The 72,089-nt window shown below is 43.5% G+C and overlaps 3 protein-coding genes and 1 pseudogene across 4 annotated transcripts in view; all 4 read left to right on the forward strand.

The window, feature by feature from the left end:
- Positions 1-4,191, forward strand: part of LOC120030838 (nuclear receptor subfamily 2 group F member 5) — a 17,230-nt gene extending 13,039 nt beyond the window's left edge. For both annotated transcript variants that reach the window (XM_038976314.1, XM_038976315.1), the window contains exon 4: positions 2,115-4,191. In XM_038976314.1, the coding sequence (XP_038832242.1) occupies positions 2,115-2,431 (317 nt within the window). In that variant the 3' untranslated portion in view covers positions 2,432-4,191. The remainder of the gene's footprint in view (positions 1-2,114) is intronic.
- A 21,643-nt stretch (positions 4,192-25,834) lies between these two features.
- LOC120031374 lies at positions 25,835-27,682 on the forward strand. Its single transcript, XM_038977094.1, has 4 exons — positions 25,835-26,385; positions 26,484-26,900; positions 26,985-27,081; positions 27,305-27,682. The coding sequence occupies exons 1-4, from the start codon at positions 26,013-26,015 to the stop codon at positions 27,504-27,506; spliced, it is 1,089 nt and encodes a 362-aa protein (XP_038833022.1). The 5' UTR covers positions 25,835-26,012; the 3' UTR covers positions 27,507-27,682.
- Positions 27,683-27,855: 173 nt separating this feature from the next.
- LOC120031348 lies at positions 27,856-39,557 on the forward strand. The gene is made up of 7 exons (XM_038977058.1): positions 27,856-28,507; positions 28,910-29,197; positions 29,404-29,500; positions 36,321-37,227; positions 37,375-37,444; positions 37,708-37,882; positions 38,955-39,557. Exons 1-7 carry the CDS (start codon positions 28,189-28,191, stop codon positions 39,106-39,108), a joined length of 2,010 nt encoding a protein of 669 aa, XP_038832986.1. The 5' UTR covers positions 27,856-28,188; the 3' UTR covers positions 39,109-39,557.
- Positions 39,558-63,808: 24,251 nt separating this feature from the next.
- Positions 63,809-65,016, forward strand: LOC120031621 (annotated as a pseudogene).
- The last annotated feature ends 7,073 nt before the right edge of the window (positions 65,017-72,089 follow it).

Genomic DNA, 72,089 nt, shown 5'->3' on the forward strand with positions numbered 1-72,089 from the left:
CACCACTTTTGCCACTGTATGAGGCACAGTAGATAATTATGGTTATTCTACGCCACCCAGAATGCTGTCAGATCTGGGTTTGGGATGTGTTGAGGATTCATTGTTTATGACCCAGGGGGTATGAGTGTGAGAGAATCCAACTCTGAGGTCTTGCTTTTTGTTTCCTGTCGATCGCATTTTTCCTCGTCTCCATCACACAGCTTGTCAGAATCACTTTGCATGTACCTAGTTCTGGCCCGCACTCTTCCATTTGGATGGCTGAAGAACCCCTTCGCTCTTCTCATTTATTTCATCACCCTCTTCTCCTTCACGCTTCCATCTATTATTGAAACCAGTCAGGCAGCCCCTCCCCTTTCCTCCTCTCCAAACCCCAGCCCTCTCACCCCTGCCCCCACCACCGTGCTTGAATTATTCATGGTGTGTTGCAGCAACAAGGGGGATTCGCCGCAGCCCAGGCCCTGACCTACACAACCCCTGTAGCTCTGAGCATCCATGTGATCCGTCCCACAACTCCAGCCAACACACACGCATACACACACACATGCATGTACACACAATGAGATAGACAGACCATTCGTAGACCAGGCCCCCCATCGAGACCTGCCTGCATGAGCTAACAAGGACAGACAAAATCTCTATACCCCCTCTCACCTCCACCCTCAGACATTCCACCCTATATCCCAGTCCCATCACCCTAAATCAAAGAGCGGCCATCTTACCACCGCCACCATCCTCATCCCCAGAGTGTGGCTGTGTGTGCCCAGGGAGCCAGACAAAGGGAGGAGGTGCCTGTAAAAGATGCCTGCGGAGGGGTCGTGGTAGCACGCGAGGGCTCAGTCACACAGACAGAACTAGCTTTCTCAGCCACTGATGCCTCACACAGACACTAAAATGGTGGATAGCTAAAAAAATGCACGCCTGCCCTCAAAGTGGGAAATGTGGCAGAATTTGCAGTTATACCCCACCTGGGGGGGGGCTTCTGCGACAAAAATATGAGGCACATGAATCTTTTGTTACGTGGAACTGAAGCTCAGCTGGACCAAGTTTGCGCAGGGGGCCGATTAAAGGGTACTGTAACAAAGGGACTAGCATGCTGGGTGGCGGGTAAAAGAAAATCCTGGCCCAGTGCTTCTGCTGCACACTAGAGTAAAGCACTTGGGAGAAAATTACCCTCGCTGTTCGATGCAGCCTTTAAACAAGGTTCATACTGGGGACAGAAACACTGGCACAGTAGAACTGAACGTGCAGTACAGTACCGTGCAGTACAGCACAGCACCATGCAGTACACTAAAAGGGACTTTGTTTTGAGTTCGCCCAACTCTGACCCCATAACCACGGAGCTCGAAGGGTGTGAAAAGTATCACACACATTCAACACACTCTCTGTGTGGTGTGAGACTCACACCAGGGACAGGTGCTAGGGGAGGTGTGCGACTCACACCAGGGACAGGTGCTAGGGGAGGTGTGAGACTCACACCAGGGACCGATACTAGGGGAGGTGTGAGACTCACACCAGGGACCGGTGCTAAGGGTGGTGTGAGACTCACACCAGGGACCGGTGCTAGGGGAGGTGTGAGACTCACACCAGGGACCGGTGCTAGGGGATGGTGTGAGACTCACACCAGGGACCGGTACTAGGGGAGGTGTGAGACTCACACCAGGGACCGGTGCTAGGGGAGGTGTGAGACTCACACCAGGGACCGGTGCTAGGGGAGGTGTGAGACTCACACCAGGGACCGGTGCTAGGGGAGGTGTGAAACTCACACCAGGGACCGGTGCTAGGGGAGGTGTGAGACTCACACCAGGGACCGGTGCTAGGGGAGGTGTGAGACTCACACCAGGGACCGGTGCTAAGGGTGGTGTGAGACTCACACCAGGGACCGGTGCTAAGGGTGGTGTGAGACTCACACTAGGGACTGGTGCTAGGGGAGGTGTGAGACTCACACCAGGGACTACATAGAATGACATATTTACTTAGGGATACAGACATTTCAGCTCTAATGTTTGTACGTAGCTGGACACAATTTCACATTGCATGTCAGTGTGAGGTCAACTCATCAGAACCATAATGAACCAGAAACTCATCAACACCTAACCTTCCTATCCCTTTCTCAGATGCCATGGGCCTGTCGGATGTTGCCCACGTGGAGAGCATCCAGGAGAAGTCCCAGTGTGCCCTGGAGGAGTATGTGAGGAACCAGTACCCCAGCCAGCCCAACCGCTTCGGCCGCCTGCTCCTGCGGCTGCCCTCCCTCCGCATCGTCTCCTCGCCCGTCATCGAGCAGCTCTTCTTTGTGCGCCTGGTGGGCAAGACGCCCATCGAGACGCTGCTGCGCGACATGCTCCTCTCTGGCTCCAGCTACAACTGGCCCTACATGCCCGTGCAGCGCGACCGCCCCATCTCCCTCCACTACAATGAAAACGGGCCCTGAGGAGGACGAGTCGCTGCGTATTCAGCTCTTCATCCATCCTTCATCGACCATCCCTCAATCCCTCCCTCCATTTATCTCCTCCCTCCATCCCCTGGAAGACCACCACCGTTCTGCCAAAAAGCAGACTGACCACCTCACCACATCCCTACCCCATTCATCAATCCAGCCATTCACACGCCTCTTCTCCAGGTGACCACGGCCAATAGAGAGACAAGGTGGCTGCCATGGCCCCTCCTACTTCGCCATTGCCACATTTGAGAGGTGACACTAGACGGGCTGGCTGGCAGAAGGGTTTTTGCGCCGTTCTCCTGCAGCTCTGTCGGATTCACGCCGTTAAAGACGACTTTGTCAGTCTCGGACTCGACGCGGTGGCGGCTACTGGCGACGCAGTCACTCTATTGTCGGCACTGTGCTTGCATCTAAAGGAGACATGTCCAAGAATCTCCACTGTATGGCGATTTAGAGCAAGGCCTTTGCCGATAGAACTGCTTGACCGAGAGAGCCAGGCCAAAGGTTCTTCATCAACCAATATTTTTTTTATTAACCCGAAGCCATTAAAAAACAAATGCCAAATTTCCTTGGAATTTTCAGAAGACATTTATTGTGTGTGTGTGTGTGTGTGTGTGTGTATTAGCACTGTTTATAATAAGAGAAATTCATGATTGTGTCCATATGTATGTCATTGACTCATAGACATCCACGTTAAGGGGTATGTTGGGACTAGCTCAGGTTTAGGTTGGGGAGACAGGACAGACATGCCACTATCAGTAGGAAACAGAGAATCACGCCTCACACAGGGCAAAACACCTATCAACAGCCTGTACCAAAGTGGAACATGGATATTAATTGTTTGGATTATCTTTGTGGTAGTGGTGACAAAAACACTTTTTGGTTTGTCTATAATTTGACCTTTTACTTGTATTTAGATGTCAGAGGGTGTGGGAAGTTGCAAAAAAATATATATACAAAAATAGGCACTTGCAATGTGAAACTATCCAGAACCCACACTTGACCCACTCCCATCATAAACACAGCACTGGTAGATTCTTCTTCAGCCGCCATTTTGAGGTCAAAACTACAGGGCCACTAACTGGTAATGGTCAGTGTACTTCCGCCAAAGCGGAATATTATACAAGTATCCCTTCATAACATCTACATAATGCTGTCATAGGAATGACATAACACATGCCAGTTAATCCCTGTTAGTTTCATGTCACAATCACATTTGATGTTTTTGTGAAAAATGAAAATTGTTATGGAGCCTGAACCAATAAGCATTTGAAAACTATAGTTGTACTTGCCTTAGAACAAGATTTTGTCACTGAGCATTTATTTTATGACTGTGCCATAATCTGAAGTTACCTGTTATGACAGGCAATATGTCCTCCATATGAGGCCACCTCAATTCAATTGTCATTCAAGCAGCATACTAGGAAATTGTATTACTAAGCTCCAAACCTCAATTAAAGTTACAATGGTCATTACTGTGATTTAGCATAGATATTATTGTGTTTTTGTTACCATCAATTGATGACGGGCTGCAAGGCAACACTGATTGTTGGACGACCAGTCTGTTTTTTAACGTGGCACTGGGGTATCAGCAACAGTTATTGGGATTTGAAAGCCATTGGGACCTTGGAGAGCAGGACTGTCTGTTGATAAATTTGTTCACAGAATATTTCTATAAGAGTATGTTTTTTTTCTCTATTTTTGTTTGGAAAAATGGATCCATTAATTGAAATAAAAATGTGTTGTTCACAGTTATTTCTCCATCTTGTGTTGCTATGATCCGAAACAGCTAACATCCTACTCTATGAACGTATTGCCTAATGCTGTTAACACATGACTTACAGATGTCATAATCAGTCATAACAATGACTAACATTTTAGATGTTTAACTATACTATCAAAGGTTTATTCACTTCAAACACCATGGCATATTCTGTCATTATGACTACAACGTAATACAACTAAATTCGCTTACCAAAGAACAGGCTGAAATCAGGTGGTACACCAAGTCGATATGAATTCAAGTGGCCATTTTAGACAGAGCTTATGACAGATGGCTCAAGTCATATGGGTAAATCCATGTAGTGCATTGGCCATGAGTAGTAGTCGCTCAGTGTGGACAGTGTGTTTATCTCAAGCTGTTCGGATATGATGGGGTACAGAGGCATGAAACAAATCAATACTCTAAACCAATCAGTGAGAAACAAAGTGGGGGACTCCCCAACTCTCACGGCAGGGTGCAGCCCAAATGTTGATACTCCCCTACTGTTAGTGTGAGAGATAGAGTGTAAATAAACACTCCGACCTCTCACTTAATGATGTATGTGTGTGTTTGAGTCAGGGAGAAAAATTGAGAGAGAATCAAGAGAAAGTGCACACATGGTCTTCGACCCTTCAGTTCAAGGTGGTGTGTGTGTATAAGAGAGTGAGAGAGAGTGGCTTGGTGGGTGGGTACTGTATGTGTAAACAACATCTGTGGTCCTTCACTCAGAGTGGCAGCTCTGTGTCAGCCTGATAAAGGTAAGAGAGAAGAGCTCACAGGTCCTCCGCCTCCCTAAAGACATGCTTTATATTCAGTCATTCTTCCCCCGCCCCCCGCCCCCCTCCTCCCATCACACACCATTACCCCACACTGTAACTTTGTGCCCTTTACACCCCACCTCCCTCCCATCAACTGCCTTACAGCCTTCTCCCTCCCCAGTCCCCTACCCTTCATAGCCTTGTTCTGTTCCCCTCCCCTCTCACCCTATCCCAGAATGGTGCGTGTGGTGAGTAGGAGAATGACTTATGCCTTCATTTCAGAGCTGTCACTCCTGGCCAAACACCATGACCCCTCAACCTCCATTTTGAAGGCACACTTTTTTCCCCTCCCTTGGTATGAATATAAAAAACACATGTGGCCCAAAGGTGTGTGTGTGTGTGTGTGTGTGTGTGTGTGTGAGAGTGACTGTGTGTGTGTGTGTGTGTGTGTGTGTGTGTGTTTGTGTGTGTGCACTACTGGGGGTAAGGGTAAATCAAACCCTGACATGGCTGCTTTGAATGGCTTGAGAATAATTACTCTTGCCTTCCGTTTTGCACACCTGCCTTTTTACGGCGAACATTTCCACCTACACATACCATCAAAACATGACTACATAGACATATGAATCTGTAGGTGGAGTCAAACACCAAATTCAAGGTTGTATAGTACTTCCCCATGTGTGAACATAGAAGTATTTCATTGAATTAACCAATATTGGAACAGCATTGCAAAAGACTTGCATGCAATCTGGAGGTTAAGTCTCACCAATCAAGGCTCAAGTCAGAGGTTGGGATGATAAATACAATAACCCTGCCGATATGTCACCCGTAGCCTGACAGTAATTGTTCCACATCCCATCACCCCCTAAAACACGCAGGTGCCTCTGGAGATGACACACACAGGCACCAGTCACATGCATTTAACCCAGACACCTCCTCAATCTGTTATGACAAACACTTCATGAGGAAAACCTGTAAAACAGGGTTGGGGGGTTGGGGGATTGTATTCTGATTCAGCCTGTGTAATTTATATTTCGGAGAGGAGGATGGTAGAGGGAGATGGGGGGTTGTGCTTGATAAACAGGCCAGAGGTTTTTAAACGTGAACGTCAGTCATACAAGGACGGCCAAGCTGTCTGTCTCCGGGGGATACGACAGCCCAGGCCGCCATCGGAGGAGATCGATAGGCGAGACGTCAGATTGAATTGAGGTCACTCTTTGTCCCCTAAGAGGTCCCACTTACTGGCTCGCACGCAAAAGCTAGATGGGCTGAAGGGAGGGAGAGAGGGATGGAGGGAGAGAGGGATGGAGGGAGGGGGATGGAGAGAGAGAGGGGGAGGGAGAGAGGGGGATTTTAGCTGGACAGCTGTATTTGGCGACCCATGTCAGAGATATATGGGTTTGTCAGTAACATGTTCATTGGGAGTCTGAGCCAAGACATGGTTTTCATTGTTGACACGTTTTGTTCCATGCAAATTCAAATGTTTAATATACACTATTAGTGGATTTGGCTATTTCAGCCACACCCATTGCTGACAGGTGTATAAAATCAAGCACACAGTCATGCAATCTTCATAGACACACATTGGCAGTAGAATGGCCTTAACGTAGAGCTCAGTGACTTTCAAAGTGGCATCGTCATAGGATGACAACTTTCCAACAAGTCAGTTCGTCAAATTTCTGCCATGCTAGAGCAGCCCCGGTCAACTTTAAGTATCGTTATTGTGAAGTGAAAATGTCTAGGAGCAACAACGGCTCAGCCGTGAAGTGGTAGGCCACACAAGCTCAAAGAACGGGACCGCCGAGTGCTGAAGCGCATATCATGTAAAAATTGTCTGCCCTCGGTTGCAACACTCACTACCGAGTTCCAAACTGCCACTGGAAGCAATGTCAGCACAAGAACTGTTCGTTGGGAGCTTCATGAAATGGGGTTCCATGGCCAAAAAGCCGCACACAAGCCTAAGATCACCATGCGCAATGCCAAGCGTCGGCTGGAGTGGTGTAAAGCTTGACACCATTGGAGTGGAAACAGTGGAAACACGTTCTCTGGAGTGATGAATTACACTTCACCATCTGGCAGTCCAACAAACGAATCTATGTTTGGCGGATGCCAGGAGAACGCTATCTGCCTGAATGCATAGTGCCAACTGTAAAGTTTGGTGGAGGTATAATGGTCTGGGGCTGTTTTTCATGGTTCAGGCTAGGCCCCCTAGTTCCAGTGAAGGGAAATCTTAATGCTACAGCATACATTCTAGACGATTATATGCTTCCAACTTTGTGGCAATAGTTTGTGGAATGCCCTTTCCTGTTTCAGCATGACAATGCCCTCATGCACAAAGCGAGGTCCACACAGATTTTTTTTTTTGAGATCGGTGTGGAAGAACTTTACTGGTCTGCACAGAGCCTTGACCTCAACCCCATCGAACCTTTGGGATGAATTGGAACGGCGACTTCAAGCCAGGCCTAATCGCCTAACATCAGTGCCCGACCTCACAAATGCTCTTGCGGCTGAATGGAAGTCCCCACAGCAATGTTCCAACATCTAGTGGAAAGCCTTCCCAGAAGAGGGGGGACCAACTCCATATTAATGCCCATGATTTTGGAATGAGATGTTCGACGAGCAGGTGTACAGCACTTTTGGACATGTAGTGTATGATAAGCAATTTGTGTTGCCTAGTTAGAAATGTTTGTCCTTGATGGAAATAGACGGATTCATAAAGTGCTAGTAGGGACATAAGATTCAGAAGGAGACCCCCAAAATCATGTCCAATAATATCTCTGTCACTAAATGTAACAGTCAAGAAGATGACCAATGCTTCTGGATTCCTTATTAAGTCTTGATAGAATGATTGTATGTCAGGCAGCGATGTCAAGGTCATTCACATCCGTTTAATTTATACTGGGTTTTCTACACAGTCAATTTATCACAGAATGCATGACAAAATATCCAGGCCTGGAACACTTTTATAAGTAAGCCCACTTGACACTTGATATGTAAAGAAATGCATCTTCGAAACTAATAATGAATGTGATATGGGAGTCAGTGTGTGTGGCTAAACAGTGGACTGTTTGTGAAGATGTTCCAGAAGCAATACCCCGTATTCCAGAATCAACAAACCCATTTGACATTCCCAGATCCCTTGAAATGGAAAGCTCATAACAATCATCCCGGCCATGCAGCATCGGAAGGGAATTGGATCTGCGTCAAGGCAACCCTCTCTCCTCAGATCTCATCAAGGGTGCACAGAAGTCACCCCTCTCCCACGGATATTGCTACGAACAGAGAGAAATCGTCTGCATCATCGAGGTACGGATCCAAAATGGCATTGCCCCTCGCGAGGAGTGCACCTCCACTGTTCCTGTTATAAATCCTTAAAGAGAGCCCAACTCCAATATATGGCAACAGCATCAATATTAATGTGGGAGAAAGTTCTTCCAAAGCCGGTTTAGCCACAGAACATTAATATTGATGGTGTTGTGCAGCATCCCCGCTGCTCAGTTGGAACTCTAAAATGGTAATGGCAACAGGGCTGGGGTTATAGGCCAATCTCACTGCTGAATATGGACATGGAGATTGAGCTAGAAAGGGACAAAGGTACATGCCAATCACCAGGTCTTCTCCAACATCTTCACCATCACAATACGTGTCTGTCGACGGTTGTCTAGTCACTGTGTTTCTTGTGGACACCAGGAAGAGTAAAAAGCTAACTTGGATCCAAATACACAAATACATTTCAATTATTTTCATTCGACCATTCTATCATAAGGAGAAGGACTATTGTTCTTATGTTTTCTTTCAGTATTGCCATGCAAAAGTTGTATTTTCCATATCTGATTGAGATATCTGAAAAGGTAATACCCTATTGCTGTTCATTGCAGAGAAAGGTCATGTGAGAGTTTAAAAACTGGACCATAGTGAAAAGTGTTATGAGTTCATTGATAAATTACTACCGCATCAAACGTTCTGAGTGAGTGTCTTCATTTTACTCAATGGTACTCTGGTCTCAGTCATGCAGATTTTCGCTGCCAACATTATACCCGACACACTGACATTATGTGGTTCATTTGCGTAGGTTTTCTAGTGTGATTCTCCTGCGACGAGCCACGTACTCCTGGCATTTCATTACCGTTTCCATTGGCACAAATGATATCATGGCTGGGCCATTGCAGTCTCTTCTGTTGGAGCACAGATATGATTACACTGGGGCTGTTTCTGGGTCAGTAAGTTAAATATTTCAGATGATTTATTTTTAGCCCGTCTGTTTCCACTTTTTGTACACCTCATGGGTGTTCACCAGTGCATCTCTCTATCTCTTGTTCCCTCTCTATCTCTTTCTATCATTCCCTCTCTCTTTCCTTCTCTCTTGTTCCCTGTCTCTTTCCATTACTCTCTCACTTGCTCTATCCCTCTCTCGGTCTCCCTCCCCCTCTATCTTTCTTTCTTGTTCCCCTCTCTTTTTCAGTTTTTATTTTTTGCTCCCTCTGTCTTTCCCTCTCTTATCTCCTCTCTCTTTCCCTCTGTTTCTCTCTCATTCACTGCCATGTCTGCAGGCTCCATTTGACCCACTAAGTCAACTTCACATGGCCCAGAGCCGATATCAATCGCGCGTTGTGTGCAGAAGGGTCCCTCTGTAATTGGTTGGGAACTGAGCGTAAACATCCAACCACAGAAGAGCCACAGAGGTTGTGACATTGAAGCCTTGGCTGCTGGGGTCAATGCGAACCATCATCCATTATGCCCCTATCAGATCCATTTCAGGATTGGTCTTTGGAGTGAATAGTGTCAGTCAGTCATATAGTCCGTTTCGGTTCGCAGATCAACATTGTTTTATATTTTTTAAGAGAACACTTTATACCATATAGATTTTGTAACCACTCTTTGTGGAAAGGAAAAATTCCATTATATTGTACAGTAGACTAATTATGGTCCTCTGGTTCCAGTGCCCTCAAACCAGTGGCCATAGATCAGGAATATTAGATCACATGCATGTTGCATTGAGCGCACAGGATGCAGAGAGGGCAGGATAATTGTTGCGGAGATGGACTGAAAACATGTTGCAAGTTTTCCCAGAAACATAAACAATTACAATGGGCTCAGGAGTAAATGTCCCATGATGTATTTTGACCCATGTGGGATCAATGGAGAGCTCTGTTGTTTTTGCCCTCAGATGGTCTGTGCATTGCAACTCATACATTCATCTTCTTTGTTTCCATGTAACCCTATAGAATGTATTACTGAAGTGGAGAACAGATTTGAAATAGTTTAAAATCTGATATTTAACATTTGATGTCCTTATGGATCATTATGTTATCTGAAATTGAATAAAGACAATGCACTGTCATTTAAATAAAAGTTATAGAGAGAGATGCCAGATCAGGACAGGTAGTAAAACTAGCATAGCCATTTCCAGAATTGTGACTTGTCATACTTTATATGAAATATCAGATGATACAAGAGCAGGACGAGGGCCAAATCGCCAGCGAGCATGTAGCCTAGCTGTTCCAGCCGAAGCCACAGTGTTCCATTGTGTCTCTGCCAAGCTCTAACAGAGGCCCCATCCAACTTCTCACCTGCAGCATTGTCCACCGGGCAGCTCACTGTAGAGTAATTGGGAACAGGGATTCCAGGACGAGCTTTCTTTTTGTTCCTGTTGTGGGAATCACTGACCCGGATGTGTGAGGTCACCGCCATGATAATTGATGCTGGGTGATGCAGCTGTATGTTCCTGAGTACTTCATCGAGTGTGATTAAAGAGTGAGACTTTTGGGCACGCGCGTGTGTGTATGTATGTTGGTGTGCACTTGTGTGTTGGTGAAATTAGTCTTTTATGAGTGTATGAATTCTCCACAGGGGTCAGAATGAAAGAAATTCCATCAATGCTGTAAATTCTGTGTTATTTGGCTTGGACACTGAACACACACACACACACACACACACACACACACACACACACACACACACACACACACACACACACACACACACACACACATAAACTCAAAGTGAGAAAGTTAGAAAGTGAGTGTGAGAGTCACCCTCGAATAACCAGTATGGACACTGTTCCGGTATTTGTGAGGAACGATAACAAAGCAACCACCACTGTTCTATCAAAGGGAATTGTGTATGTGTATCAATGACCTACCAGTTGCCTGGAGGTGAAACCCCATCCTAGGTCATGACTCATGACAGGGATGTTGACAGCGGTTCCCTCTCCACCACCTGTCAGCCTCCCCTGCTCTGTGTCTGTGTGGCCAACGCCCAGCCAGGTCTCCATGGCAGCTGTCGATAGGCACGTTACCCGGAGATACCAACACCTGTCATTACCTCAGGGACAGCCAGACTCCCAGCTGTTGTTTTTATAAAGTCCAGAAAATTGCCACGTTTCCATGAAGGCCCAAATGTCTGCTGGTTGATATTTATTCCTTTGTATTTCATTAATGGTGAGAGTCATTGGTTCGAGAGGTCTCATTCAGTATTGAAACAATGAGGACAAAAACTTAGACACTGCAGGTCAATAGACTGTAACTCTTGTCTTGGTTTTAGAACTTAATTTAGGATTAGATGTGGACGTTCTGATACGCAATCATACTGTAGATTTTTCATATCACATCCATAGAATTTTAATTATATACTCACAAACACGCGTCCCAACATGATAGACCTCATGGGCCAATGTTCAAACCTCCTCAGTACTCAATAAAGACCTCAGTGTCCCTGTACGGAGGACAGAACAACACAGCGGGGGGCCCCCACCAGCCCCTCCAGGGGTCACACAGTCCCTTTTTCACTCACAGTGTGTGATATCACAAGTAAACCTAAAGTGTTCTGTGAGGACTCTCAATGTGATGCCTGCTGGCCTGGATAACAACAAGGGTAAGACATGCTTCCGTGACCTATGTCTGACATAACTTACTGACCTGAGACGACACTCATATCCATCTACAGTTAGGAAACAACAGAGGATCAACTGGAAATCCTCTTACCTCGTGTCACTCCTAAAAATCACTTGTGTGTGTTTGTCTTTCAAACCGTTTGTCATTTACACAGACCTATGTCTTCATCATTTTGACAGATGCGTGTTCTGCAAAGAGGTTCAAGATCATTTTATTATATAAAATAAAGAGGTCACACTTTAAATTGAATAAGCCCTACACCAGATGCAACCAGTGGAATGACCTAGGTGTAGTTACCCTGTAATAGGTTATCCAATTATGCAGTGTCTCATCCATTACACATGTAGTGTAAGGAGGTTGACACAACAACTACAGTTTAATTGGGATCCACTTAAGTGACTAAAAAACGCTAGAAGAAATTAGACAGAACATAACACCAATAAAAGAGGAAATGATTGTGTGATGATTGTCCCTGGGGTAAGCCCATTTGTACAAGTACACCAGGCTTCTGTTATTTTCCTTCCCACATCCATCCTCTGGGATATGAATAAATGATCAGAGGAAACATAGGAAATGTCTTTATTTCATCCACCCGTTCAATGAAATACTCAGCTATTCTCAAACAATGGGATATTGTAAATTCTACAAGAAGCTGTGTCCAAGCCAGAGTCAATTCCATTTGTGGACAATAGTGCTTACCTTTACAGAGCAAATGCGAATTGACAAAAATCAATTTACACTAGTATTTAGGAATTTTTTGGGCAATGAATAATATATGTTGATAAATATGTTATTAATACCATACACATATCCCTGCATTTATATTACGACATAAATGGTTGCGTAATATATTGTTGTGTATTTCAGGATTGACAATCTGTTGTAGACTAAATGGATTTGGAATATTGTATATTTGCTGCAAGCATCTGTGACAATAACGCAACGCACAGTACATACCACGCAAACTGTAATCTTATGAGTCTGTGGCCTTGTCAAAACATTTAACAACAGACCAAATTTCCACCACAGTGCATCCTGGTGGCGTTTAGATTCAAGGTCGCCATAATGTGATTGAATCAAAATAAACAAAAGGAAAAGTCACATTTGGGGGGGAAGGGGCGGGCTACATGACGGGGGGTCCAGTATGTGGAACTCTTGTGCTTTTGTGTCTGACATGTTGACAGCGCACCGCCAGACCAGACAAGGAGGGTTGGGGGGGGGGGGGGTTGTGATCCGAAATCCTCCTGTTACCGTCGTTCCTCACCCCGAAGCTCCCTTTGGCCCCCACTGCGTACAGTGAGGATTTCCATTGGGATCTCATGGTAACACCAAATACCCCTCAGAAAAGTCAGATAACATGAAAAACAGCGCCCCTTCTGCAACCTTTAACCGTTTTCCCCTACATCTCTCTCTTTCCCCTCCCCTGACATTTGGAGATGAATGCCAAACCGGGACAGGGTTGGTATGCTCTGTGCTGACCTGTCCATGACCCTGCGGTGCATTCTGCCATGTCCCCATGGGCGTGTCACAGTGGGATGGTTAAAGGGCTAGCTGCCGCGAATGTGTCTGGTAAAGTGTTAGCTGTTGTTAGCGTGCGCTTGTGTATGTGCGTGCTTGCGTGTGTGTGACACACAAACGCTGTGCGTGATGCTTTTGCATGTCTGCTTGTACACGCACGCCTCTGCGGACCAGAGGGCATGTGCTTGTGAAAATGGCACGCAGGGTCGACCTGTGTGTCAGGGATCGAAAGTGTGCATGTGAGTGTGTCATTATTACATTGCTGTGTGTGTGTGTGTGTGCGCACGCGTGCATGAATGGGGATGTGTCTGTGCGTATGTTTGCACACCCAGTACCGGATGAATGAGGATTATGCGTGTATGACGTACCAATGTGTGTGTGTCCCAGCGGTGGCTGCCCTCGCTTGTAGCTCCCAGGGAGATCCGTGACGGACGCTCCTCAAGTTGAGGGTTCATCCTCAGTTCAGTGATAGGTTCAACTGGCGGTCAGCAAGCCGCTACCAGGGCACTCTCGCTTGCTCGCCCCCCCCCCCCCCCCCCCCTGTTTTTCTCATTCTCCCTCTCCTTTCTCCATCTCTTTTTTGACTGCGTTAAGCAATCAGCCAGCACTCTCTCCAAAGGAGTGTATTAAAAACGAGTGTTATTTTTACTGCCGTAGCCAACACAATGGCCATATTGTTCCCTCTATGCATGCTCGATCGAGGGAGATATACGCTGTGTGTTTGGCTAAGTGTTTAAGTGCATGCTTGTCTGTGTGTAAATGTTTTTGCCTGTTTACCGTTTTACTATACCAAAAGTAAAGTGGTTGTAGTTGAGATTTTATCCAATTTAACAAAATTTGTGTTATGGTACATTGTGGTCCGCCATATGAAAGTATTTATTTCACGAGGGAGATTGTGATGAGGTTGTACAGTACGTGTGTATGACCTGACATGCTGTGATCTGGTTAAATCCATATGTCGGCAAACATTGTCGCAAAATTTGATCAGAAACCCATTGTCTTTCACTATGGGTAAAATGTGTGACCTATTTTGGGAGTTGATAAAAAAAGGCGATGTGTTGATAAGGTTAACCATGTGTTGATCTGTGGGCAGTTCCAGAGAGTTCAGCACCACTGTGACACAACAACCCAGGGAAAAACAAGCCCAAAGCCCATGTAGGCTAAACCAGACCACTATAATACAGTGTGTCCTCTACAGTCAGTGGCTGAACATATGCCAGTCGTTGCCATTACGCTTGCCGGTGTGCTCACATCATTGTCATTCCCTTGTCGCATTGCTCATTGTGGTCAAAGATCATTGTTTCATATACATGGCTATTTGTATTTGAACTGGAGTTTGAAGATATTTTCTATGACGGCAAGTGCATAAAATACATGGTGCTAGTAGCATACACAGCTATTAAGTCTTAGCTTAAGTCTATCTTAAATTGATCAGGAGAATAATACAAAGTGTAACACCAATAACAGTAACGCAGCCCATAATGATACATTAACAAGCAGTAGCGGCACTAGAACTAGCACACTGTAATGATGTATTGCTAGCTTGGTAGTTGTAGTGTTTGACAGTTGCAGTCCATATTAATATATTTGTATTATTCTAGTCTTTGAATACATTTGTATCACATTTGTACATTGTAGCAGTAACACCAGTAGCAGCATTAAAACTAGCAAGCTAGCAGGATTAGCTGCTAATGCTAGCTTGTCAGTTGTAGACTTTGATCTCCCTCCCTCTGGTCTGCTATGGATGTAGCACAGCTTGTTAAGCCAGCCCATTGGCCAGGTTCCAACAGGAGTAGTGCCAGATTGGAGGGGTGAACGGCAGAACAAGAGAATGACTAGTTAATTCAGCCATAACGGGTCCCAAGCATCATAGCAAAGCAAACTGGATTTGTTAGAACAATGTTGGACTGACAATAGACAATATATTTGTTTAGTAGAGCATAGCTCTATGACTACAAGACAGTTCCTACTTGATATGCAACACAGAAGACAAGGCTCAGCAGAGGTGTCTGAAGTGATGAAACCGCCCTATCTGAATACCAGGTTTGCCAACGCTGCTGTTTAGTCCGCCACAATATTGTATTGCTGAGTCTCATTTTGCATGAGAAATCGAAGCTGCCCGTTCTTTATGGAAGCCACCCGACCTTTGACAACCCAGCGAATTAGCTAGAAGCGAATCAGCTGCGCTGGCCCTTTTTCCTGACTGTTCTATTAACTGAGTGAAGCAAGGCATGGGTCACACTTAAGTAACCTTATCTTGTAATTGGGTTCAAGGTTAAGTGACCCTGGAGCAGGGAGGTCCGGGGTTAAGGTCGCCGTGTCAGGCAGAAGGGGCTGCATTTAATCACAAATGGGAGAGGAAATCAAGGTCCAGGCTTAAGCTGTCTGGGTAGGCCGAGACCCCACTCAAACAGGGGGGGGGGGGGGGGGGGGGGGGGTAAGGGCCGGTTGCTAGGCAACTCATATTCAAGCCAAGGTCTTCAAAACTAACCTTAGCTCAAATCGATATGGACAGCAATTCGGCTAATATTCATCTTGCAGATGAGAAAATTAGGCGAGAATTGGGCCAGAGGAGCGCTGTTGGCATTGCAACAACACTGTAAGGGCTCCACTAATTTAATGTATGCAGAGGGAGAAAAAGAGTGAAAGAACGACAGAAAGATTCATGAATAATGGCTGTGACAGCTTTTCAGTGGAGTGGCTCCATGTCTCTCTCTATCTCCCCTCTCTCCCTCCCTCCACTAGTCCTCTCTCTCTCCCCCCTCTTTCCCTCTCTCTCTCTATCCCTTCATCCCTCTGTATCTCATAGCCAGTGGGAGATGGATGACCAGGAGTGGAAGGGTTCAGCTAGCGTGACCCATAGACCTGTCCATTGCCAAGGGCGAGGAAATAGCCCAGATTAAAGAGCTTGTAAATAATGGCCCATAAATATCTGCCTCTTAGGACCCTCCATCCATCTCTGTCTCCATCTGCTACTACCGCTTTTGATTTCCTCATTGTGCTGCCTTCACGAGCAAATGCAATCCCCAGTACAAAGTTATTCCTATTCCAAGACAAACAAGCGTGTGCTTGACCCCCGGTCGACGGTCGTGTACAGTTCAGAACTCAAACGTTCACAGACACGGCATCTGGTCCAAGGACAACAATGGAGCACATTTAACTTGGATATGTCTACGGTTTACCGTGAACCTTCCATAACAGCCCTGTTTTGATAAGACGCTAGTGACTGTCCTATCCTCCCTTTTCCAGGCTGCTCCCTGGCTCCCTCTCAGTAGTAACCTTCATTAGCCACCCCTCCCTAATTAGTGATTAGGCCTCATTAATGGTGAGCTGCTGACATCTGCTCGGGGTTCTGGCCACTTGCACTCCTCTCTCCTCCCACTGTGACGCAATACATAGCAGCGTGAACCAACCAAACGACCCCTGGTACCAGCGCTGGCCACCTCATTTGTGGTGAAACTGCTGGTGGTGAATTAAGGTAAACAAAAGGGCAATCATGGATAGACTGACACTGAGCGACGCTCGCCAACAAGTTGCTTGTACAGTCATGTGCTGTATTGGCCTTGGTTTAGTTTAAGATTGCAGAATGTTTGATGTTTCTTGATCAATGCTTAGAAATATTTTGTAATATGTAGCACCATCTTGTTTTATTTAATCTTTCTTTAACCAGGAAGATACCCACTGAAACACAGTTTTGCAAGGGAGATCTAGCCAAGAAAGCAGCAGCAGTCAATACAACATTACAACATTTAAAACATGCAATAAAAAACAGCACATCATTAAGTGCTGATCCGGCCTACAGGAAACATTTACACAGAGTTTTAAACTCACTAAGGGGCACTAGTACATATAGGTGAAGCGTATTTTGCAGACTGTTCCATTCCTCCCGTGCACAATAGGAAAAGGCAGACTTGCCTAACTCTGTAACGGCCCTGGGGACGTTTAGTATCAACCACCTAGCAGAAAGCATCTGATAAATGATAGTGGTGAAGGAGAGCAGGGTACCAAGATAGAGGGGGAGTTTACCCAGAAGGGTTTTGTGGATGAACACATACAAATGTAGCTGTCTGCGCATGTAAAGTGAGGTCCAGCCCACCATTTCATACAAGGTGCAATGGTGGGTGAGCGACTTGGCATTGGTAAGAAAAACCTGAGTCCAGTCTCTTTTACACAGAAGAGGCTGCATGCCCCGTAGCACTCACTTCTGTCATCATTAAGTACTTTGAGAGGCTAGTTACGGATCATATCACCTCCACCTTACCCGACACCCTAGACCCACTACAATTTGCATACTGCCCCAACAAATCCATGGAGGACGTCAGCAAAACGAAGGAGCTGATTGTGGACTGATCGTGGACAGAAGACAGCAGAGAGAGTAGGTAACCCATCCACATAGACAGTGCCGCAGTGGATAGGGTGAAAGGCTTCAAGTTCCTCGACTGACATCCTGAAATGGTCCGTCCAAACAGACAGTGCGCTGAAGAAGGCGCAACAGCGCTTCTTCAATCTCAAGAGGCTGAAGAAATTAGTCTTGGCCCCTAAGACCCTCACAAACTTCTAAAGATGCATCATTGAGAGCATCCTGTTGGGCTGTCAATTGCACCGTCCACAACAACAGGGCTCGCCAGAGGGTGGTGCAGTCAGCCCAACTTATTACAGGTGGCACACTGCCAGCCCTCCAGAACCTCTACAGCACCCGATGTCACAGGAATGCCAAGTAGATCATCAAGGACCTCAGCCACCCCAGCCATGACCTGTTCAGCCCTCTACCATCTAGAAGGCGGAAACAGTACAGGTGCATCATAGCTGGGACCGAGAAACTGAAATACAGCTTTTTTCTCAAGGCCATCAGACTGTTAAATAGTCGCCACTAGCCGGCCTCCGCCCATTACCCTGCCCTTAATCACTTTCATTAGCCGATTACCCTGCACCTTAGAGACTGCTGCCCTATGTACATTGTCATTGAACACTGGTCACTAATAATATACTGTTTAACCCACATCATATGTATATACTAGGGATGCACGATATATCGGTGAACATATCGGAATCGGACGATATTAAATAAAAATGCCAACGACGGTATCGGCCCGGTGTCTAGTTTAACACTGATGTGCAAAACCGATGTTAAAGCTGACGTGTAATATTTTGCGCTACACGTGCAACACAGCCTTCCTAACCTAGCCCACAATGTCTGCTGTGTGGATCGAGCAGTCAACAAGTCGAGCAGTCATTTGAAAGAGTAAGAAAATGTCAGCGAGACAACTCAAACGGTGAAATCCATTAACGCCAAGATAATGGAATTCATTGCCCTTGACAATCAACCGTTCTCTGTCGTGGGTGTTGTTGGCTTTCGCCGACTGGTCGAGCACCGGTACACACGTTGCCCTACCAGAGTTATACAGTAATAACGTCACTGCTATTAGCTTCACGACATACTATGGAACGCCGTTTGGGTCTTTGCATGTCAAAAAAGATACGTCAAATAACACTACTTGACGCGTTAAATAAGCTTTTAATTTGAGTTCTATTATAGAATGTTGTGTTCTGAATTTGCATATGCAAGCCAAGTGCCACCACTACTATCAGTAGCACTGTCAAAGCTGTACAAAAAAGTCTGCAAACAAGCAAACACCGGCCACGAACGATGTGTTTACAATACCGCGTTGGTAATAAAACATGATTTGTTCGACCGCAACGTCTGGGGTAGCTTGGTACCTAGCTAGCACCAATACAACCAGCCTGAAAACAATGACCTGTAGAAACTGCAGTTCTTTTCATTATTCTTAGCAATGATTTAGGAATAATTGTGATGAAGTATTAGCTAGGTAGCCACTTGTTGTTCGCCTATTGAAATTGAACTTCAGTTCATGAAAATAAATAGCTAGCCAGCTACTTAACCCTGTTGCCCAAAGCTAACGTTATAAGCAGCCAGCTAGCTTCATCTGACTAGGGACGCTCGACCGGACGGGGTTATGTGTTGTGAAGCTAGCCACAGTAAGGATTAGCCACAAAAGTGGAATTTGCAGTTTGCCTTCAAAATAAAAGTACATCTTTGAAAGTGATGCAGAAGGTTATAATTGGTGGAATCATGCAATATTTAGACTATATACTGTTACACATTGTTGGAATGTGAAGCAATGAAATGGGGTATCAGTCTACTCAGTGACACCCACAGAACACAAATGTGAAGAGTTTACGCAAATATTAGCGCTGTAGCTCTTATCGCGGGACTGTGACTGTGTGAAATCACCTCCCTAGTCAGCTTATTGTGTTTTGACATTCATATGGCACTGTACAGCTTTACTTAAGGATTGGGGATCAATGAAATGGGGTATCAGTCTACTCAATACCCAAGATTTTTTCCCACCAACGTCCCCCTCAGAGTTAGACTCCAAAACATCCACGCAGTAATGTTTTTCCTCGGGAATAGTGTTCAATCCACATAGGTTGACAATAAATGTGGCTTAAATCACGGTTGTTTCAGCATCCCGCAATAAGAGCTAATGTTCTCTGGGTGTCACTGAGTAGACTGATGCTCCATGTCATTGATCCACAATCCATAGGTAAGGCTGTACAGTGAAATAAGTATGCCCCCAATGCAATTCTAAAGTATAATACATCCAGTGTGATTTCAACAGATTTGTCAAATTAACAAATTGTGTTTTGTTGATTTTATATAACAACATTCTACCTGGAACCAAAATGATATTTAAAAGGTTATCCTATGGGGACAGCAGAATAACCCTTTTCGGTTCTAGGTAGCACCTTTTTTTCTAAGAGTGTATATGGGATAGTAGTACAGTATTCAAACTAGATTCGAACCTTCACCTTCTTCATAAAATCATATACACTGTCATAAATGCTTATTAAAAGAGTCAGATCATCAAAGTAATGTATAATGCCAGTGATACAGGCTAGGAGTAGAGAAGTGTTTGTGGGTAATAATGTGAATGAGGCCAGTGATGTAACTAAAGCATTCTAAACCCAGAGAGCTGGGAGGGAGGGACACCGCCCTTTACTCTTTAGATGAGCCCTCTAACCTGCTGGCTCAACCTCAAACTGTCAACATGAATGATGCTCCATCTTAATGCCGGATCTCACTCAAGGTGAGGTCTCCCACGCTGCACTGTACCGAGACGTTTAGCATTCAAGTCTCTATAAAACACCCTATATCTCCTTAGAATGCCCCCCCCCCATTCACAGAGTTGTTAACTCCCCCCTTTTATCTCCTGGTCCATCTATCTCTCCTCTCGCCCCTCAACCCAACTTAGATTTATTAGCTGCCATCTTTGGCCTGGAGAATGACCCCCACCTTAAACACATTTCAATGGAGCCAACAAATTTATTTGGCAGATAAATCACTGCTTACCAAATGCTCGCAGCGCAGAGAAGGTCAAAGTCATGGAAGGGATAAAAAGGAAATTACAGAGATAGTGAGTTCAGATGAGAGGTGCCAACACCAATGTAGCATGTAATGCACATCTCCCTGTGGGTGGTGGTGGCAAACTGGACACAAACCCCTTCACTTTTAGCTTGTCCTCTGTACATGAAACGGACTGAATAACTTATTCAAAGAAAAATCGATTCAAAGTTTATTGGTCGCGTACAGTTTAGCAGGTGTTATAGCGGGTGCAGTGAAATGCTTATGTTACTAGTGCCTAACAATGCTTGCTGTAAAATGTCAAACAATTAAAATGTAAGGAAATAAAATACAAAAAAGGACAAGAAATCAAGAAATCTGTGACAAATCTGATTAACAACCCAAATAGCATATGTATAGCAGGGGATATATTAGAGTAAGCTCTGTCAAGAATCCAGTGTATTCTGTAAATACATATGTGTGTATAAACAGTGTAACTAAAATAAAATGTACAGTAGTAGAACTATTATGATGAGCTACGTTGGGGATACAGTATTTAAATACACAGTGTGAAACGGGAAGTGACCAGTGGTTCAATGTCTCCAACATGGGACAGCAGCATTGGCTGTGTGTGTATGAGTGTATGTGCATGTGTTTGTGAGTATGAGGTGTGTGTGTGTGTGATAGCGTGTGTGTGTGTGTGTTTTGTGTGAGTGAGTGTGCATCACCCGGTAGACGGCTAGTGATGGCTGTTCAACAGTCTATTCAGCACTGTTCAAAAGAGCAGGGACAAAGAACTATGACATGACCTGACCAACAATTGTGTTACATTACAGCCTCATTCTAAAATAGATTCAATTATTTTTTCCCCTCATCAATCTACCCCCATAATGACAAAGCAAAAACAGGTTTTAGAAATAAAAATATGAAATATCAGTTTCTGGAGCAGGTTTTCATCAAGGACCTCTCTGTACTTTGCTCTGTTCATCTTTGTCTTGATCCTGACTAGTCTCCCAGTTCCTCTCGCTGAAAAATGATGGCCAATACCAAAAGGATGGTATTGGCCAGGTGATGAGCGGTGCCTGGTTTCCTCTAAACGTGACGCTTGGCATTCAGGACAAATAGTTCAATCTTGGTTTCATCAGACCAGAGAATCTTGTTTCTCATGGTCTGAGAGTCCTTTAGATGCCATTTGGCAAACTCCAAGCGGGCTGGTCATGTGCCTTTTACTGAAGAGTGGCTTCCGTCTGGCCACTCTACCATAAAGGCCAAATTGGTGGTTCCAAACTTCTTCCATTTAAGAATGATGGAGGCCACTGTGTATGGGGACCTTCTGCAGATTTATTTTTTGGTACCCTTCCCCAGATCTGTGTCTCAACACAATCCTGTCTCGGAGCTCTACGGGCAATTCCTTCGACCTCATGGCTTGGTTTTTGCTCTGACATGCATTGTCAACTGTGGGTCCTTATATTGACAGATGTGTGCCTTTACAAATCATGTCCAATCAATTGAATTAACCACAGGTGGACTCCAATAAACTTGCAAAAATTTCTAAAAACCTGTTTTTGCTTTGTCATTATGGGGTATTGTGTGTAGATTGATGAAGGGGAAACATAAGTTAATCCATTTTAGAATAAGGCTGTAACGAAATGTGGAAAAAGTGAAGGGGTCTGGATATTTTTCAGAATGGACTGTATAAGCACACACATTGCTTCATGAGAACCAGCAAACTAAAGTTGTAATAATTTTGCATGATATTATTAGATAAGCTAAATAAAACTTAAAAAACATAATTCAGCATTGTCAATTGATCTAATGTCATTTCTTATCAATATTTTGGTCAAGTACCAGGATAAACTCAATTAAATGTGCAGTCTTCCAACCTAATTCCATATGTACCGTGATTTAAGAGGGAACACAATATGATGTAAATTTGATTTGTCTGACCAACCAGCCAACTGTGCTGCTTATCCATGACCTCTTGAACTCTTTAGTTTTCCAGTTGGCTGGTGGAGGACAGCACCTTCACTTGACCCCTCGGCCTGTATGGTAATGCCATGTAGGGGGAGGGGCAGTTATTTGAGAGGAGAGAGGCCACACAACATGAGCTCAAGGCCAGTGTCCTCTAACTATGTACCAGCCTGCCTTAGCTATGTTTGCACATCTTTGTATACAAACTACTGCCCTCTATTCCTTCATTGAACTCTAAGTCCATCCATCCGCCTATCTTGTTATCAATATTCTTAACATGCCTGCCAACAGTGTCTAACTGTATGCATACAGGCAGGCAGAACATATTCAAAGCCTTTGCAGCCATCTGTACATCTGTGTGAAGTGCTTAGAATTCAATTCGCAGGCTTCCTATATGCTGTGCACATAGATGTTATCAATCTATCATAATAGATACAGTAGCACAGATTTCCAGGCTGAGCTCCAAAAGCCTGTGAAAGCATTCAGGCTTTAGATGGGAGTGCTGTGATCAGAGTGGTGCTCAATTAGCTACTGTTGTGGGTGTTGGGATTGGGGCCGGGGGCCGAGTGGGGCCAAATCCTCTCCTCCAGGCCCAGCTGGGGGATTAGGAGGGTTTCCTGTCCCTTGGCTGACCCTTCAAACCCTGCCCAGATGTCCTGAACCACCCCTGAACCCGCTCTTAACTCTCTCAAGACAAAGCATTCAGGTGACACCTCTTATCTCAATGGCTCCCTCTTTTCCCTCTCTCTTGCTCAGCCTCTTAACGGCTTTCCCTGCCCTCTAGTCTTGAGAGAGGGTGTTCGGAGTGTCAACTATCCCTCGACTGGACTCGCGGTCTGGGGTTCTGAAAGACTTAAGGATGGAATTGAGTCTCTTGGTCTCAATCCTCTGCTGCATGCCTGCTGCAAGGTGTTTAAGAATAGCTGACCAAGGTCGAGAGCCACTGACAAAGACAACCGCTATCTGTATGAAGTTAAATGAAGAAAGGAAAAGTTGGTCTGTATGTATCCCTGTCTGTGACTCTGTTCAAGAATGTGTCTCTAACCTCGTGCGGTGCAGGTCTTCAGAAGTTGGTGGTGGTCCTTGAGGGGTCTCGAGGGTGACCCTGCTCCAAAGGACAGACACTTGGCAGGGTAATGACCACCCAAAGGGAACCCTATTGATGTCTAAGAGGGCATGGAGAGATGAACGGATTAGGACTCCGGGTCAGATGCTGGGATTAGCATCCAAAATGGCTCTTATTATTTCATACACATATTCCCAGAAAGGTCCATAGTATTTTCATGAAATGTCCAAGTATTTCCTTATAGACCTGAGATATAAAACTGTTTACACTGTTTAAGTAAGATGAAGTCTCTTACAGATGGGAATATATTAGCCCCATGTCTTCATCAAGGTTTGACAGTTTCAGTGTTGGATCAGTGCTACACATGCATGTATTCTTGTTTCCGTCACAATACAGTACACATCTTGCCCTGCCCTCACATTTAGCCAAATATATGTATATATTATAATAAATCTTCCTCCATCTCTCTACAATGTTCTCTGTTCTTTTTTAATTTGCTTTTCTTAATCCTCCTCCTCTATTTACCCTCGCCACCACCCTGCCTCTCCATCCCTTTATCTCTGTCCTCTTCCTCATTCCTTCCTCTCCCTTCTCCTCCTCCTCTGCCTCTGTCATTGCAGGGCAGTCAGAGTTTTAGGGACCCAGTGAGCTGTGAAATCGCTCAAATTGCTGTTGCTTTACGTCTGGCCCAGCGACGGAGGGAGAGAAAGAGAAAAGGAGTGAGAGAAAAGAGGAGGGAGAGAGATTTTCTGCTCCAACACTTCTGGATCTTTTCTGCCCCCCCTTATTCAAACACACGGACACACAAGCACACGCACAGCTGCAAGACTGCATATCTCCCCCCTACCACCTCCATCTACTCTCAACATACAAGTCCTACACCCCCCACGATAAGACACCTCCACCACTTTGCTTTAGTATCCGGGTCACAGAACAACTTGGTGAAGCAGCCTCAAGAGCGTTAAAACCCCTAGACCTGGGAGAGTCATTTCAGCCACTTCTAATGAAAAGAATGCTTCCCCTAACACCCAGGTCACAAAAAGGCTAAAAAGGAACATGCTGTGACTGTGTTTGCACTTGTGATGACTCCATGTTTTTTTCTATTTCAGTCAGACAGTAAGAACTAAGCAGGATATGTATACAGATTACCTGACTTTACCTCATATTGGTCCATCCTTCCAATGATCAAGAAATGTCCAAAGCTATAATTGTTTATGTTATATTTTTGGTTGTCTATTGTTAGACTTGTAATTCCACCCCAATCTATCCCATACTTTCTGCTCACAACAATTTATTTAGATTTCCATAACCTGAAATGTTATGAGCCAGCAAACCACATTATATGGATATATCCACATTAATTTGTAAAGATATTCCCATAAAACTTTCTGGCTTTATTTTGATGATATAATGCACCTGTGCATATATGATGGACTGTGACCATCTGTCAAAAGCTGGTACCTACAGCATTGGAGCAATGGGCAACTTTCTTCCCTTATGTCCATATTATTTGCTGTATACTACCATCATGTGGAGCAAAGCTGCTACTGCAAGTTGGCCCTTTTATTTCAATATTTGCAATGTCTCTATGCACACTAACAGGGCACCACACTCACACACACTGTCACTCCAACACAACACACAAACTCTACACACCCGCAAGCCAACTCACATGCAAGCTGCTGCTACTCTGTCTATCGTATATCCTGTTGCCTATTCCCCTTATACCTATCTACCTCCATCACTCCAGTATCCCTGCACATGCATAGTATTGGAACTGACTTTTTAAATATTTCCTGTATGCCTACTTACTTGCTTTACTGTGTATTTCATATTTCTTATTAGTATTTCTCGTGTGTTCCTTTCTGGTGATACATTGTTATTGATTATTGCATTGTTGGGTTTTGAGTTTGCAAGAAAGGCATTTCACTGTACTTGCGCATGTGACATTAAAACGTGAAACTTTAAACAAAATCAGCATTGAGTTAGCCACCACTAGACGACGCTGTGACTTCGCCACCACCTTTAAAATACATGCGGAAGTGAATGTTGTTTGGAGATAATCAACATGAACTGGGTCTGTTGTCTTATTTTCTCTGGTATTAACGTGTTCTTTTGAAATACCGCCGGTTCGTTCTCTTACCAATTTGTTGTTATCTCATCACCTGTGTTAGAAGCTGTCGGCTAGCACTGCTTTGTGCACATGCAGTCTTTAGTGGCCGGCTTTCATGTTGAAAAAAAATGAATTATTTCCATAGTAGAGCAACGTTCTCCTTTTTGCAAAATGAAGACGACACTCGTGCAGTCGAACATGCAGTTAGAACAGCGATACATAATGTTTTGAGTGTTATTTCTAGTATCAACAGTACCAAAATACAGGAATATCAAAGTAAGTTGGCCGAGAAGGACAAAGAAAACGAAACGCTGAAACGCAAAGTTAAAACAGCAGAACGAGAGATCACAGCATTGCGAGGCTCCTTTGAATTTTCTGGAAATGAATGTCATCAAGTCAGGTCAAGCACTTATGCACTTTCACCAGAAATGCAAAGAGGGAAACCAATTTGCAATGAAAACGAGGTGTCAAGCAGAGCTGATTGGAGAATAGATTTCCCCAGTGAGTATTGTCCCGATTGATTTTATCCCAATTTTTAACTCTTTGACATACACTTACCAACCCCTGCTTTTGTCCAAATATCTTTGTTTTGATCACAGGTCTTGGTGGAAGGACTCCTCCACAGGTTTTTTCCCAGTGCAAAGACACATTTCTTCCCACTGGGGCATCAACTATTTATATGTCCCATCACCAGAACCCTTCCTCCCATTCTGCAGAAGAGTCTGGGCTTTTAGCAGAGCGAACCAGAGGCCAGTCCCCATCACCCAGTCCAGTCACCAGACCAGTGATAAAAGAGGAGCCCTCTGACATTGAGACATTCTACATTAAATGGGAGATGAGTGAGGAGGGCATTGGGGAGCAACGGGAGGGCCTAGGCCCGCCACACGTACTGGGAAAAGAGTACGAAGCCCAGCAGAGGGGTGGAACTCCAACCATGCAAAGAGACGGAACTCACCCTGTTGCTGGTAGCCAGAGTGGACATGAGTATGGGGAGAGACCAACCAGGCATCTGAAAAGTATGCATGTGAAATTATTTTTAATTTTTTTAAATTCAGGTTTAAAAGGATCATGCTAACGACAATATGGTTCTATTGTCTCAGGGAGGCTGTCAAGTGCAGAGACACAGCGGAGGTTCAGAGAGAGAGTCCGTGCTGACCCTGAGAAGTTCCGGGCCTACAAGGAGAAGGAACGACGCAGGTAAATAGGTTACTGTACCTTTCACTACCACAGTCTGGGTGTCCACCTTCAATAGTCTTGATGAGAATATTGACATTACCGTGAATAGAATTCATCTTAATTCCATTGTCCTGCATGGAGACGTTCATTTCATAGACATTTGAAAACAGCATGCAATATGTTTAACGTTGTGATCATGTGTATTTGTTATAATATCTGTGTTCATACTCACTCTTTTTTTCAGGAATCAGCATAGGAAGGTGTCAATATCAGATTTACCTGAAGAGACCCGCAGATTGAAGAGAGAGGCCTGGAGAGAAGCATCCAGACGCTGTCGTGCACGCAAAATGTCCTCCCTCCAGACGAACCTCACACAGCCCTGCCACCTCTCCCAGAACACAGAGACACCTGGTTGGACTAGGGGACACTGCAGGGGCAGGCAGTAGGGTGGAATTCGGTGGGGGGGATTAGGCCTGCACAGATGAGTTTAGGCTACTGAACAAAGATGGGGATTTGGGGATCATAATTGTTGATATCTCCTTTGTTGAGGGAATGAGTTCTGTATCATATTCTAACAATCCAGTTATTCAATGAATTGGTTGGGGCTGTTAATGTTGTATGTTTATGATTTTTTTTTTTTTTAGAAATGTCAATAAATTAGTTCACATTGTACACCTATTGCTATTTGATTATTCAATGATTTACCACTAGATGGTGCTGTGATTGAGCCGCCACAAACACATTTGACACGTGACGCGCGCGTTCAACGCGGCGGAAGTGAACTGCGAGGTAAACATTTAGCTGTAATACAGTTGCTCTCTAAAACATGTCAAATTCTTTTTTCCCGAATATTTTATGAAAGTGCCTTTGAAATACCACACTTTAGTTCGCTTTCTCTCTTCGATAATATTGTCACTGAAGTGTTACAAACTGACGCACACATCGGTAAAGTTGTTTGCTGCTGTTTAGCCAGCTGAGCTAGCTAGTGACGTTAACGTTACAGTGCCACAGACAAAAGGGTTAGCTAGCATCTTTGGTATTGCTGCTTCACTCTGTGACTTGGCCAATTTAGCAAACTAGGTAACGTTAGGCTGTGTCGGTGAATTTTTTTATCTCCCTAGTAGAGCAATGAATTCCTGTTTACAAAACGAAGAAAACGCTCGTGCAGTGGAAAATGCTATCAGAACAGCGGTAAATACTGTCATGGATGTTATTTACAATATGAACAGTACCAAAATACTAGAATATGAAAGGAAGGTGGCCGAGAGGGACAAAGAAAATGAAACGCTTAAATGTAAGCTTAAAAAAGCTGAAGACGAATTAACAGCATTTCGAGTAGGCCTATCCTTTGAATTTTCTGCACTTTCACCAGGAAGAGATTTTGGAAAACCAATGTGCAATGAGAACGAGGTGGCAAGCGAAAATGATTGGAGAATGGATTTCCCCAGTGAGTAGCTCTGTCCTAATTGCTTGGTTATCAGTAGTTCATAATACTGCACATTCCCACTCAGGTCACCGGTGCATAAATGTCAGTGTGTACATCATTATAGACACTATGATATCATGATGAATGCATTCATAGTTGATATTCCCCATATGCTAAAGTTATGCCATTGCCAATAGTGGGACAAATGTAGCTAACTACCCTACTAGCCTCAGTATATGTTCTGCAGATTATCATTGTGTACTAGTTACTGCCCTATTTAGCATTGCAACGCCTATGATGAGACATCTTCTTGTTCATGGTAACTGATCTGCTGGTAAAGGCTACTTGAACATGTCTATGCTCAAACCTGGCCAGTTTGAGACCAACCCCAGCTTTAGATAAAATGTATTTTTTCAATCCCAGGTCTCAATGCAGGGACTCCTGGGCTTTCAGCAGAGCGAGCCAGAGGCCAGTCCCCATCAGCCAGTCCAGTCACCAGCCCAGTGATAAAAGAGGAGCCTGCTGACACTGGGTCCTTCTACATCAAATGGGAGATGAGTGAGGAGAGCATTGCAGAACAACAGGAGGGTTTAGGCCCGATGCACGTCTTGGGGAAAGAGTCTGATGGAACGTCTTCTGTTGCTGGTAGCCAAAGTCCAGGCGATAGACGTTCAGAACTGTCTGAGGAGACATCGACAGAGCGTGTGAAAAGTATGCTTGTGTGTCTTGTCTCTTTCCTTTTTTGTTTGTTGTTGATTTTTTTATAGTGGAGTGGTGAGGGGATTGTAAAGTTGTAAGCGGTCTTATGGATTTAAAAACAACTGTCTGCTATGAGGTTCATGGTAAAATCCAAGTTAAATTCAGGTTTAAGAGGATCATGCCAATAACAATACGGTTCTATTGTCTCTTGACATCAGGGAGGCTGTCAAGCGCAGAGACACAGCGGCAATACAGAGAGAGAATCCGTGCTGACCCTGAGAAGTTGCGGGCCTACAAGGAGAGGGCAAAATGCAGGTATGACCTTTCATCCACACAGTCTGGCTGTCCAGAACCCAGGCCTGCTTTGACAGGCCTGGGTTCTGGGTTATCAATTATTTTTTATTTATCAGTGCTGTGAAAGACTGTCACAAATCCACAGTAAAATACCTTCAGTGTGTTTTGCAGTGTAACACAGTAGATTACATTACAATTAGTGATGCACCGATATTACATTTTTGGCCGATTCCGATATTTTCCTTGCCAAAAAAGCCCCGATACCAATATTACATTTTTTTGCGGTCTTTTAAGCATTCTAGTACAGTTAAATAGATCACACACACACATGGACACAGCGGTCTAAGGCACTGCATCTCAGTGCAAGAGGCATCACTACAGTCTTTGGTTCGAATCCAGCCTGTATTACATCCGGCCGTGATTGGGAGTCCATAGGGCGGCGCACAATTGGCCCAGCATCGTCTTTGTTAGGGTTTGGCCGGGGTAGGTCGTCATTGTAAATAAGAATTTGTTCTTAACTGACTTGCCTAGTTAAAGGTTACACACACACCACACTGACCAAAAAGTTATTTTGTTGGAATTTACGCATGTCCCCATTACCAGTAAAACATCAAAACCTATTTATTTCACTTACTTGCTGTGCTGTTTCGTTGTTTATTTGTTCAGTCGTGTCTTTCTCAACCAGGATTTCGGATACTATGAAACACCGTGTGGGTCTTTGCGTGTTAAATAACACTATTTGAAGTGTCAAATAAACTTGTTGACCAATCAGGACCTGAACATGACTGCACGTCACATAATAATTTAACGCGTTCATACATGTTTTACATAGTTATTATACATTGATTATACCAGTGGCGTGCCGTGGGCCTGGGGCCTGGGCCTTCAGTGAGGTACTACACAGTCCCACCCGAATTAATCCACCTCATTATGATGCCATGGCTCTAGACACTATACATTTAGACAGAAACGCAGTATAACCAGGCGTTGCGTCACCTTGAAATTGACAAATTGACTTTTTTGGGTAAACAGTGTTTACCCAAAAACATGACACAATCAATGAGTCTTTTCAATATTTCCCTTCACCTTTTCATTGTGCAGCTCCGTTGCCCTGCGCGCTTATTCTTTGAGCTGTAGATCCACTCCGGTGTCCCCAAAAGTTTTCAAAAGCACCATTGCTTGTTAGTGCCCAGCCATACTTTGGTGTCTCGTTGCTGCCTTGGTTAGACAACTCAAGTTTGCAAAGCCAGTGTGGCTCCAAACACCAAATCGATCACTTGCAAATAATAGGCATTCCCAGCAGTACAGTTTGCAGTGCTTCTCGGAGCCAAGGAGCCTGTGAGCCATTGACAGCGCTCGTAGTTGAAACTTTGAAAGTGGCGAGCGAACGAAGCCCTTTCCCGCCTGTGACAGGCTTTGTGGCGTCGGGCGACCTCTCCTTACAATGTCTAACTTTTCTTGAAAAGTTCGTCTTGAGAATGGCGTTATAATTATATCCTCGACCAAATCGATATCTTCTCCTCCTTCCGCCATTGTGGGTTGAAAAAACAGCTTAGTAGTACGCGAATTAATTCGTTTATCAAATTCAGTTTCCTAGATCTCCATAGGACCTGCCTCTCAATATTGGTAATCCAATCAAAAGACGTGCACGCACTACGCCTGCTAGCTGGCTCCTGTGTAACACTGGAGCCAGCCAGCAGGCGTACAATAGCCAACTCTAAAGCTGATTGGTTGACACTAAATTTTCATTTCCATTCACTATAAGCGACAAGCGCCCGCACTGTTGATTCTGAAGGCCTGAGGGCAGATTTTAGACCCCTGGCAACACATGATGGCTGAATATGATTGGATAAAAGATCTAACATAAAGACCAGCCCTCCAAATCTCAACCTGGGGCTGGAAGCAGTGCAACCAAGAGGAAAGCTATGAAATGAAGAGTATAACTCTTACTCTGGGGAATAATTTAATACATATTTGTGGGAAAATATATTTAAAAAAAAATTATATTCTGATGATGTTTAGGCCAGCAGAGAAGGCCTTGCAGGCCCTGACGGCCCACCACTGGATTATACTATCACTCGTATTTCATATGTCACAACGATTCATCGATACGTATGCTATGATGCTGGTAAAGTTGTCTCGCGCACCTACAGTGCTGGTCATAAAAGCTAGCTAGCTCATGGATGCAAACAATGTTCTTCCCCAAAAACATAGCAAAACGTTTCAGTAGCTATAGTTAGCTAGCTAACTATATAGCTAGGTGTCATCATCTGAAATAACCCTAATTTATAAGACAGTTCTGATTAATGGTGGTCAGACCCATCTATGTGAAGCTAGCCACAATAAGGATTAGCCACAATAGTCTACTTTGCGGTTAGCCTTCAAAATAAAGTATAATTGACAGTGATGCAAATTAATACAAATAGTATAATTATGCCATAATTGAATAGATAATGCTAAACGAGGTTGGAATGTTGTTATATAAAATCAACAGAAGACAATAATTTGTTAATTTGACAGATCTGTTGAAATCACACTTATTAAACTTTAGAATTGCATTGGGGGCATACTTATTTCACTGTACAGCCTTACCTATGGATTGTGGATCAATGACATGGGGTATCAGTCTACTCAGTGACACCCAGAGAACGTTAGCGTCGTAGTTCTTATTGCGGTACTCTGAAAGAACTGTGAATTGAGCCACATTTATTGTCAATCTATGTGAACACTATTCCTGAGGAAAAACAATACTACATGGATGTTTGAGTCTGATAACTCTGAGGAGGATGTTGTAAAAAAATATCTTGGGTATTGAGTAGACTGATACCGCATTTCATTGATCTCCAATCCTTAGGTTAAGCTGTACAGTGCAATATGAATGTCAATACACACAATGGGTTGACTGGGGAGGTGTTTTCACACAGTCACAGTCCAGCGATAAGAGCTACAATGCTAATATTTGCGTAAAATCTTCACATTTGTGTTCTGTGGGTGTCACCGAGTAGACTGATACCCCATGTCATTGATTCACATTCCAACCTTGTTTAACATTATTTAGTCTAAGTTAGAGGTCGACCGATTATGATTTTTCAACACCGATACCGATTATTGGAGGACCAAAAAAGCCGATACCGATTAATCGGCTGATTTTTGAAAATTTATTTATTTGTAATAATGACAATTACAACAATACTGAATGAACACTTATTTTAACTTAATATAATACATCAATACAATCAATTTAGCCTCAAATAAATAATGAAACATGTACAATTTGTTTTAAGTAATGCAAAAACAAAGTGTTGGAGAAGAAAGTAAAAGTGCAGTATGTGCCATGTAAGAAAGCTAACGTTTAAGTTCCTTGCTCCGAACATGAGAACATATGAAAGCTGGTGGTTCCTTTTAACATGAGTCTTCAATATTCCCAGGTAAGAAGTTTTAGGTTGTAGTTATTATAGGAATTATAGGACTATTTCTCTCTATACGATTTGTATTTCGTATACCTTAGACTATTGGATGTTCTTATAGGCACTTTAGTATTGCCAGTGTAACAGTATAGCTTCTGTGCCTCTCCTCGCTCCTACCTGGGCTCGAACCAGGAACACATCGACAACAGCCACCCCAAAGCAGCGTTACCCATGCAGAGCATGGGGAACAACTACTCCAAGTCTCAGAGCGAGTGACGTTTGAAACGCTATTAGCGCGCACCCCGCTAACTAGCTAGCCATTTCACATCGGTTACACCAGCCTAATCTCGGGAGATGATAGGCTTGAAGTCATAAACAGCGCAATGCTTGAAGCATTGCGAAGAGATGCTGGCAAACGCACGAAAGTGCTGTTTGAATGAATGCTTACGAGCATGCTGGTGCCTACCATCGCTCAGTCAGACAGCTCTATCAAATCATAGACTTAATTATAACATAATATCACACAGAAATACGAGCCTTTGGTCATTAAAATGGTCGAATCCGGAAACTATAATTTCGAAATACGGTGAAATACTATCAGTGAAATACGGAACCGTTCCGTATTTTATCTAACGGGTGGCATCCCTAAGTCTAAATATTGCTGTTACATTGTACAACCTTCAATGTTATGTCATAATTATATACAATTCTGGCAAATTAATTACGGCCTTTGTTTGGAAGAAATGGACTTCACACAGTTCGCAATGAGCCAGGCGGCCCAAACTGCTGCATATACCCTGACTGCTTGCACGGAACGCAAGAGAAGTGACAATTTCCCTAGTTATAAGAAATTCATGTTAGCAGGCAATATTAACTAAATATGCAGGTTTAAAAATATATACTCGTGTATTGATTTTAAAGAAAGGCATTGATGTTTATGGTTAGGTACATTGGTGCAACGACAGTGCTTTTTTCGCAAATGCGCTTGTTAAATCATCACCCGTTTGTCGAAGTAGGCTGTGATTCAATGAGAAATTAACAGGCACCGCATCGATTATATGCAACGCAGGACACGCTAGATAAACTAGTAATATCATCAACCATGTGTAGTTAACTAGTGATTATGTTAAGATTGATTGTTTTTTATAAGATAAGTTTAATGCTAGCTAGCAACTTACCTTGGCTTCTTGCTGCCCTCGCGTAACAGGTAGTCAGCCTGCCACGCAGGCTCCTCGTGGAGTGCAATGTAAGGCAGGTGGTTAGAGCGTTGGACTAGTAACCGGAAGGTTGCAAAAACGAATCCCCGAACTGACAAGGTAAAAATCTGTCGTTCTGCCCCTGAACAAGGCAGTTAACCCACCGTTCCTAGGCCGTCATTGAAAATAAGAATGTGTTCTTAACTGACTTGCCTAGTTAAATAAAGGTGTACATTTTTTTTTTTACAGATTGTTAAGAAAACTTTAAATCGGCCCTAATTAATCGGCCATTCCGATTAATTGGTCGACCTCTTGTCTAAGTATGGCATGATTCCACCTTCTGCATCACTTTCAAAGATGTACTTTTATTTTGAAGGCAAACCGCAAATTCCACTATTGTGCTTAATCCTTATTATGGCTACCTTCACTACACATAACCCGGGTCCGCGGTCCGGTCGAGCGTCAATAGCCAGATGAAGCTAGCTGGCTGCTTATAACGTTAGCTTTGGGCAACAGGGTTAAGTAGCTGGCTAGCTAATTATTTTCATGAACTGAAGTTCAGTTTCAATAGGCGAACAACAAGTGGCTACCTAGCTAATACTTACTCACAAGTATTCTTAAATCATTGCTAAGAATAATGAAAATGACTGCAATTTGTACTGGTCATTGTTTTCAGGCTGGTTGTATTGGTGCTAGCTAGGTACCAAGCTAAAGCTAGCTACCCCAGAAGTTGTGGTTGAACAAATAATGCTTTATTACCAACGCGCTATTGTAAACACATCGTTCATGGCCGGTGTTTGCTTGTTTGCAGACTTTTTTGTACAGCTTTGACAGTGCTACTGATAGTAGTGGTGGCACTTGGCTTGCATATGCAAATTCAGAACACACAACATTCTATAATAGAACTGTGATTTGACGTGTCAAATTAAAAGCTTATTTAACACGTCAAAAATATTTGACGTATCTTTTTTGACACGCAAAGACCCAAACGGCATTCCATAGTATGTCGTTAAGCTAATATTAGTGATGATTTTACTGTGTAACTCTGGTAGGGCAACGTGTGTACCCGTGCTCGACCAGTCGGCGAAAGCCAACATCACACACGACAGAGAACGGTTGATTGTCAGGGGCAATGAATTCCATTATCTTGGCGTCAATGGATTTCGCCTTTGAGTTGTCTCGCTGAAATGTTCTTACTCTTTGAAAGGACTGCTCGACTTGTTGACTGCTCGATACACACAGCAGACATTGTGGGCTAGGTTAGGAATGCTGTGTCGCACGTGTAGTGCAAAATTTTACGTGACGTCATTACGCCATGTACCTAAGTTATATAGGTATGTACGTCAGCTTTAACATCGGTTTTGCACATCAGCGTTAAACTAGACATCAGGCCGATACCATGTTGGCATTTTTAGCTAATATCGTCCGATTCCGAAATGTTCACCGATATATCGTGCATCCCTAATTACAGTATGGGGAAAAAATTCAAGGCGGGAAAACAATATTGTAATCTTCCATAATATAAAGCTTGTAACATTACTGTACTTCACATAAAAACATATTTACTGATAAGAGCATTGGGCCAGTAAACGAAAGGTCGCTGGTTCAAATCCTCGAGCTGACTAGGTGAAAAATGTGTCTGTGTCCTTGCGCAAGGGACTTAACCCTAACGTATCCTTTAAGTCGCTCTGGATAAGAGCGTCTGATAAATGACAATTGTGTTAAAATCAACAGTGCTTCACTGTCGGGAGACACTCAGATATTTTTATTCAAATATTTTAATAGATATTTTAAGAAGCATTGATTGTCACGAAAGATCTGCGTACAGTATAAATGGAAAAGGTGTATGGTCTAACCGGACACTATGTTGAGCCAATTCAGCTCAGATGTCTTGGTTCCGATGCGACAGCCAGGATACGCTTCTGTCAGTAGATCCCTATCAAAGAGACTCTGACACCTATTCTTGGACTGTCAACAGTGAAAGACCAGTACAAAATGATCCACCTTGTTGCTAATGAGGACATGACAAATGGTCAAATTTGAAAGAAAATGGACTTTTACAAGAGCCTCCCATCATCATTGTCAATAATTCTCTACCAGGATTCATTGGATGTACCAAATCCTCTTGGCTCAGGCAAAAATAAACATATAATAACATATTGGCTTTGTATAGCACTGTGAACACTTGCCACACAAGCAACCATCAATTTATCCCATGCAATTGGTATTGCTTTTTAGGGAGGATGATGATGATGATGATTGGATCAGCAACTTTCATGTCCCTTGGCAGCAGATGCCTGAAAGCCTCAGGCGAGCCATTGCAGAGGGACGAAGAGTCGAGGCGGCAGATAGGCGGCTGATGGTGAGGATCACCGTTGATGCAATGCGTGTACACTGCCTCAACCCCAACAAGAAAGTATGTTCAGAAATTGCCAAAGCTATAGTTTCAGAATATCCAGAGAGCTTTGCAGACCTGTCAAAAGAAGGGGAACTACTTAGCAGAAGGTACTCCTCCTTGCTCACCCAAATAAAGACCAGAGTGGAGCATGTGAACCGGAACACTGAAAATCGAATACGCAGACCCAAGACGAACAAAAAAGGGGAAAACAGCAACAGACAAGTCAAAACAGCAAGAACAAAAGTGGACAGTTATGGGTGCATCAACTGGCACCCACAGGACCTTCCGGAAGGAGAGACTCCTGACTCCCTGGAAAATAAGAGACAGATTATGGCCACCATTTTCAACAGTGCAAGCCCCAGTGGTGTGGACAGGGGAGACGTGGATGAATTCATGAGGCTTACGTACATTAACCAACGCCACATGATAAATGCATGGCCAGCCCCAAGCATTGGTGACGTCAAGGAACAATGGCCTTTTCTTTTTGCCAAGAGATGGCTCTGCGCCCACTTCCACATGCTCACTGGAGTTGAGATCGACCGCTGCCTCAGTGACGCTCTCCGGAGCAAAGGAAAGACCATTGTCAATTTCTTCCGAAGTCAGAAACCCAACTGGAGGAGAGGCATCCAAAGTCTCCTCAATGACATTGAAGGTGACGTCAGTGGAAACCTCACAGCCTGTGCTGCCATTCTTCTGGTGCTGTCCCACTTCAGAGAGAAAGAGGACTCTCTCTTCCTCTTGGCTGATGTAAGTTATTGTGTGTGTGATTTTATTCAAATAAAACACGTAATCTGATTGTTTTATACTGGGACTATATACATTATACTGTGCTTTTACACACATGATTGATCATATCAGGATTCAACAACATTCTTCTTTTTGTGTTTAATGTAGGTGAATGACACCCAGATGGATGTAGAGGCTCAGTTGCATTTGCCGGCCACTCCAAGACTTATCATGCTTGGTAATGACAACATTTTGTGTATGGACTGGAGATGATCATATTCATAAATCAGCTTATGTCGACGGTTTGGCTATATAAACCACCAGAAATACGTACTGGTACTTAACTACATAATGTTAACGCTGCACAGAAGAATAGAACAATAAGATGAATTCTAGCCTAAATACTGTAATATTTAATTGTGGTGGAACAGAAATATATTGTGTAGGCCTATATTAAAAAAGTATCTTGTTTAACACAATCATTATTACTGTATACTTCAGGGAGTTCCCTGCTGGCTTCATCTAAGTGGATGGTGTCGATCGAGGGGAGAGTGGTCTGTGTTTTGGAAAATCAGTCCGACTTTGCTGCTGCCCTCTCTGTGCTCTTCGGATGTTTCTACGTGTTCAATACAGAGTACCAGGACACAGCCTCAGCAACACTGGAGCTTATTCAGAGGCAAGTATTGAACATTTATTGATCCAGCACTTACATTTGTCTTGCATGCCTTGCAGTTAAATTACATTTCATCTTTGCGCATCTCAGTGTTGAGACTCTTACCTAGTGTTGCAAAGGGAGGGTATATTTCTGGAAACATTTGTTTACCAGTAAACTGCCAGATTTTTGGTATCTTTCAAGGATTTTATGTAATCTATTACAATACATATGGTGGCCCTTTTGGGTACCTCAGATTATCACAGGTGTCTGTAATTATCTCTGGCCCTCTGTGTGGCCTTATCGCATGTAAATATATGAAATAATTAAAGAAGAATATTTTAAAGTAGAAAAACAAAGCTGTAAAACATCCTAAATATAAACAATCAACTTAGTGAATACCATTGGTGTTTCATATGAGGGTTTCAGCATGAAGTATCCTTCATATATTTTTTACACACTTATTTATTTTACTATGTCATTCTTTTAAAAAATGTGTTATTTTTTTTAACCTTTATTTAACTTGGCAAGTTAGTTAAGAACAAATTCTTATTTTCAATGGCGGCCTAGGAACAGTGGGTTAACTGCCTTGTTCAGGGGCAGAACGACAGATTTTTACCTTGTCAGCTCGGGGATTCGATCTTACAATCTTTCGATTACTAGTCCAACGCTCTAACCACTAGGCTACCGTCCGCCCTGTATGTATTTCTTGTCAATGTTTTGGCGTCAAACTGGTGGCAGTTGTAAAAAAGTAAATCGTTGGAAGATTTGCAGAGTTAATTGAAAATAATGCCAACGTTGATTAGATGCTTTTTTCATGAATTAGGCTATTTTCTCTTGAACCATATCTACTAGAAACTCATGACAATATGGACACAGATATAAAAAAAAAAAAAGAATACTATATATGAATACATATATTTTTATTCAAGTATAAATTACCAAAGTTACAATACATTTTCTCTTAATTACCAAAATTACTGAAGATTCCGTTAGATTTCTAAATTACCCGTAGCTCTGCAATCCGAATTGAAAGAGTTGTGAAAGCAATGCCTGATTGCCTGGATTGACTAACGCTTCCATGTTGACTGTTTAGGTTTCTAGTAGGGATCAACCCAAATGAAGGAACCAAATGCTCTTCGTACCTTGATTCAGAAGCCGGGGTGAGCCGCAGGACTGGAAGAGTTGTGCAAAGGAAGACCGATGCAGTTGCCGCCTTCCTCAAAGACCTTACTGAATTTGAATGGTGAACCAGTTTCATAGGAGATGCAAACACACAAACAAGGATGCACATACATGATGCATAGCTTCAAATGTTGTAATGTTGCTCTTGTTTAATATCAATCAATTACCACTACAGATTGCAATTGAGTTCTATCATGAGATGCATTTTGGAATATTTGTCCTATGTTTCTGTTGGCTGGCCATGTCTGTGATGGGGAAACGTTATTTTATAACTTGTATGTTATAATGACGTTCTAAATGATTACCGGAAGTGTTTTTTTGATGTTGACAGATTTCTTTAAGAAGTTTTGTTGACTTACTGTAAACAAAATCAGTGTGATAAATTCAGTTTTGTTCGGAACAAGTTCCCATTTCACTACAGTGTTAAAGGGGCAGTGAAGTTAAACTTGATTTTCCTGCTTTTTGTTATATTTCCACACAATGAGGTTGAAATAAAACTCAGAAATTGTGAAAATGATGCCTGTTTTGTGTAAGAGCCGTTTGAAAATTGCCTGGAATTTAAGCCTGTTCGGGTAGGATGAAACTTTTGGCCCACATCATGACGTCACAATGTGATCTGATTATAATAGACCAATGCTTGTTCATCTGGGTAAGGGGGTGGGTTCTAGACCATCCTATCCGCCAATCTGGTCTGTGTATGTAAATACTGTATCTTCAAATGTGTTTCCTAACGCCCACACAAACAGACTGAGCATTTTAAGGGCCAAAGGAGGCTCAGGGAAATAAATGGTTAAACATACAGTATATGTTGGTGTTATTTTCACTAAATAAACACAGTAATTTATTAGACATACAGTGGTGATTTAAAAAAAGAATTACAAAGACTGCATGGGGGCTTAAGCTGTTATCTTTTTCAATAATATTGATTTGTGATAAAACATTCTGTTTTGGATTAAACTGCATTTTTCCATTGCCGATCTAGCTTGAGGATTGGAATTAGTCTACTCCTGACAGTGCAGTGTATTTCTCTGACTGGTAGCTAATCAATTTCGCACCTTAAATTACAGTAAAATGTTAAACAAGTTTAAATTCAATTGTCCATCAATCAAATCTCCATTAATTCCCCATTCCTTCAACCTGTACTTGATGTGTGTGCTCTGCTGCTGAGTAGGTTATTTAAAAAAAATTGCACTTGAAATGGGATTAATAAGGAGTGGGGAGGCTATGCTTAAGGCTATCATATTATCAAAACCCACCCAATCTAGCTGATCGTAATAAGCCACACTCAGGGTCTCTGTTCAAGAGGTAATATTGACTGCAACTTCTGTTTATTGTCAAATCAAATGTGCTAACCATGTGCTCTCCTTGACGCCTTTCTGTTTGTTTTTTTGTTCATTCTTTATCAAATTTAACCAACTCATGGCTCAACGAAGGTGTGTGACAACTGCAAAAGGTTGTTAAATTATGCTTCTAAAATATGTGAGAGCTGCAAAACCGTGCAGCCTTTCAAGAAATACCACAAATTACAAAATAATTCAATGGACAAGACACTGATAGAGTGGACAAGACCGACCATCCTTTAAAACAACGTTGCCAGGTTCCTGGACTCATTTTTAATAATGGTAACCCTCCATATTTCTGGACACATTCTTAGCTTTATTCCATTTGAATTTAACTAATTCCTATTGTATTTATGATTAGCAGCCATCTGATTGAAATTATAATTCTCTAAACCCTTTTGACTTCTGCAGCTCCGGAAAGTGCATGCTCTGGGCTTTAGGTCCGTCCTCATAGGGAAGCAGTCCCATGGAGGCTGCTGGGGAGTAACAATCATGATGCCCACCAACCCTCGGCCAGGTCTGGAGCAGGACTGCCTCCAGGAGCTGCTCAAATACTATGAATCTTTACTGAAGCGTAAGTTACTCTCCACTCTCAACCGCATACACAACATACCCTGAGTGTACAAAGCATTAGGAACACCTGCTCTTTCCATGACATAGACTGACCAGTTGAATCCTGGTGAAAGTTATGATCTCTTATTGATGTCACTTGTTAAATCCACTTCAATCAGTGTAGATGAAGGGGAGGAGGCAGGTTAAATAAGGATTTGTAAGCCTTACACAATCCATTTCTCAATTGTCGCATGTGTGCCATTCAGAGGGTTAATGGGCCAGACAAAAGAGTTAAGTGCCTTTCAACAAGGTATGGTAGTAGGTATCATTCATGTTTTGTAGTCAGTATACGTTCAACAGCATACATACAACAGCATACACCAACAACTCCCCTCTGTGTAGCAACACATTAAAGTGAAGATTGCACAATGTATGCTACTTTATTTTATTGAAGATATACCTTGCATAAAAAATACCTAGCATTTTTCTTCAAACAGATATCCCTGTCATCCAGCCCCCCACCAACTCCACAGAAGCCACCAGTGGTAGTCTCCTGGAAGGACAAGAGGGACAGGACGGAGAGGAGGGTGACATTAGCACTGGGGAAGGAGTGGACGAAAGGGCTGCAGATGTGGGAGAAGATGATGGAGATAGAACTGAGGGAGATGAAGAGGACATAGAACCTGACTACCAGCCACCTGCCAAGACAAAGTAGAGCGAGCTGCACTACACCACAGAGGTGTGCTCTCCAAACTCTGTTTAGCCATAATAGTATTTTTTAAATGTTGTGCAACAGCTGCATGCATGTTCATGTTTTCTATCAAGCATCTGCCGGTTATAGAGGGCTGATAAATAAACGACTTAAGGCAGCAAAACAGCGTCATTCATTCTTTTAATCTCCATGTGGAAGTGTACCACTCCAAACAAAATAAATAGATTTACTGAAATGTAAAACAATGACTGTCCACCAAGGTTTAGGCTTACTTCAATTAGTGTACGGTCTGTATTTATGACTGGTTATCAAATCAAAGTTTATTTGCAGACGTTATCGCAGGTGCAGCGAATTGCTTGTGTTTCTAGCTCCAACATTGCAGTGATAATACCTAGAAAACAGTAAGCACATTCTCCAAAAGCAAAGTGTGGGCGGTTCTACTATGACAGATCTAGTGTGTGTATCTGTGTTGTGGAGCCTGTGTTCATACTCATTCTCTCTACAGGTATTATCAGAAGAGGGTGCTGATATCAGATCTACCTGAAGAGACCCAGAGACAGCAGAGGGAGGCCTGGAGAGAAGCATCCAGACGCCGTCGTGCTCGCAAAATGTCCTCCCTTCAGACGAACCCCACACAGCCCTGCCACCCCCCCCAGAACACAGACACCTGGGGGGACTAGGGGACGACGCCGGGGCAGGCAGTAGGGTGGCAAGTTTGGATAGCTACTGGACAGTCTTCTTTTGACATTCCATACAGACCACTTACTTAAAATGAGATGTTGAGCATGGCCGGTAAAAAACTGTTTCAGGACTGAATAGATACCTGGTTCATCTCTGAAATTGATGTCATTGAGCCTATCAACAGGAGGCACTGTTTGTGCATGTTCAGGAGTTTCCTGACAGGTTGAACTTATAGGTGCACCTCATCATCCATACTTGCAGCGTTATTCTATCAGGTGTTCAATTTAGCATAAAATATTGTACAGTTTGTAATAGCAATAAAGCGAGACAAAGGTTTTTCCTTTTTCATTTAAACACACTGTCCATCTTTTATACATTAATAACATTTAACTTACTGAAGTATTTTTCTGAATTTCAAATGCTCCTGATCTGAAACAATTGAATAGGTGTTATAGAATTATGACCAAAATAAACCCTTTGATTTTGGAAGAATATGACTTATTTATATCTTTATTACATTATGATTGAACAAATTTGAATGCCCTTATTAAGAGCCGAGGTGGCAGCCTACCTGGATCCTTTAATATTTGCAGACTGCCCTAAAACTGCTGTTGAAGATGCTCTTCTCGATCTCCACAGAGCACCTGGAGAAGCCTGGCTGTGTGGTGACAACAATGTTCTTTGACTTCTCCAGTGCTTTCCATACCATACAACCCCACCTTCTGGCCCAAAAGCTAAAGGACATTCATCTCAACCCACACATAATCAACTGGATTGTGATCTGATCAATAGACCACGGTTCATAAGACTGAACCAGGCAGTATCGGATCGGATATGTACAAACATGGGGGCCCCCGCAAGGGACGGTCGTGTCACCTTTCCTGTGTATCCTTTACACAAATGTCTTTACACACAACACTGAACTGATGACTGCTATAGTAAGCTGTGTCACGAGATGAGACAATACTCACCACAGGGAAACAACAGTCCTTTGTGAAATGGTGTGAGGCCAACTACCTGGACCTGAATCTACTAAAGACCAAAGAGCAGGTGGTAGATTTTAGGGGATTTTTTTTTTCAATCAAGTTTGTATTAATGATAAAGACCTTTTACAAGAACTTGGGTGTAATAGTGGACAACAAGCTGAACTGGAAAGAGAAGTCACACAGTGTCTACTAAAAAGCCCAATCCAGACTGTATTTTTTAGTGAAGCTTAGATATTGTCGGTGACAAAATGCTTTGCATGTTCTACAGCAGTGTGGTGTCCTGGAATGGCCAAGGAGGACGTAAACAAGCTTGACAGAATCATCAAGAAAGCCAGTGCTACAATCAGCTGCAGTCTAGAATCAATGCAGGACATATTCATAAAAAGGCTGCAAGCTAAGACACAAATGATCATGGACAATGACACACACACACACACACACACACACACACACACACACACACACACACACACACACACACACACACACACACACACACACACACACACACACACACACACACACACACACACACACACTCCACAGCACTGTAATGCAGCACCCACTCCACAGCACTGTAGTGAATTGAACTTTAAGGCCTCTAAGGTGCAGGTGCCTTCATACTGTATGTGTCTGTTTTTTTCATCATGTGTTTGTTACATGTCTTCTCTTGTCCTTGTCATTTATTGATGATGCTGAGTGCTAAAACAATTTCCCAAGTGGGGATCAATAAAGTACTACTCTACTCTCTACTATTCACAAAAAGAACAAGCACAAATTACTTATTTATGAATCCTTTACCATGACTAAATGCAGCTTGATACAACATTGTGAAGATTAACTATCTTGACAAACCTCCTTATGAATGGAGTGATTGTAACTAGATGGGAAATGTGCATGCAGAGTAACTCAGAGGTTGCACCAGTGTAGTCTGACAGGCATTACGGGAACCCCCTTTGGACCACAAGCAGAAATAAGTCAGGTTGTGGGATATGAGGTGTTGATTATGATAGGTTGTATTAGATAGTATTCTACAGACTCAAAAGGGAACTATATATCACTTACTGTATGGTCTCTGAATTATAAACAATGTATATGAGAAGAGGTTAGAGTAACAATATAACACTTTACACTTTAATGTCTTGAAATATTACATTTTATTGACCAAAAAATTATCTCTGTACAATTTTGCATTGAATATCGTCACTAAAGCAGCATAAAGTATAGACAGTGTGTGATAATGTGTAATAATCTATTGCATGTAGGCTCCATCTCCCATTGCCTAGCCCTAGTGCTTATAGAAAACATCAAAATGACATAGAAACATCAACATGCATGGCATATCATGGACAGAAGAACCTTACCCTGAAATATTGCTCTGATGTATTTATTTTCCCCTTGTTTATTATAACAATAACACAAACATAAATAGCAGAGGTGTCATGCCCACAGTGGCACGTTTTGTCCTGTTTAAATAAATAAACTCAGCAAAAAAAGAAACGTCCCTTTTTCAGGAACCTGTCTTTCAAAGATAATGTGTAAAAATCCAAATAACTTCACAGATCTTCATTGTAAAGGTTTTAAAAACGGTTTCCTATGCTTGTTCAATGAACCATAAACAATTAATGAACATGCACCTGTGGAACGGTCGTTAAGACACTAACAGCTTACAGACGGCAATTAAGGTCACAGTTATGAAAACTTAGAACACTAAAGAGGCCTTTCTACTTATTCTGAAAAACACCAAAAGAAAGATGCCCAGGGTCCCTGCTCATCTGCGTGAACGTGCCTTAGGCATGCTGCAAGGAGGCATGAGGACTACAGATGTGGCCAGGGCAATAAATTGCAATGTCCGTACTGTGAGATGCCTAAGACAGCGCTGCAGGGAGACAGGACGGACAGATGATCATCCTCGCAGTGGAAGACCACGTGTAACAACACCTGCACAGGATCGGTACATCCGAACATTACACCTGCGGGACAGGTACATGATGGCAACAACAACTGCCCGAGTTACACTAGGAACGCACAATCCCTCCATCATTGCTCAGACTGTCCGCAATAGGCTGAGAGAGGCTGGACTGAGGGCTTGTAGGCCTGTTGTAAGGCAGGTCCTCACCAGACATCACCGGCAACAACATCGCCTATGGGCACAAACCCACCGTCGCTGGACCAGACAGAACTGGCAAATAGTGCTCTTCACTGATGAGTCACGGTTTTGTATCACCAGGGGTAATGGTCGGATTTGCGTTTATCGTCAAAGGAATGAGCGTTACACCGAGGCCTGTACTCTGGAGCGGGATCGATTTGGAGGTGGAGGGTCAGTCATGGTCTGGGGCGGTGTGTCACAGCATCATCGGACTTAGCTTGTTGTCATTGCAGGCAATTTCAACACTGTGTGTTACAGGGAAGACATCCTCCTCCCTCATGTCGTACCCTTCCTGCAGGCTCGTCCTGACATGACCCTCCAGCATGACAATGCCACCAGCCATACTGCTCGTTCTGTGCGTTATTTTCTGCAAGACAGGAATGTCAGTGTTCTGCCATGGCCAGCGAAGACCCCGGATCTCAATCCCATTGAGCACGTCTGGGACCTGTTGGATCGGAGGGTGAGGTCTAGGGCTATTCCCCCACAGAAATGTCCGGGAACTTGCAGGTGCCTTGGTGGAAGAGTGGGGTAACATCTCACAGCAAGAACTGGCAAATCTGGTGCAGTCCATGAGGAGGAGATGCACTGCAGTACTTAATGCAGCTGGTGGCCACACCAGATACTGACTGTTACTTTTGATTTTGACCCCCCCCTCCCTTTGTTCAGGGACACATTATTCCATTTCTGTTAGTCACATGTCTGTGGAACTTGTTCAGTTTATGTCTCAGTTGTAGAATCTTGTTATGTTCATACAAATATTTACACATGTTAAGTTTGATGAAAATAAACACAGTTGACAGTGAGATGATGTTTCTTTTTTTGCTGAGTTTACATTATATACAGTATTACAGAGCCTTCAGAAAGGAAAGGCTTCACACTCCTTGACTTTTTAAACATTTTGTTTTGTTACAAAGTGGGATTCAAATTGATTTGATTGTCAATGATATTCACAAAATACCCTGTAATGTCAGTGGAAGAAAAAGTATATACATTTTGTATTAATGGAAAATAACACACTAATATATCTTGATTGGATAAGTATTAAACTTCCTGAGTCAATACATGTTACAATCACCTTTGGCAGCGATTACACCTGTGTGTTTTTCTGGGTAAGCCTTTAAGAGCTTTGCACACCTGGATTATACAATATTTGACCATTATTCTTTAAAAAATGTGTCACACTCTGTCAAGTTGGTTATTGGTCATTGCTAGACAGCCATTTTCAAGTCTTGCCATAGATTTTAAAGCCGATTTAAGTCCAAACTGTAACTAAGCCACTCAGGAACATTTAATAACGTCTTGGTAAGCAACTCCAGTGCATATTTGGCCTTGTGTTTTCGATTATTGTTCTGTAGAAATCTGAATTTGTCTCCCAGTGTCTGTTGGAAAGCAGACTGAACCAGGTTTTCCTCAAGGATTCTGCCTGTGCTTAGCTCTATTGCGTTTATTTTTATCCTAAACAACTCCCTAGTTCATGCCAACCCATAACATGATGCAGCTATTACCATTCTTGAAAATATGAAGAGTGGTACTCAGTGATGGGTTGGATTTTCCCAAACATAACGCTTTGTATTCAGGACAAAAAGTTAATGTATTTGCCAATTTATTTGCAGTATTACTTCAGTGCAAACAGGATGCATGTTTTAGAATATGTCTTATTCTGTCCATGCTTCCTTCTTTTCACTCTGTCATTTATGTTACTATTGCGGAGTAACGATGTTGTTGATCCATCCTCAGTATTCTATCACAACCATTAAAATCTGTTACAACCATTAAACTCTGTTACATTGGCATGGTGAAATCCAAGAAGGGTGTCTTTCCTCTCCGGCAACTGATTTAGTAAGGGCACCTGTATATTTGTAGTGACTGGGTGTATTGATACAGTGTACAATTAATAACTGCACCACGCTCAAAGGGATACTCAATGTCTGCTTTTTATACCCTTCTTTGCAAAACATAGGAAAACCTTCCTGGTCTTTGTAGTTGAATCTATGCCTGAAATACACTGTTCGACTTAGGGACCTTACAGATAATTGTATGTGTGAGGTAAAGAGATGGGGTAGTCATGTTAAACAGTATTATTGTATACAGAGTGAGTCCATGCAACTTATTATGTGACTTGTTAAGCACATTTTTACTTCTGAACTTATTTAGGCTTGCCATAACAAAAGGATTGCATATTTATTTGCTCAATTCAATTTTTATGAATTTGTTAACATTTCTAAAAACACAATTCCACTTTGACGTTATGGGGTATGTAGATCAGTGACACAACATCTGAATTTAATTTAAAAAGTAATACTACTAGCCACCTAGCAATTTTATGAAGTTGGCTTTAGCTATCCCAGATAGGTTGAGGCAATCAATCAAGTTGGAGTAGCTAGCTTGTCTAACTATCATCTTCGCTGGCATGCCTGCTAGCAAGATTGGTAGACTTTAGAAAAGCAACCAATAACTAAATGTACTGAATAAGACTCACATTGCTTTCAATATTTTACCCATATTTTAGCAGAGATGCAGAGAAGCATATTTAGTTTATTTAAAAAATAACCACTAGTCAGGAGGATACAAACATCTCAAAAGGTAGTTGAAGTCATACGTTTATATGCACTTAGGTTGGAGTCATTAAAACTCGTTTTTCAACCACTCCACAAATGTCTTGTTAACAAACTATAGTTTTGGCAAGTCGGTTAGGACATCTACTTTGTGCATGACACAAGTAATTTTTCCAACAATTTTTAACAGAGATTATTTCACTTATAATTCACTGTATCACAATTCCAGTGGGTCAGAAGTTTACATACACTAAGTTGACTGTGCATTTAAACAGCTTGGAAAATTCCAGAAAATGGTGGCATGGCTTTAGAAGCTTCTGATAGGCTGATTGACATATTTTGAGTCAATTTGAGGTGTACCTGTGGATGCATTTCAGTGCCTACCTTCAAACTCAATGCCTCCTTGCTTGACATCATGGGAAAATCAAAAGCCAAGACCTCAGAAAAAAAACAAGTCTGGTTCACACTTTGGGAGCAATTTCCAAATGCCTGAAGGTATCACGTTCATCTGTACAAACAATAGCACGTAAGTATAAACACCATGGGATCACACAGCCATCATACCGCTCAGGAAGGAGACGCGTTCTGTCTCCTAGAGATGAACGTACTTTGGTGCAAAAAGTGCAAATCAATCCCAGAACAACAGCAAAGGACCTTGTGAAGATGCTGGAGGAAACAGGTACAAAAGTATCTATATCCACAGTAAAACAAGTCCTATATCGACATAACCTGAAAGGACGCTCAGTAAGGAAGAAGCCACTGCTACAAACCCGCTGTAACGACTCCCACCGAAGGTGGCTCCCCTTCCTGTTCGGGTGGTGCTCGGCGGTCGTCGTCACCGGCCTACTAGCTGCTACTGACTTTTCCTCCCCCTCCCTTTTTGTTGAGTAGGTGCACCTGTTTGTGGTTAGGGTGATTTGTGGGGCTTTATTACCCAGCAGCCCGGCCTGCTGGGTGTGCGGGATTGTTGTATGTACACTCTGTACATTCTTGTTGTGTCTGGGTATCGTGTTGGTTGGTATTTTCCGTGGTTCTCACTCTATGTGGGGTGAAGCATTTTTTTTTTGAGTAGCGTCGTGTTTGCACCCGTGTGGGTAATTAAATTTTGAACACTACTCTGAACTCTGTCTCCTGCGTTTGACTCCTGTTCATCCACTACACATCGGGCATTACAGAATCCCGCACCATTATTAAGTATGGAGTCAGCAGGAGCAGCGGCAAACCCACTCCCATCTATGGAGGAACGGGTACTACATCACACTACCATACTCCATCGCATCGGTTCCGCCATGGATCAAATGATGGAGAGAATGGACCGATGGGAGAGGAGTGGTCTCCTCTCTCCACCTGCAGTCTCTCCAGCTCAGGATTCCTCCTCTCCTCTCTCACCATCCTCCGGCTCCAGCGCGCTCCGTCTTGCTTTTCGGACCTTGGCCGCGGGGTCTGGGTGGAACGACAGGGCCCTTATAGATCACTACAGATGTAGTCTCCGGGAGGATGTCCGCAGGGAGCTAGCATGCCGGGACGAAGCTCTCTCCCTGGATGAGCTTATTGATATGTCCATCCGGCTGGACAATCTGCTGGCTTCCCGCGGCCGATCGGAGAGGGTCCTGTGCGTTCCACCACCCAGCACCCCTGCACCCATTCCCATGGAGTTGGGAGGGGCCGTGCCGAGGGGTACCGGAGGAGGAGGCTCCCCCTGCACCAGCTGTGGTCGGAGAGGACACACGGCCGATCGGTGCTGGGGGGGTCCATCTGGGGGTCGAGATGGCAGGCGGAACATTTCTCGGTCACCTCAGGTGAGTAAGCACCAGACTCACCCAGAATACCCTGTTAGTCATATGTTTGTCTTAATTTTTTTCCTTAAGTTTTTTCCCTCTTCCCAGCATAAGGCACTAGTCGATTCAGGTGCAGCTGGGAACTTTATGGATCGCGGACTCGCCATCAAGCTGGGTGTTCCGCTTGTGCCGATAGATTCTCCTTTTCCCGTGCACTCCCTAGATAGCCAGCCATTAGGGTCAGGTTTGGTCCGGGAGGCCATGGTTCCACTGGACATGGTGACGCAGGGGGATCATAAGGAACGTATACGTTTTTACATTATAGATTCGCCTGCGTTTCCAGTGGTACTGGGGATTCCCTGGCTGGCTAGTCACAATCCTACTATTTCGTGGAAACAGGGGGTTCTCCAGGGGTGGTCAGAGGAGTGTTCTGGAAGGTGTTTGGGAGTTTCCATCGGTGCCACGTCGGTGGAGAGTCCAGACCAGGTGTCCACAGTTCGCATTCCCCCCCGAGTATGCCGATTTGGCAATCGCTTTTAGTAAAAAGAAAGCGACTAAATTACCACCTTATCGACCGGGTAGGGCTGGTGCGATAGATCTCCAGGAAAACGCTGCGCTTCCTAAGAGTCACGTGTACCCATTGTCCCAAGAGGAGACGGTGGCTATGGAGACACATGTCACTGAGTCTCTGGGACAGGGGTACATTCGGTCCTCCATCTCACCCGTCTCCTCGAGTTTCTTTTTTCTGAAGAAAAAGGAGGGAGGTTTGCGTCCGTGTATTGATTATAGAGGTCTAAATTCCGTCACAGTGGGTTTTAGTTACCCACTACCTCTCATTGCTACGGCAATGGAATCATTTCTCGGAGCGCAGTTCTTCACAAAACTGGATCTCAGGAGCGCGTACAGTCTGGTACGTATTCGGAAGGGAGACGAGTGGAAAACCGCATTTAGTACCACATCGGGCCATTATGAGTACTGCGTCATGCCATATGGGTTAAAGAATGCTCCCGCCGTTTTCCAATCCTTTGTAGACGATATTCTCAGGGACCTGCACGGGCAGGGAGTGGTTGTTTATATCGATGACATTCTGATCTACTCAGCCACTCACGCCGCGCATGTGTCTCTAGTACGCAAAGTGCTTGGTAGACTGCTGGAGCATGACCTATATGTCAAGGCTGAGAAGTGTGTGTTCTCCAAACGAGCCGTCTCCTTTCTGGGTTATCGCATTTCCACCTCGGGGGTGGTGATGGAGGTTGAACGCATTAAGGCCGTGCGTAATTGGCCGACTCCGACCGCAGTAAAAGAAGTGCAGCGGTTTTTGGGTTTTGCCAACTACTACCGGAGGTTTATCCGGGGTTTTGGCCAGGTAGCAGCTCCCATTACCTCACTGCTGAAGGGGGGTCCGGTGCGTTTGCAGTGGTCAGCAGAAGCGGACAGAGCTTTCAACCGGTTGAAGGCGCTGTTCACGGAGGCGCCCGTGTTGGCGCATCCGGATCCCTCTCTAGCATTCATAGTGGAGGTGGACGCGTCCGAGGCTGGGGTAGGTGCCGTGCTATCACAGCGCTCGGGTACGCCACAAAAACTACACCCCTGCGCTTTTTTCTCTAAGAAGCTCAGCCCAGCGGAGCGTAACTATGATGTGGGGGACCGGGAGTTGTTAGCGGGGGTCAGTGCTCTGAAAGTGTGGAGACACTGGCTTGAGGGGGCTAAGCACCCTTTTCTCATCTGGACCGACCACCAGAATCTGAAGTATATTCGGGCAGCTAGGAGACTGAACCCACGTCAGGCAAGGTGGGCCATGTACTTCACCCAATTCCAGTTTACTCTATCGTACAGACCGGGCTCCCAAAACATAAAGGCGGATGCACTGTCCCGTTGTTTCAACACGGAGGATCGGCCCACCGAACCTACCCACATCCTTCCCGCCTCAAGGCTTATAGCATCAGTGGTGTGGGAGGTGGACTCGGATATCGAGCGGGCATTAAGGGCGGAACCCGCTCCTCCTCAGTGTCCGGCGGGGCGGAAGTACGTGCCGCTTGGTGTTCGGGACAAATTGATTCGGTGGGCTCACGTCCTACCCTACTCGGGTCACCCTGGGGTCAGGAGGACAGTGGGGAGCCTTCGGGGGAGGTATTGGTGGCCTACTTTGGCTAAGGACGTTGGGTTTTATGTCTCTTCCTGTTCGGTATGCGCTCAGAGTAAGGCTCCTAGGCACCTTCCTAGAGGGAAGTTACAACCCCTCCCCGTTCCACAACGGCCTTGGTCACATCTATCCGTAGATTTCCTGACCGACCTTCCCCCGTCTCAAGGGAATACTACGGTGCTGGTGATTGTGGATCGGTTTTCTAAGACCTGTCGTCTCCTCCCGTTGCCCGGTATCCCTACAGCCCTACAGACTGCGGAGGCATTATTCACCCACGTCTTCCGGCACTACGGGGTGCCGGAGGACATCGTTTCTGATCGGGGCCCCCAGTTCACGTCCAGAGTATGGAGGGCGTTTATGGAGCGTTTGGGGGTCTCGGTTAGCCTTACCTCCGGTTATCACCCTGAGAGTAATGGGCAGGTGGAGAGAGTGAACCAGGAGGTGGGTAGGTTTCTGCGGTCGTATTGCCAGGACCGGCCAGGGGAGTGGGCGAGATACATCCCTTGGGCCGAAATGGCCCAGAACTCTCTACGCCACTCCTCTACTAACACGTCCCCCTTTTAGTGTGTATTGGGGTACCAGCCGGTCCTGGCACCATGGCATCCGAGCCAGACCGAGGCTCCTGCAGTGGAGGAATGGGTGCAGCGCTCCAAGGAGACATGGAGGGCCGTCCAGGAATCCCTCCAACAAGCTAGTGGACGGCAGAAGAGGAGTGCTGACCGCCACCGCAGTGAGGCCCCTGTGTTTGTACCGGGGGACAGGGTCTGGCTCTCGACCCGAAACCTGCCCCTCCGCTTGCCCTGCCGGAAGCTGGGTCCGCAGTGTGTAGGGCCCTTCAAAGTCCTGAGGAGAATAAACAAGGTGTGTTATCGATTACAACTCCCTTCCTATTATCGTATTAACCCCTCGTTTCATGTGTCTCTCCTCACGCCGGTGGTAGCTGGTCCCCTGCAGAACGGTGAGGTACCGGAGGACCCTCCTCCCCCTCTCGACATTGAGGGGTCCCCGGCGTACAGGATACGAGCCATTCTGGACTCAAGACGCCGGGTGAGGGGCCTGCAGTACCTTGTGGACTGGAAGGGGTACGGTCTGGAGGAGAGGTGCTGGGTACCGGTGGGGGACATTCTGGATCCATCGATGTTGAGGGATTTCCATCACCTCCATCCGGATCGCCCTGCGCCTCGCCCTCCGGGTCGTCCTCGAGGCCGGTGTCGGCGCGCTGCGGGAGCCGCGCGTCAGGGTGGGGGGTACTGTAACGACTCCCACCGAAGGTGGCTCCCCTTCCTGTTCGGGTGGTGCTCGGCGGTCGTCGTCACCGGCCTACTAGCTGCTACTGACTTTTACTCCCCCGCCCTTTTTGTTGAGTAGGTGCACCTGTTTGTGGTTAGGGTGATTTGTGGGGCTTTATTACCCAGCAGCCCGGCCTGCTGGGTGTGCGGGATTGTTGTATGTACACTCTGTACATTCTTGTTGTGTCTGGGTATCGTGTTGGTTGGTATTTTCCGTGGTTCTCACTCTATGTGGGGTGAAGCATTTTTTTTTTGAGTAGCGTCGTGTTTGCACCCGTGTGGGTAATTAAATTTTGAACACTACTCTGAACTCTGTCTCCTGCGTTTGACTCCTGTTCATCCACTACACATCGGGCATTACACCCGCCATAAAAAAGCCAGACTTCGGTTTGCAACTGCACATGGGGACAAAGATCATACTTTTTGGAGAAATGTCCTCTGGTCTGATGAAACAAAAATAGAACTGTTTGGCCATAATGACCATCTTTATGTTTGGAGGAAAAAGGGGGAGGCTTGCAAGCCAAAGAACGTGAAGCACAGGGGTGGTAGCATCATGTTGTGGGGGTGCTTTGATGCAGGAGGGACTGGTGCACTTCACAAAATAGATGGCATCAGGGGGAGGAAAATTATGTGGATATATTGAAGCAACATCTCAAGACATCAGTCACGAAGTTGAAGCTTGTTCGCAAATGGGTCTTCCAAATGGACAATGACACCAAGCATACTTCCAAAGTTGTGGCAAAATGGCTTAAGGACAACAAAGTCAAGGTATAGGAGTGGCCATCACAAAGCCCTGACCTCAATCCTATAGAACATTTGTGGGAAGAACTGAAAAAGCATGTACGAACAAGGAGGCCTACAAACCTGACTCAGTTACACTAGCTCTGTCTGAAGAGATGGGCTAAAATTCACCCAACTTATTGTGGGAAGCTTGTGGGAAGGCTACAAAAAACGTTTGACCCAAGTTAAACTATTTAAGGCAATGCTACCAAATACCAATTGAGTGTATGTAAACTTCTGACCCACTGGGAATGTAATGAAGGAAATTAAAGCTGAAATAAATCATTCTCTCTACTATTATTCTGACATTTCACATTCTTAAAATAAAGTGGTGATCGTAACTGACCTAAGACAGGGAATTTTTACTAGGATTAAATGTCAACAATTGTGAAAAACTGAGTTTAAATGTATTTGGCTAAGGTGTATGTAAACTTCCGACTTAAACTGTATGCTTAGATATGCAGAAAAACAAAAATGTTTGACAGAATTAAGCATAATGATCATGGCTCTAGATTGCAAGAAAAGCTGTTTAATTAATGTGTTTGAAAAATGCAATTTTCTCCAACTTATGAACAGGGGGCAAGCCCCTCTCCTGACCACCCCCAAGCCATCCTCACATACTTTGTGCCCCTCAGATGTTTGGAGTGCATGACGCCACTAATAAATAGTACAGATATTCAAAAGTTACAACATTATAAAGAACACCAATGAAACAAAAGTGAAGGCATTCATTCATTATTACTGTCTTTCATACATATGCTCTGTTCCAATGTAGAAGCGTAGTGACGTTGGCGCGTGTTTTACACACGCAGACCATAGCTTAGCCTCATATCATTATGGGAATGCGATACTGTTACACTGTAGATATTGATTGATTTTATTGATATGTGTTAGGACTTGCAGTGAAAGGCAACATTTAGCCTAGCATTAATCCCTTATGTATAATTCAACCTTGGGTAGCTAGAAGGTTTAAAATGTAAACTGCTCAAATCATATGCTCTTATAAGAAACCTTATTTATCGAATAGTATGCGCCGCTATTTAGGTTAGCGTTTCCCTTGTAACCCATGCAATGGTCTGCCTGTCTCCAAACAAACCCCCATCAACAAGGACGTCTGTCTTTGGCAACATCCAGGTGTGTGTAGGCCTACATATTTACGCAATCAAACCACCAACAGACAACTCAAATGTGATGCTTTTTACCATGATGGCTGTTCACGATGGCTGTTGGCTACTGTTCAGATACATTACCACTTAATTTCTGTTTTTGGTCCTTATTCCGCTCATAAATGTGCTCTATTCTAGTCTGACAGTTGCGGCTGTTCTCATGAACAAAAGGGTCAGGCGTGTGCCAGCAGCTGACATCTCCAGTCCTGTGCTGAAGCCTGTCTCCATATTCTGAATGTACCTAGTGTCTCATTTTTATTCGATTGAATATCATTTTTCATTGTTTACGAATACATAATTTAATTTAAATAGCATATCTGTGCTGTAGTGTTGAGATTCGTTCTGGGCAGGTGTTTCGGAGTTTGTTATTTACGGTTTTAAAAATGAAGACCACGTTTTACACCCTATTTTGACCATGAAGGTGTGGATTGATCTGATGTTGCTTTGGGCAGTTGACGACTGGTTTGGGGATCTTATTGTTTTAGGACAAGAATCAGCTCAAGTCTGGACTCGCAGGAAAATACTGCCATTTGTTTTACCACCACTTCTACTTTGGAAATACTGTGAAATAAGACTACAAAGTTTTGGTGTTTGTTTTTAAAACACTGGACATTTCTAAAGCATACTCATTTCATGTCTTGATGCCTACTGTCAGATCATGAAATATAGCTGCTTATTCAGGTAGGCTGTATCAAATTTGGTTCAGTCAAGTCTTAAACTGCTAGGCTATGTTTTGTTCATTTTCTGATATTAAAGACTCAATATTTATGTACGTTTATTTTAAAAACATTAGCATGTTATCTAGTTTCAGGACCATACTGTCAACTGAAGGCTAGTGCTGAATAAAATATTATAAAAAAGTGGTAGGTGTATATTGTAGACTATATGGTAAATATGTATAATTTAAGTTTGAGATGATACACCATTGATATTATATGACACCTTAAAATTATTTAAAGAAATAGTTAATTTATGTATATACATATAGTTTTGAACAAAAATGAAGTCCTTACCTTGTGCACTACAGTGCACTACAGTTAGTGAGCTTACCTGTTTGCCTTTCAAAGCACGGACCCCAAAATTGGCATTAGTCATCCACCACCCCTTAAATTGATGATTTGTTCAGTAATATATGAAGAAAAACATTCTTAAAAATTACATGTTAAACTTCAGAAGCTTAATTACCTTCTCATTGTGTGAGTGAAAAGCTCCTTGTCCCACTGGATACATCTCTGCACTTTTGAAGAGGGACAATTGGAGACGGTGCTCTCTTTTTGCTTGATTGCATCATATTCCCACCGGCATATTTTCCTCTGCATTCAAATGGTCAGTTTCAATAAAAAGGGGTCTCTGTGTGTCCAAAATATCCCCTAGCAATGATTTTGAGCCGCTCTAAGAGGCTTCAAGGCTTGGTGAATCTACAAAACCCCAGTGAAAACTCTCTGAGAGCTAATTTGTGCAGCAAGTGAAAATGTCTTCTCAGTATAGGCTGTAAGACTGGTGGATGGGCCATATGATGTGAAAGTCATTGTGGGGAGGACAGAGGGAGTTTGGGGAGGCGTATAGTGCCAGTGTCATCCCATTTGAAAGGGACATGTTGGCACTTGTGGGACTATGTACCCAAATAGGCCCTTACTGAGCATCTGGGGCCTTCTATATTTTACAGTAATGGTTGAGTCCAATATGAGCACCCCTACAAATAAAACTTACATGGAAGTGCCCCTTTTGCAGGGATTTCTGGGAAGAAGAAGGAGGCTATCGAGGTTGGGACTTTGGAGAGAGAGAAGTATAGAGAGAGGCACTTTGTAAAGGTAAGAAAAGTTATGTTCCACTATGGTTAGGGTGCCATTGGATGGATATGGGGTATATAGAGACTCTAATTTCAAAATGTATCCAGAAAAATTGAGATTTTCAGGTGCTAGGTGGTGTCTGTATAATGTTATAGAGAAGGGAGGGACAGGCCATTATGCTGTGCATAAACAAGGAAATATGGCAGCACGGCTAGGGGGAGCCATAGCTGGGAAGGGAATGGAGCTTGCTGGCTCTGTGCTACTGCAGAGGAGATGTGGGTTGGATTTAGTACGCACAAAGTCAGTAAAACTCCGGAAGAAACTGTATTGTTGTCTATTGTGTTAATTAGTCAGCTATTGTCAGCTCTACATTAGTCTCAGGGCTGTTGTCCAAACTGTTTCACAGGCTGTGCTCTGTAAAGAAAGATGGGAAGCTGTGATGATTGAACAGTAAGATACACAAAATTATTCAAATAAAGATAAAACATGCAAATGGTAAACTTTGTAAAGATTTTAGTGTGAGATAACATGTAGAATTTATTTAGCTTGCTCTGCTATGTGCATATCTAGAGACTGTAAAGATGGCCGCTCCTGTAACGACTCTCGTCGTTGGTTGAAGGAGAGGACCAAATTGCAGCGTGGTATGCATCCAAATTTATTCGAACACTTATTCAACACGAACAAAAACAATAAACAGAACTAAACCAACGACGCTACAGACCTGAACATGTGAATCTAGAAAACAAAGAACGCAACGAACAGGAACAATCACCCACAAACAAACAGTGAGAACAGCCTACCTTAATATGGTTCCCAATCAGAGACAACGTAAAACACCTGCCTCTGATTGAGAACCATATCAGGCTAGTTAGACAACCCTAAACCAATGAAAACACATAACATTGAAAATACCCACCCAGCTCACGTCCTGACCAACTAAACAATGACTAAAACAAAGGAAATAAGGTCAGGAACGTGACAGCTCCACTTAGGGAGAGGGGTGAGAGTAACTGCCCACTTCCTGATTGAAGCACCATCGCAGTTGCTTTGTTTGTACTCATGATCAGGCAAAGTATGTTGTATGAATACAAATTACCAGCTTTAACTTAGATTTAAGTTAATTATTTGGGAAATTATGGTGGTATTTGAGGTTTCAGGACATGGGCCTAGACTAACTGCTTCAAACAGGGAGTGCTGCAGTGTCCTGAGTCTCTGAAGGCTCAGCTATACAGTAGCACAGTGGTGATCGGTTAACCTAAAAGGGAGATGTTAGTTTAACGGCCGTGGGGCCTGGTCAGCAGTTTCCCTGAAATAGCATATTGGGTTAACAGCCCATATACATCCACTTTTCCATGCATAAACTTTTCTACTGTGTACAAACAGTTCACTATGGGATGGGTAGAATTGAAACCACCAGTTATAAAGCATTCAATTGGGAGGAACAATTAAACACAGGCTTCATTTGTACAAAGTGTTAAATTACAGTGCCGCCTGCTAGCATTTCTGCGATGATGATAGACAGAGTACTAATGTGAAAATGTCTGTAAATGTGCTTTATGTTTCTTAATTTACTTCACTCTTTGCGGTTTTTGTAGTTTTAGAAGTACATTTCCCCCCCAGGTTAAATAAAACAGTTAACTTTCATTACCTACATTTCAAAGCCGTATTGGGTTGACTGGTGGGTGATGGGTAACGAGTTCTCTCTCGGATGCAGTGTTATCTGTAAAGGGAAAGACACAAACATATAAATAATTATCCAAATTAGAAATTGTATCCATAGGTATATTTCAGATCTCAGAAAGTGACATGTTGTCTCACTGGTGTGGTAAGGGTTAATTGAGCACCGGAAGGCAGAACATGTCATAAAATGTCATATTCTCATGAAAACTGGGTTTTTAATCAGACTACTTTAAGCTACTATCTCCCCATTTGCTTATTTTCAATTGCCTTCTTTCCCCCATATTAATTTCAATAACATCCTATCCAAACCCACTAACTAATATTTGCCTGAATGTAAAGGGTTAAAATGTGCTCTGGAGTGACACTGTTACTCAGTCCATATCATTGGTGCTGAAATCTGACTGAGTTTTCCCCCCCATAGAAATATGTACATTTACTGCCCCCTCTGGTAGATTCAGGCACAAAAGAGTGAGTGTGACCAAAGACAGACAGGCAACCTGGGTGTTCCTCACACTATATTGTGTGCAGTGCCTCAACTCTTGATAAACCCTTGTGTGCCGCCTGTACATGTGGGTGAACCTCTGCCAGAACCCATGGGCATTTAGCCACTGTTGCAATCCCACAACTGGGGTGCATGTTTGTAGTGGCTGTGGTCTCAGCAGGCATTCCTATCCTGTCATTTGCACTCAGTGAGGTGAGACACTAAAAGATTATGAGCAGGCTCTCAACATCTCCACTGCTCTCAGTCTGATATCTGTCAAATTCAACTCGTGACTGTGGTACATTAAGGCTGTGCTTTTTCAAAAACACCTTGGTCTACAATTACTTGTTTTTACAACATATTTAAACATGAGCATAAGTACCATTGTGTAGACTGAGAAAGCACTTCTCAGACAATACACCTCAACTCATACAAGTTAAATTAGCCTCTGAATTCCTCCACTAGAACACAGTGAAATGATTTAACTTCATGTACAGTAGTGTCTTTGATGTAGTACTATAGTTATGCCAACCGTGCTGCCCTACAACAGGTTTCTCTTCCACCAAAATTGAGCTCAGATATTCTGTCATCTCTGCTTCTCTGTGTGATTCAGTGTCCTGCCCAGTAGCTGTTAGCATCCATTGCCTCTAACTACCACTCAAAATGTATGACTTCCTCACTGGAGCTATCAGTCCCCTCCATAAAGGCACATTCACATCCGCCTTGTGCTGAAAGGAGGGCTGCTATGCTAATGTAATGGAGGTAAGAAAGTGCCATAAGCTTACTCCAAACAACTAGCTTAAATGTTGCCAATGGTGCTATGGTATCGGATCATTTTCTATAGCGCAACTGGTTGGTAAGTTGTCAAGGAGGGCGGTCACATGTGTTTGCGATTAGAGCGTCACTGGTTTGAGCCCAGTAAGGGGACACAGGGACAGTGGAGGAAGCTAAGCTGTTAGCAGCACACCGATTTAGCTTTCACTAACAGAGATGGCTGTTAACACCTTCACTGCTGTCCAATATCAACTGGAAATTGAATGGACACTATAAGCTGTGCTCAGGTACGGTAATTAGTAGTAATAAGTGCATGTTATTTATTTCAGGCATCACATCAGAGTCCCAGACCAGGAGCTGTGACTCAGCGTAAGCCATTACAATTCCTCCACTCACTTGTCAACAGATACAAATACAAAATTTTACTTAGATATTTTACTCACAGCAATGATACAAAGGCTCTGACACTTCTTTCAAAAAGCTTTCACTATTTTACCTACATTTCTGTTTTACGTAAAATTACTGCGAACTTACTGTACTGTGTACAGTTTTATTTTGGCTGTTGCTACACCTCTGTGCACCCCTTAGCTGACAACGGGTATCAGTTACACGACAGCTGTGGTACTGGTGTTAGTATAACTGAGCCTTCTGTCAGGACCCGGTGCGAGAAACAGTCACTAATAATCGTCAGAACCCAGAAGATGAGGCAGACACAGCAGTACTAGAGATGGTGGTTTAATTAAAAGAACAAAATCTTCAGGCAAAGAAACTAAATCCACAATGTCCAAAAATAAAGCCAAGAGGCACAAAATGGAAAACCTCCAAAATACAAAAGAAACTCCACAAAGTGAATAAAGCCAAGAGGCACAAAATGGAAAACCTCCAAAATACAAAAGAAACTCCACAAAGTGGTAAAAAACAGCAGGGAAAAACAAACCTCAAAAGACTACTCAAATAATACACAAGAACTAAACCAGAGAACCTCTGGAAAATCCAACAAGAGAAATATCTGTATAAAACAAGGCTTGGGCTGGGTGCTAACTTACAAACACTGAGCAAGGAACTGAGGAACACACAGGGTTTAAATACTAACAAGGGAATGACCTACAGGTGCAAACAATAATTAGAGCAAGAAAAACAAAAAGGTACAAAAAAGGTGCAATGGGGACATCTAGTGACCAAAACCCGAACAGTCTTGGCCAAAACCTGACAGAATGTGCGTACACAATAAAACGTTATCAACGATTCACAAGGCTGCTTTGTGAATATTCTGAATACAAGTTAAAGTAAATCACCCCACATAATTCACATTCAATAAAGTTGGCACTACTTGCAGACATGAGCGATGTACATACTAAAATACTCTGTTCTCTCTCTAGGACGACAGTGAAGTCGTATGTGTAGCAGCAGCCATGGACAAGGAGACAGTGGTCATAATCCTACAAGGCACGGAGAAAGTCTCCTCTTTCGCCGCCACCATCAACCCACTCTTCGATCTTTAAAAAAAATAAATTGCAATTAAATGCCGTTAAATTAAATTGTGTTATGTCACCCGTTTCATAACATATCAATGAATAGAAAGGTACAATTGTGCATTAACCAAATCTATAAGCAGATTATAATGATTTATAAATAATGATATGCGTAATGGTTTCTGATCATGCGGGGATGGGGTGTAGCTCATGAATCTATGGAGCGCACACACAGAGAGAGAGAGAGATAATAAAACTGATGCAAGTAATTGTTTTAGACACTAGGGAGTTGTTTCAATCCATTGTAAAAACTGTAAAAATGTACCAATTTCATCAATGTAATTGAACTGTCATATAAGCCTATACAATAATAGAGGCACAATATGGCACAATATTATTTTGATGAGGTCAAAAGCTTCAAACAGTCATGCACATTCCCAAATTGTATACAGCACTTCATTAATTGGATTTCAGTAAGTAAACTCCTGAATACAATGCTGGTTAAACAAAAAAGATTAGGCTAGAAAATATTGTATGTGCTATAGGTAGCAGAGTAACGCTTTCCCTGTAGGGGAGATGGACTCGGTAAAAGGTATCGACGCCTCACCCATCGATCAATGTCTTAACCACTAAAACATGTTACACTGTCACACATTTATACAAACGTGCTGTCCTTACCGATATTTCTTGACCATTTCAGAATACACAATGTGTGCACATTCCGCACCCATTTTCAATGGCTGACTCTTTCACGCAAAGTGCGCAATAGTCTATTCGAAGATCTTCAGGCAAATACCTGTACCCGAGAATCAGTGAAAATTACAGTCACAGTCACATCTGTCTTTCCCTCTCGCATGAGATCTTAGCAAAAACCTCTAAATGTAAGCACTGGCTGCTGAGTCAGGGGAGACGGAATCCAAAAATATCCCACCGTATAGTGTGCGCTCCTCTCTCTCTCGCTCTCTCTGTTCCCCTCTCTCTTTGTCTCTACATGTCAAACTGCAGATATTAAATGCGTGGCAATGAATCCCGCTCTCGTTTTGGACCTAACCTCAACATTACAGTGAAAAGAGAGCCGTGGGAAAACTTTACACAAAATCTGAACTGCAGCTGTTGGGGCTGATCGGGCGTGAAGGACGAGCCACTACAAGGTAAAGAAACGCTGTGCTGTTGTAAGAGTGGAATGGGTTTCTCTAACAACAAGACAGGGGTAAAGACTGCAAGGTGTAATCAATGTTTCTCATGGGACTTAACTAAATGCATGTACCTATACAGTGTGTCTCCATCATACATGGGCATGAATGAAAACACTGAATTATTATATTATTCGACCTACAATAGTTATTCATTGCAGTTGGAGTAATACAATTGTAGAAGTAAATTAAACTCAGTATCAAAATTTGCTATATGTTGTTATTCTTTTTTTTCTCAAACATTGGAAATTACAACACAGATGGATGGCAAAAATATAGTCTAAGATATTCCAATAAAACACCTCTAATTGGTGTTTTTTATTAAGGCTTGGTTAATTGGACATCATGTATTTGAAAATGACGCAGTGTCTGTATGACCATCCATCCTCTACGGATTGTGGTCTGACCAAGAACACAATAATTGAACCTATTAGAGTTTGCGGACAAGGGATGAAAGGAGATTTTTTTTAAATATATTGCTTGGGCTTGGTCGGATTCTGAAACCAAATGAGGCATAAACAGACCCAGTGAAGGGCTGCTCACACCTCTGTCTATTTCAGTCATTTTATGTCATGATAAATGTATTATCTCCTTTTGGCTTTAGAATGTCATTTGTTTTATACATGCAAATGTTGCATCTCATTCAATATTATACAGATTTTCACCTTTGACCTTGACAATATCAGACATAAACATGTAGCTCTTGTATACAAGCATCTCTAAAACGTGTCTGTAAATAGTGGCATAGTGGCATTCCAGGCCAGTGATTACACTTGCTGCCTGACTACTGCACTTTATTGAGTTAATTATGATATTCTATGTATTTATTTTTACTGACTGTCAATCATGAAAGGGACCCAATATAGCAGTATTGTAGAAACTATAACAAAAAACACCCCTCCATTATAACGTTCATAACATAAACAAATTATAATATCATAAACAGAGCTATGGATGTAAGGACTGACCATACATGATATAAAAATTATACTTTAACCATGTTTTGAGGCTTTATAGTGTTTGTTTGTATTTACTTTGTTGACAAGCATGGTGTAGAACCAGCTCAAATGTTGGGTTCTGATACGGTAAGATAGTTGAACTAAGCTCAGGCATTTATAAGTTTTATTCTTCAGGAATCAATGGGTACATATCATTACTTTATAATTCCAAAAATGTGTGTAGGAACTGCTGATTGCCCCTTTAAGAATAAATTGTGATGTGGCCCATAAATTTATGTTTTGGTCTGTAACCACGTGCAGAGCAAAGAGGTATTCCATGTCAAAGAGCAGTTCCTGTCCGTGAGGAACAAGCTGGGCGTACTGTCCACCCAGCAGGAGGACATTGACTGTGAGATTAAGAAGGTGCCGGCTGGAATCCTATTACTTCTCAGTGGAGGATGAACATCAGGAACCAGTTCCGGAAGTACATGGACATTCTGGAGGCCAAGCCACAGTTTCAGGTGGTCAAGAAGAGGCTGTTTCTGGAGCACCGGAGGGGAGAAGAACCTGTATGTGCTGTATGATGCTCTGATGGGCACCAACAACTTTGGGGAGTCCATCTTGGAGGTGGTGGAGAGGTAAAGTGTTCTTAACCATGCTAAATGGGTCTTTATGCATCTGTGGAGCATGTCAGTGAGTATTTTAGTTTGACAACACTTGTGGAATGAATTTGAACTGTTAACTTGTGATTATGGTAAATTGGATGATACATTTTATTGTTATTCACAACAGCTGAGTGGTTGGTTCTCCATTTGTCTCAGATAAGAGGCGAGGAACAGGCGCCTACTGGAGGTCTTCTGTGTGAGGACGAAGGAGCTCTTCTGCCTGGGCCTAATTGCCCTGCTGAACCACTGGGCCCTCACCAAGGGACCAGGTGAGGAACAGGAAACCATCCATAACTGGAGCAGCAAAATCAGGGAGGTGGAATCAAAGATGAAGGTATGCATCGAGGCCTGCGTAGCAGCCTTCCCTTAACAGGCCTGCCTTGATTCCCAGCATCTTCTCCAGGAAAAAGAGGAACGCAATCTTCAGGACACGGCTCGGGAAGTACAGGAATTCCTCACCAGGAAGTACGACTGGGTGAGCTGGTTGGTCCGACTGGTCAACCACTCTGGCAGCAGCTATCGGAACTGGCATGCCGGGGTACCACTTCCAACACATGGCCGGTCAGAACTGGTTTGAGGTGCTGCAGGTGAACGATGCCAACCCTGGTGGTTTCCTACAGCACCAGTCCCCAACCAGTGCCCCGCGACTGCATCCGGCAACTGATGGAGGGGCCGGGGAAGAAGGGTGATGCCCGGGCCATGGTGGAGGTCCTGGAGAAGCAGCTGGCAGGGTTTGTGGTGCATGCTGTCCGTCACCACAAGGAGAGCGAGGCCACCTGGAGCTTCCCTGAGGACTGCCACTACTGGGAGAGGCACAAGAATGTGGCGCTGTGCGTACACTCAGAGTGACGCTGATAGAGGTGCAACAAGTCAGACAAATATGGATCATTATGTAATCAACCTGAGGGGTTATTCTCAACTCTGAATTGACCACCTTAAAGAGGATGTGTGGGGAATTATGGTAAATGGTGATGAGGTTTTGTGAATACACCATGCAGTTTGTCCTAGCTATTACGTAACACTATGCACTTTGTATAGCAAGTAGCTTTGGTGGCAATTAGATTCACTGCATATAAATCTGACTGTATTGCTAATTTGAGGCAGTGTTACAATAGCCCAGTGTTTACAGAGTATTTAATTACCTGTATACGCATTTTATTATTATAAATGACTAACTCCTACCATAGCTCATGACCACATTTTACTCAATACTCTCTCATAGTTAAATAGCTTAACTCAATGCATCTTACCCTACTGCCAAATACTCACCATTTTTGTGAGGAATAACCTTGCTGCCCACAATTCCACAGAGATGATTTTGCTGAGATTGCAGCTGCTGAGTTGTGCTCTCATTTTGTCTCTCTATGACACAGGCTGGCCTACATTACAATGAAAGAGAGCATGGGAGCTGTTTTGCCATCTGTGAAAACGACTTGGCACTCAGTGTTTTCTACTGTGCCTTGTCTTCACAATACACTCAAAGTCTTGCTTCTGAACTCATATCGAGCATGCTGCAGTAGCAGAACTTTAATGGTATTACCTCCCGAGCTGTGCCTATTTGTGAACACATTATTCATGCCAGTTGTTACAGCATGGATGTGAAGTGATGTTTAATTAACTAATCTTTCTAATTCGTACTAATTCAGTCAAAATAAAAACATCATCCAAATTCTACATTTGTCATTATGCTTCGTGACAATAAACGGCAACACATCAGCTGTTATTGGATGTATATATGAGTGTGTCTTGCCTGTCTTTTGTATACATGTTGACGTATATTGCCATTAAAGCAAGCTAGTGCACCTGCACTCACCGGGGCCCTTACTAATTTAATTGATATTTACACATAAGTCAGCGTTTCCTGTCCACAGCTTTGGTTTGATAGTCTATGAATAACCTTTGGCTGCGCTAATATCCTGAAGACGAGCTCCAAAGTGCTTGGATCAGCATAATGGAATCACTCATTAGCCGTGTTGGAGGTGGAGAGCGGTGGAGACGGCCAGCAGTTCTGGGTCGGTGGAGTAGCTGTATGGTTCTGCTAGGGCTCTAGCCTCAGTGCTACGCTATCGTAAATCAAGCCTGCCAAAATGCCTTGAGTATAGTCTGTAATATACAGTGCAGTAGGAAATATATCTATTTTAATCATCCCCTTGTCTTCCATGCACCCTCTCTTTATGTGTCTATGGGATGTGTGAGGAAAACAGGGGTTTGGATATTTCTTGTTGTTTACTAGGGTGGCTTAATAGGGTAACATTTCTCCTCTCTCCAAAAGAAGGGTCTCAGTGATCCTACATTTACCACCATTGAAAAGCAGGTGTTGTTGAAAAGACATAGAATGCTGCAGACCAATGGTTGTGTCAAATAGTCACCATGAAAGAGCACTTCTCTTCAAACACACCATACAACCTGTCCTGCAGACCACTGGTGAAATGCATCATCACAACAGGATAAACAATGTCAAAAAGTTGAATTCCATCGGCAACTTTTCCCCAGGAGGACAGTGAGGGTAAACACGGCATCTCTGGACGTCATTTTGCTCTTCATGCAGCCTAGCATAGTAGGCTATAGTATATAAGTATAGAAATAATTGCAACGTCTCAATTCATAGGCTGGTGGATTTTATGTTTTTATTTGTTTAAATACAGGATTAGAGCCATGTTGTCACTCTCCATGGTCTGTTTTTCACTGTAGCTTGGTGGTTAGTTCAGCTCTTATTGCAGAAACCATACAGCATAAGTCCATGGAACCTCTAACATTCACTAGTGGTTTTGTGGGCTTTTCCTGGGTAACATTTATTGATCCATGGAGCTCTTTTCCAGCATAAAGAGCTTTCCCTGTGATAGCACGTCAATTCCAACTGCCAATATGGAACAACCAAAGCTTCTGTTTGCCAGCCTGATCTACTGAGGGAATATGCGTTGTGGGGAAGGAGCTAAGGTCACCTTGTACATCTGGTTAAAAATATTATCTGTGTTTCTCTATAATGAATGAGAAAGGTTGTATGGTGACATGGAGCCAGTGCTACTCTGAAGACAGATGGCTCTATCAACAAACAGATCAACAGGCTTCTCAATGGTCTTCCCCAAGCTCCCCTGTACCTTCTGACCGTTTGGTTGTCAGTGATGAGAAGAAATTCTCTTCATCAGACGAATGCTGCCTCAGATGCTCAGTCTCATCCTGTGTAATTGTGTCAAGATGAGTCTTCAGGTACGCCAAACCTGTACACTGGAAACAACACAACATTCCCATATTCAGTAATTCAGCAAACTCTGTTGTATGTGGCTGGCAACACCATCATATTATTGGCATTGCAAGATGATTCTTCAGATAGGCCAAACCTGTACACTGGACCCTACTGGACCCTATTCCAACTAAACTACTGAAAGAGCTGCTTCCTGTGCTTGGCCCTCCTATGTTGAACATAATAAACGGCTCTCTATCCAACGGATGTGTACCAAACTCACTAAAAGTGGCAGTAATAAAGCCTCTCTTGAAAAAGCCAAACCTTGACCCAGAAAATATAAAAAACTATTGGTCTATATCGAATCTTCCATTCCTCTCAAAATGTTTAGAAAAAGCTGCTGCGCAGCAACTCACTGCCTTCCTGAAGACAAACAATGTATATGAAATGCTTCAGTCTGGTTTTAGACCCCATCATAGCACTGAGACTGCACTTGTGAAGGTGGTAAATGACCTTTTAATGGCGTCAGACCGAGGCTCTGCATCTGTCCGCGTGCTACTAGACCTCAGTGCTGCCTTTGATACCATCGACCCCCACATTCTTTTGGAGAGATTGGAAACCCAAATTGGTCTACACGGACAAATTCTGGCCTGGTTTAGATCTTATCTGTCGGAAAGATATCAGTTTGTCTCTGTGAATGGTTTGTCCTCTGACAAATCAACTGTAAATTTCGGTGTTCCTCAAGGTTCCGTTTTAGGACCACTATTGTTTTCACTATATATTTTACCTCTTGGGGATGTCATTCGAAAACATAATGTTAACTTTCACTGCTATGCGGATGACACACAGCTGTACATTTCAATGAAACATGGTGAAGCCCCAAAATTGCCCTCGCTAGAAGCCTGTGTTTCAGACATAAGGAAGTGGATGACTGCAAACGTTCTACTTTTAAACTCGGACAAAACAGAGATGCTTGTTCTAGGTCCCAAGAAACAAAGAGATCTTCTGTTGAATCTGACAATTAATCTTGATGGTTGTAAAGTTGTCTCAAATAAAACTGTGAAGGACCTCGGCGTTACTCTGGACCCTGATCTCTCTTTTGATGAACATATCAAGACTGTTTCAAGGACAGCTTTTTGCCATCTACATAACATTGCAAAAATCTGAAACTTTCTGCCCAAAAATGATGCAGAAAAATCTATCCATGCTTTTGTTATTTCTAGGTTAGACTACTGCAATGCTCTACTGTCACGCCCTGACCTTAGAGATCCTTTTTATGTCTCTATTTTGGTTTGGTCAGGCGTGAGTTGGGGTGGAAATTCTATGTTTTGTGTTCTATGTTTTCTATTTCTGTGTGTTTGGCCGGGTGTGGTTCTCAATCAGAGGCAGCTGTCTATCGTTGTCTCTGATTGAGAACCATACTTAGGTAGCCTTTTCCCACCTGTGTTTTGTGGGTAATTATTTTCCATGTGTGTTTGTCTGCACCTCGGTTGCGTCACGTTCTTTGCTGTTTACCTGTTTGTTTTTTGGTTGTTTCGGTTTCACTTTCATTAAAAGATGTGGAACTACATGCACATTGCACCTTGGTCGATTTATGACAGGGAGTTTGAGGATAGCGAGCGTGACATCTACTTTCCGGCTACCAGGATAAAGCACTAAATAAACTTCAGTTAGTGCTAAATACGGCTGCTAGAATCCTGACTAGAACCCAAAAATTTGATCATGTTAATCCAGTGCTAGCCTCCCTACACTGGCTTCCTGTAAAGGCAAGGGCTGATTTCAAGGTTTTACTGCTAACCTACAAAGCATTACATGGGCTTGCTCCTACCTATCTTTCCCATTTGGTCCTGCCGTACATACCTACACGTACGCTAGTGTCACAAGACGCAGGCCTCCTAATTGTTCCTAGAATTTCTAAGCAAACAGCTGGAGGCAGGGCTTTCTCCTATAGAGCTCCATTTATATGGAATGGTCTGCCTACCCATGTGAGAGACGCAGACTCGGTCTCAACCTTTAAGTTTTTACTGAAGACTCATCTCTTCAGTGGGTCATATGATTGAGTGTAGTCTGGCCCAGGAGTGTGAAGGTGAACGGAAAGGCTCTGGAGCAACAATCCGCCCTTGCTGTCTATGCCTGGCCAAGTCCCCTCTCTCCACTGGGATTCTCTGCCTCTAACCCTATTACAGGGGCTGAGTCACTGGCTTACTGGTGCTCTTTCATGCCGTCCCTAGGAGGGGTGCATCACTTGAGTGGGTTGAGTCACTGACGTGCTCTTCCTGTCTGGGTTGGCGCCCCCCCTTGGGTTGTGCTGTGGCGGAGATCTTTGTGGGCTATACTCGGTCTTGTCTCAGGATGGTAAGTTGGTGGTTGAAGATATCCCTCTAGTGGTGTGGGATCTGTGCTTTGGCAAAGTGGGTGGGGTTATATCCTTCCTGTTTGGCCCTGTCCGGGGGTATCATCGGATGGGGCCACAGTGTCTCCTGACCCCTCCTGTCTCAGCCTCCAGTATTTATGCTGCAGTAGTTTATGGGTCGGGGGGCTAGGGTCAGTTTGTTATATCTGGAGTACTTCTCCTGTCTTATCCGGTGTCCTGTGTGAATTTAAGTATGCTGTCTCTAATTCTCTCTTTCTCTCTCTCGGAGGACCTGAGCCCTAGGACCATGCCTCAGGACTACCTGGCATGATGACTCCTTACTGTCCCCAGTCCACCTGGCCGTGCTGCTGCTCCAGTTTCAACTGTTCTGCCTGCGGCTATGGAACCCTGACCTGTTCACTGGACGTGCTACCTGTCCCAGACCTGCTGTTTTCAACTCTCTAGAGACAGCAGGAGTGGTAGAGATACTCTTAATGATCGGGTATGAAAAGCCAACTGACATTTACTCCTGAGGTGCTGACTTGCTGCACCCTCGACAACTACTGTGATTATTATTGTTTTCCGTTCACCATTTATGAACATTTTAACATCTTGGCCATGTTCTGTTATAATCTCCACCCGGCACAGCCAGAAGAGGACTTGCCACCCCACATGGCCTGGTTCCTCTCTAGGTTTCTTCCTAGGTTTTGGCCTTTCTAGGGAGTTTTTCCTAGCCACCGTGCTTCTACATCTGCATTGCTTGCTGTTTGGGGTTTTAGGCTGGGTTTCTGTACAGCACTTTTAGATATCAGCTGATGTACGAAGTGCTATATAAATACATTTGATTGCAATCTCAGATACTGAGATTGATTTGAGTTGTGCAAATACATTCAGACCTAACAAATTCTCTAATGTTGAGGTGAGTCCATGTCTGGCTGTACCCAAACATAGTTATATGCAAAGGTTATTGTCCAGCACCTGTAATGCAACTTAAATAATGAAAAAAATTAAAACATAACAAAAAACAATTAAAGAAAAGAGTTAAAGACCAAAAGATATCATCATATGGACAATGAGGTTCAAAACTTTGACTAAAGTAATCAGTCAAATCGGCTGTGATGACATCAGCTTTGTCAGTCCAAGACGCCTTGAACTTTGGCAGAAGGATTGCAGTAGCAATAAGCTGTGGCTCCTCCATCATTTCTCCAAAGCGCTTTTAGAGACTGTTCTGAATGGCTCTGATAAGTGGTAGGCACATTTGGCAAGATACTTCCAGACGTTTTGTTGAAGTTTTGTTTTTAGTAAGAAGATCACTGGCAGCAGCCACCCCATATGTGTGTTGGTCTTAGACTGTAGAATGTTCAAAGCTGAGACCAAAGGCTTCATCACTTTGCAGTACTCATTCAAGAAGGACATTTCTGCCGGGCTCAGCCTGAAAGATAAGGTCAGGTAAATGTAAAACTTCTTAGAATTCTAACATTTCATGGACAATAAATATTACTGTAATAGGAAAACATTACATTGATTCAAAGAATTGCTACTCACATTTTCACTTTTAATTCTTCTCACACATATTTCTTATGGCATCCTCCCCCTTCTCTTGTATGATACGTGTGATCCTCTCCACAGCCAGGTAAGTTGAGTTCCAACGTTTTTGGACGGATCAACTGCAGTTTGCACTCATTCTCTACAACTCCAGCAGCTAAGGTTGACCGCCCCGTTTTATTCCACATGGCTTAGCATTTGGCAAAAGATGACCTGGACAACCTTTTGAAGCTATCACTATTTGTTTCTGCCAACACAGAATCTGTTGTTGCAATGAGGTTCAGCAGGTGACATGCACACCGTTGATGCTGAGGGAGTTGATATTCTAGGCCACTGTCATTTTCCAGGATGGAATAGGTGTCTTGGTATTCAACCTGCTCTGCTGGCTCTTCAGCATCTGAGTCTCGGTCTGCTGACTCGACTGCCTGGCTCTGCTCACCAAAAACATTGAATGCTTTGATGAAGTTTGTTCCACTGTCTGTTGTGAATCTTTCCACTTTCCCCCTGATACTGTATGCACAATGGATGTCATCGAGGGCACCTGCAAGCACATCAAATGTGTGGGAACCTCTCAATCTCTTGCAAGCATGTGCAGCAGAAAGTCTCACCAGAGTTTATTCATCTATCCAGTGACATGTGACCCCGATGTAATTCCTTTGATGAGCTGTCCAACAACCAGTGGTGGTGGCAAAATAATTTACCCTGCCATGGTGTGCTATAACTGTCTTCTTCATGTGATTGGCAGCTTCATATATTCTTGAACGAACAGTAGGTCTGGAGATGACTTTGCATTCAGGATGTAGGGTGGTTAACAACTCTTTAAAAGCTGGTTGTTCGACCACA

Source organism: Salvelinus namaycush, chromosome 37 (genome assembly GCF_016432855.1).
Source record: "Salvelinus namaycush isolate Seneca chromosome 37, SaNama_1.0, whole genome shotgun sequence".
NCBI lineage: Eukaryota > Metazoa > Chordata > Actinopteri > Salmoniformes > Salmonidae > Salvelinus > Salvelinus namaycush.

What these genes read in the sequence shown, in the direction of transcription:
- LOC120031374 (XM_038977094.1), top strand. Translation starts at nt 26,013, where the DNA reads ATGAATTATTTCCATAGTAGAGCAACGTTCTCCTTTTTGCAAAATGAA. An exon ending in TTGGAGAATAGATTTCCCCA is followed by an intron (nt 26,386 to 26,483) that starts GTGAGTATTGTC and finishes TTTTGATCACAG; the next exon opens with GTCTTGGTGGAAGGACTCCT. An exon ending in ACCAACCAGGCATCTGAAAA is followed by an intron (nt 26,901 to 26,984) that starts GTATGCATGTGA and finishes CTATTGTCTCAG; the next exon opens with GGAGGCTGTCAAGTGCAGAG.
- LOC120031348 (XM_038977058.1), top strand. Translation starts at nt 28,189, where the DNA reads ATGAATTCCTGTTTACAAAACGAAGAAAACGCTCGTGCAGTGGAAAAT. An exon ending in AAGGAGAGGGCAAAATGCAG is followed by an intron (nt 29,501 to 36,320) that starts GTATGACCTTTC and finishes ATTGCTTTTTAG; the next exon opens with GGAGGATGATGATGATGATG. An exon ending in TCCAAGACTTATCATGCTTG is followed by an intron (nt 37,445 to 37,707) that starts GTAATGACAACA and finishes TGTATACTTCAG; the next exon opens with GGAGTTCCCTGCTGGCTTCA.